The 69,150-nt window shown below is 49.7% G+C and overlaps 3 protein-coding genes across 11 annotated transcripts in view; 2 read left to right on the forward strand and 1 right to left on the reverse strand.

Annotated features, from left to right (window-relative positions):
* Positions 1–30,202: 30,202 nt before the first annotated feature.
* Positions 30,203–48,585, forward strand: RPN2 (ribophorin II). Of its 2 annotated transcripts, XM_017822786.1 has the most exons (18): positions 30,203–30,238; positions 30,337–30,542; positions 31,961–32,056; positions 32,719–32,894; positions 33,746–33,821; positions 34,206–34,340; positions 36,176–36,352; positions 36,697–36,815; positions 37,179–37,284; positions 39,677–39,768; positions 39,896–40,010; positions 40,339–40,533; positions 41,041–41,127; positions 41,632–41,727; positions 42,865–42,940; positions 43,843–43,972; positions 45,692–45,776; positions 48,201–48,585. In XM_017822786.1, the coding sequence occupies exons 1-17, from the start codon at positions 30,226–30,228 to the stop codon at positions 45,741–45,743; spliced, it is 1,947 nt and encodes a 648-aa protein (XP_017678275.1). In that variant the 5' UTR covers positions 30,203–30,225; the 3' UTR covers positions 45,744–45,776; positions 48,201–48,585. The 2 variants fall into 2 exon arrangements, with proteins under 2 accessions (XP_017678275.1, XP_017678277.1); XM_017822788.1 differs by lacking the exon at positions 45,692–45,776.
* Positions 48,586–50,261: 1,676 nt separating this feature from the next.
* On the reverse strand, positions 50,262–58,326 carry GHRH (growth hormone releasing hormone). Of its 2 annotated transcripts, none has more exons than XM_017822789.1 (7): positions 57,932–58,326; positions 54,714–54,813; positions 53,756–53,887; positions 53,031–53,135; positions 52,295–52,432; positions 51,905–52,001; positions 50,262–51,464 (listed from the first exon to the last, which is right to left on the reverse strand). In XM_017822789.1, exons 2-6 carry the CDS (start codon positions 54,791–54,793, stop codon positions 51,938–51,940), a joined length of 519 nt encoding a protein of 172 aa, XP_017678278.1. In that variant the 5' UTR covers positions 54,794–54,813; positions 57,932–58,326; the 3' UTR covers positions 50,262–51,464; positions 51,905–51,937. The 2 variants fall into 2 exon arrangements, with proteins under 2 accessions (XP_017678278.1, XP_017678279.1); XM_017822790.1 differs by lacking the exon at positions 57,932–58,326 and adding an exon at positions 54,908–55,003.
* Positions 58,327–64,522: 6,196 nt separating this feature from the next.
* MANBAL (mannosidase beta like) overlaps positions 64,523–69,150 on the forward strand; it is a 14,459-nt gene continuing 9,831 nt past the window's right edge. For 3 of the 7 annotated variants that reach the window (XR_001876145.1, XR_001876143.1, XR_001876144.1), the window contains exons 1-4: positions 64,987–65,024; positions 65,493–65,631; positions 66,831–66,879; positions 68,606–68,800. Coding sequence is in view for 4 of the 7 variants with exons in the window: in XM_017822822.1 (XP_017678311.1) it covers positions 68,651–68,800 (150 nt within the window). In the remaining 3 variants the exon portion in view is untranslated. Of the gene's footprint in view, positions 64,547–64,929; positions 65,025–65,492; positions 65,632–66,830; positions 66,880–68,605; positions 68,801–69,150 lie in introns of those variants that run through there. The other 4 variants (XM_017822821.1, XM_017822820.1, XM_017822822.1 and 1 more) reach the window with 4 other exon arrangements.

Genomic DNA, 69,150 nt, shown 5'->3' on the forward strand with positions numbered 1-69,150 from the left:
CCTGTGGGATGTGCACGGGTAGGGGGTGGAGGTGACAGAGCCAGTGGATAGGGGTCACTGGCAAACCCAGCTCTGACCCTCCTGTGGGTCACCCGTGGGGTCTGGGGTCGTCCTGGGGTGATGGAAGCCTCCAGGGTCCCCTCTTCCAGCACGGGAGCACACACCAGCTCCTGATGCATCATCACCTTCAGCCTCAGACAGGAGGGACTGAATGAGAAATGTGCCTGGTGTGGAGCAGAGCGCAGGGTTTTAGCTCCATTCCCCTGTGAGCCTCCATACCTCAGTGAGAACAGCCCCATTTTCCTTCCCCTCTTGCACCCCCCGTGCTTTTGGCCCCTTCCCACCGCAGGGAGTTTCCATTGCTCCTCTCAAACCGCAGCCCCATGCTCGGGAACCTGAAACCTGTATTTGCTGGAGAGAAGAAAATCAGATTGTAGGAAATGCAGCACATGAAAAGGAGTGGGGGGAGAGGAAGGGTGAAAAGAAACGCCATTTTTTATTGCTCCCAGAGTTTCTCGCCGTGGTTTGAAACGTGTTCCTCGTGCCAGCACACGGCGGGACAGCAGGGCTCCTGGAGCAGCCACTTCCCTATGGCACCTCAGGGGCTCAGGGCAGTGTGTGAGGTGCTGGATTTGGAATAGAGTAGCAGGGGTGGGGAGGGGGGATCTTCCCCCCCACCTCCACTCAGGCACTTATTTATTTATTTACATCCTGGCAGATTACCTAGTCCCTCCCAGTTTCCATGGCTGTCACATCCCCCTTCCACAGCCAAGACACAATGGAAAATATGTTTGATTTTTTTTTCCTGGCAGGTACCTGATTTCTGTTGCTTAGGTTTTGTCTTCTTTTTTTTTTTTTTTTTTTTTTTTTTAAAAAAGCCACCATCCCTTCTCCCAGAAATGCAGCAGCAGTTCTGCACCTCCCCTTGTTCATCCCGGGATGCCTCCCTGTGCCAGCAGTGGCATCTCTGGGAGGGAGGTGGCAGGACCTGATGGATAGAGAAGGGAGTCCCAGCCAGAACCACTGGTTCTGCCTTGCTTTCCTCTACCCTCCACTCTTTAAACAGATCAACCCACATAATTAATCTCATTCCGTCTATCCAGTGGGAGCAGCTGAGGTGTCAGTGCCACGACTCCCAGCTCCAGAGCAGGGCAGAGCTCTCAGGGGGATAAAGCTCCTGCATGCCTTCAGCCAGGGGGAAAAAAGAGAGAGCAAAAGGTGTGCTTGACACAGGGTTCGAGGCTCTCCCTGGAAAGGACTGGGAGCATCCCCAGCCGGGGACACTGCCCGGCAGCCTTGCCATGCACGGACGGGTCCAAGCCATGGCCATGAGCACAGGCTGGATCTGCACCCAGAGAGGAGACAGACTCATCCTGCCAAAGATCCAAATTCGAACAGACAAGCGGGGAAAACAGCCTTTGAGGAGCGGGAGCGGAGATGGCAATACTGGATATCAGCCAAGCAGGAGATGCTGGGAAGGGGGAGGCAGCAGGACCCCAGGGCCGGGGCTGGATCAGCCCCACCAGCCTCTGCCTGTGGTGAGGAGCCTGATAAAAGTACAGAGGACAAGGACATATCCTGCAACAGGCAGGATCAACACCCAGGGAGGAGTAAATCTGGGAAAAGGTGAAAAATGGGAACAGTTGAGTCATAAAGCACAAGGCTAGAGAAGGCTGAAGGTGGGAGCGATGTCCTGGGCAGTGCAGTAAAGGCAAGGAACTCTGCCACCACCCCTGTAGGGCTTTGCAACATGGAGAGCACCTGCAGTGTTATAGCCCTCGATGATATCTATGAGATTACTTCTCCAGAGCCCCCCAAATGACCCAGGAGGCAGTGACAGGGCAAGACCTATCCAAAAAGAACTCACCAGGAAAGGTGAGGGTGCTCTGTCCTTCAGGGTTGCCAGGAAGGATCTGGAGATTGTTCCAAAACCAAAAGCTTCTATTTTTTAAGAAAAAGTTATTATTCTTCATGGAAAGCAGCGGGATTTCTGTTGATTTAAGCCAAACTCCACATGTGGGATAGCTGGCATGGCCAATCCTCCTATTTGATGCTCAGAAACAAACATAAGGAGGAAGAACAAGGTAAAAGCAAAATAACAGGCTTGAAGTTTGAGCTCATCTTCTTGTTTTCCTCTATTCCCTTTGCTTTCCATTTCATAATCCTGTGGGAGCTGGTGAAGCAGGGACCTGCCCCTATCCCTGGATACAAGCATAGAGGTGATGGTGTTTCAACCCCTGAGTTGACTAAAGGGAAGGACAGAGCTGCTCAGGCCTTTTGCTGCTTGGTTGCATTCGAGAAGACCACGTGTGATGGGGCAGAGCCCGCAGGCAGAGCGGGGCTTTGCCAGAGCTGCGAGCGAGCTGCTCATCTGCTGTGCAGCTGCAGGGAAGTGCTGTGTCCACACACCTAACGCTTGGAAACACCAGCCAGGAAAACTGGGGGGAGCTGGGGGGCATCTGCACACCAGTCACGTTTTGTGGTGGGGAACCCTGCTCAGGCACAAGGATGTTGCCGGTGCTCGGGCTGCCTCAGCCGAGCCCACGTTGGCACAGCCCCCACGCTGGCAGTGCCTGCATGTGCGGAACTCCCCGCTCCTGGGATGAAGCCACCGCCCCGCTGTGCGCGGGATCTGTCCTGCCCAGCCTTCAGCGCGCCCTGCCATCCCGCCCGTCCTCCCTGGGAATGACAGCGATACTCGTGCAAACGGGGAAGCAGAAGCTTTACTGTGCTTTTCCATCGTGCGCGGCCGGGCGGGGGTTGTGCGGAGCCGAGGCGGGGCCCGTGCCAAGATCCAGCGCTCCCGCCCGGCCAGATGAGCTGGGTTAGGGTTTCAACCGCAAGCCACGCGAAGGAAGGAACAAAACCCAGGGGCAGTGAGATGTGACCTGAATTCAACTTTGGGGGGCTGGTGCTTCTCCAGTCCCGCATCCCCCCTTTGACCCTCCCCGTGCCGTGGCGGACGCTCGGCCCTGCGAGGAGGAGGTGGTACGGGAGGGTCTGGGGGCCTCCGCGGTTTTGGTGCCGGTGCAAAACCCTTCCCATCCCGCTCCTGCAGGCACGCTGGGCTGATGGCCCAGGAAATGTTTTCATTTTAAACAGAGCGTGGCCCCCGCTGAGGCAGTTCCTCCCCAGCTCCCACACTGCAGAAATGTTTCGATCGATCTAATCTTCCAATAAACCCCCCTGCAATTCTTGCAGTTTTTTCTCCGTTTCTTTTCCCGTTTGAGCTGACAGCATCAGATCTGTATCTCGCCATGGAGACACGGTGTCCCTCCCACCCCCGTGGCTTTGCTTGTATTTGGATGTTACCGCAGCACTCCCCAGCAGCAGAGGGATGCAGGGAAGCAGCGCTGGTCCCTTCGCCCTTTTCGGTTACCTGGGGCTGCTCTAGCACTGGAGAGCAGAAGGAAATACCTGACATTCCTGCTCCATGCTCTCATTTCTCAGGCAGACCCCACACAGCCCAGCTCTCTGTGCTCCCTTTAGATTCTTCAGGGAGATTTTCTCTTTCCAGTAACGCCACAAACTCTGCTTGTTCCCCACACCGAGCCAGGCAGGCGGCTCTGCCCGAGGTGACCTCGCAGGCATGGCTCAGCCTTGGGAGCAAGCAGGAGGGACCGAGGGGAATGGAGGGGACATGGGAATGTCCTGCTGCTGTGCTCGGGTCAGGTGGCAACGCTGCTGAAGGGAGAGTGGGAGAGAGGGACAGTGCTGGCAAGGGAGGTGGACTTGGGTGCTGCTTTTCCTTTCTGTCCTGAGGTGGAAAGAGAAAAGGGGGAAGGAGAGGAGAAAGAGAGAAGAGTAGAAAGAGAAGAGAGGAGAAGGTTTAAATTCTTTATTTGTGTTTTCCCCTCTGCTGCTGCTGGCCAGCAGCTGTGCACAGCTCCTCCAGCATCTGGAGTCTCTTGGCCACTGGCTGGGGCTCTTGGAGGACGTGTGAGCTCGTGCACACACTGAACTGCAGCACGCCGGGTGAAGGGAGGAATGTGGCTCTGGCCAGAGCAGAGGCTGTGCCACCCCTGTGCCAACAGGCACCAGCTCAGCAGGACCTCCAGCTCCATCTCTCCCTCTCCTGCCTGGCAGATGCTGCCCTGAGGTGCCTCTGACAACGGGAAGGGTGCCAGGGTCTGCTGAGGGTTTGGTGCAGCCCCCAGACCTGGTGCAGGGCTGAGACAGGTGAGCCAACGGGGCGAAGCCCAAATTTCCATCTCTGGCCCCACAGCTCCACTCATGGTTCCCAGATGTGGGAGGCAGTGGCCAGCACGAGGAGCGTTCCTGCAGCAAGGCTTGGCAGAAGCCCAAATTCTGGGGTAAAGCACAGTGGGGAGAGGGGCTGCTGCTGGCAGGGTGTCCAGGGGTGGAAAATATCCAATAGCTTGTACCAAGCACCTGGAAAAATGGGGAAAATCCTCTAGGTGTGTGTAACAGCCATCATGAGGGCTGGAAAGCAGCTTAGGTTCTGAAATTTGGGGCACGCACTCATGGGACCCTTCTGCTCTCTGAGCTGCAGCACCAGCCATGCCCACCTTTGGCACACGTGTAGGGGAGGTGTTTTGTGGCCCATGGGTTGCTCAGCTGTAAACAGCAAAATCAAATGTCACCCCAAGTTTTTGGAGGGATTTCACACTGCCCAAGTGATGCTGCCATTCACTGCCCCAGGGGGCCCTTGGCAGCTCTGCCCCTCCCAGGTTGACGTGGTCCAGCTGTCCACGGGCACTGGATCAGGGCAGGAGAGACTGGGAAACCACGGCTCCCTCCCAGTGCTGGCACTGACTGAGCAAACCCTGGCTGTGCTCGCCTTGGCTGGGGCTGCAGCCTATTTTTGGAAGCTCTTGAGATTTCCAGGGATGGAACTGCCTTTTCTTTCCCTTCATTCACAGACAGGGTCATTTTGATTTGTTACATGTTTGTGCAGGGATTTTTTATCATTCTTATTATTTATTTATGTCCTGCCTTTTATTCATGGCATCAGCGGAACCGGAACGCGGCAGAGGTGGAGGGAAAGCTTTGGGCTCTCCAGATTGTTGGAGCAAAAGCTGCCAGGCTGCAAACCCCGTGGGGATGTGAGTGTCTCTGCCATGAAATGTCTGTTCTTTGTGTCTTGCTGGTGGCACTTGCCAGACTCAGGGATGTGGAGGGAAGGAGAGGAGCCGGTGGGTTCCCACCTGGGCCCCAGCCTGGTTCAGGCTGCCTGGCAGGGATGCTGTGAAAACTGTGGCTGTCCAAGAAACTGGGCCCAAGGCTGAGCACTCAAAAAAGGACCAGCCTGCCTCTGACTGGGGACATTGGACTACTGACTCCCTTTGCCACCAGATCTACAGTTTCCCAGCCCAGAATTTTTCTTGCTGAGGGTCTGTCTTCTCCCTGCTCCAGGTGTCCTATGTGAGTCCCAAGTCCCATTTGTGGGGAGTTCCTAATTCTGCAGCAATCCTCCCAAAACACAAGTGCAGCTGTTCTTCCAAGGATACAGTAAAGGACCCAGAAAGAGCCAAGGTACAAGAGACCCCACTTTGAGGAGAATGTGATCCTCTCTCTATGATGTGGGTCAGACCTTGACCTTCCTGATGACAACAGTAGAGGGCAGACATGAATGAGTGGTTTGTGACCCACTGCAGATGATGACCCACTGCAGATGATGACACTAATTTGGGTGTCCCAGGTGAGCCAAACCCTTGGCCTGCCCCAGAAGATGGCTAATTGCTTTGGGGATTCATGGGATGCTCCCATGAGGCTGCCTCATGCAGCCTTGGTCACAGCTCCCGTGTCCCTGCTGGGCTCCACAGCCTCCCCCAGGTGCACGTGGGGAAGGCAGGAGGGCCAGAACCTTTCCCATGGGATCAGGGCTGGCTGGATCTGCAAGCCCCAGCCCTCCTCCTGGGCTCTCCCCATGGAAGGGGTTAATGCAGGACATGGCATCAGCCTGGCTGGTGGGCATGTCCTGACCCAAGCCAGGAGAGGGGACACCAGGACAGTACATGGGGTTTTCCTCTTCCTGGGGCTGCCTTGCCCTTCCTCTGCACTGCCCCTATCCCGTGATGCTCAGAGGGACTTGCAGTTCTCCCAGGGGTCAGATCCCCCCATCCCAGCCAGCTGGGCAGGGGTCCTGGTCTGCATGGTGCCTCAGTGATGGACTGTCCTGGTCTGCCTGGGAATGGAGGCAGGAAACATAAAAGCAAGGCTGGGCTGTGCTTGCCAGGGCTGGAGCTGCAGCGGCCGGGGACTGCCACGTCTGTGAGCAGAAACCACAGGGCTTAAATATGCTCCCTCCCCCTTGCTCCCCCCACCATCCTTCCCCATACAGCCCCTGGGTTCACAGGAAAAGGGAGGAGGGGGTCTTAGGGAATGTTCTGGATGAATCCCAGGGGCACAAAGGCTCAAGCTCAGAGCCAAGGAGCTGTGGTGGATGGTTGGAATCCCATAGTGAGAGGGGTGGGGAGTCCTGGGGGTGTCTCTGCAACTATGCCCCTCTCTTGCTCTGTCTCCTTGTCCCAGCCAACACTCCAGCAGGACATCCAGCTCACCTCCACTCCCAGCCACGCAGGGTGGGGGTGGTCCTGCACCATCTCCCACAGCCACCAGGTTTTGTATCTCCATGGAAATCCTGTGGGGAAAAGTGTCATCAGAGTCCCTGGGAGGGGAGCACTGAGGTTCCTCTCAGCTAAGGGGGTTGGAGGCAGCCCTGGAGTGAGCCAGGCTGGTGGGGAGGCCTGTGGGGGCAGCTGCTCCACAAGGAAAGCTCTGTCCACAGGACTTTGCGACATGTGAAAGTGTTTATTTCATTGGATGGAGATGGAAAAACAAAGGCTCAGCAGCGGCGGTGGAACAAAATCTCCTGCAACAAGCCCTGGCCGGGAGCTGCCAGCTCCCATTCCCATGGAATGCTTCTGCTTGGGACCCGGCTGCCAGCCCCTCCAGGGAAACAACAAAGGCTGGGGAAGGCAGTAATGAGTCTGCAACAATCAGCACACACAGGGCCAGGCTCTGTTCAGCTCACCTTGGTGTAAACCCGGGACTGGCAGTCTCTCCAGGGAGACTGAGCAGGTTTGGTCTTGAGAAGCAAATGCAATAAAATGGTGGAAATCTCTCTAAAATAGTGGGTTGGAAGTGGCTACAGGGCAGAGGGAGCAGCAGGTAAATGCCACGGAATGGCATTACATGACAGTGCCTGTTGAGGTCCTGATGGCTGATGCAAGACTACAATGGAGCATCTCTGCACCTTCCGCTTCTCCAGATGGGCTGGCAGAGGACTGCTGGCACAGGGCACCTATATTCCCATCTTGGGGCATCAGACCATGGGGCATTTGCAAGGCTCTTTCCATTGGAAGAGCTGGAGACATTTGGAATGTGCACAGAGGTGAAGCCCTGGAGAGGAGCAGCCAACTGGGCCCCACTGGGCTGGGCCTCGTGCTGCCCCAGCCGTCAGCTGCACGGCAGGGAAGAGTTACGTGCCTTTCCCGAGCTCCCCAAGTGACTCAGAGCCAAGGCCAAGCCAGATGTCAGAGTCCTGACTCTGGGGCTGAGTGGTCTTGGGACCTCCCAACTGTTTGAAAGAGCAGATGTACTGAGAACTGGACTTGGCATAAGTGTCCAGGATTTGGAAGAAAGAGAGGAAGGAGGTAAAACAGAGATAATGCAACTGTTTTGAGGTGGTGAAAGGTCAGGTGTATTTCTGCTTTGCCTTTTGCACATGAAAGCAGCCAGACAGAGAGGCTCTGACGCCAGGGGAGATGTGCAGCAATGCTCATTCCAGCCTTCTTCACACGATCCCATCACTCCAACCCAGGAAAAAACTCCTGGAGAGGAGGAAGAGCAGTTTGAGAAGACATCAAGCATCTTCATTGCCTATTAAATTCCTGGCTTCTCCTCTGATACATGCTAAGAATGGGTCCAGTGGATGTCAGCAAGGGGGAGTGCGGGTAATGTGCAGAAAGGGAACAAGGCTGAGAACAGCCTTCATTTCCCACCGGCTGCAAAACAGCAGCTATAGATATAAATAAATGTGTATATACATCCACGATGTGTCTGGAAACTCGCAGGGAGATCTGGCCAACATGGCTCCACATCACTGCACCAGACACTCTATGGAGGGGGCTGCACTGTAGCACCGCATGGGATGGGACGGGGCCTCCCAGGCTGAAAAACACCTTTTGGCCCTCACTGGGCTCCCTCTCACTCCCACCAAGGACATGCCCCTGCCTAAGCAGGCAGATGATCTCCCATGCCCCGCTCCTGCACAGGCAGGTGAAGCTCAGACCTGCCCTCCCTGCCTGCTGCTCTCCTCACTTAGGTGGGCAAATGAGCCAAGGTGGGACAGAAGGTGAGGAGAGGTGATTTTCAAGGAAGAAATATTTTAGGATGAGGGTGGTGAGGCACTAGCACAGGTTGTCCAGAGAAGTGGTGGATGCCCCATCCTTGAGAACATTCAAAGTCAGGTTGGACAGGGTTCTAAGCAACCTGATCTAGTGGAAGGTGTCCCTGCCCGTGACAGAGGGGTTGGACTAGATGGTCTTTAAATGTTTCTTCTGACCCAAACCATTCTGTGATTCTAATGGAGCTGGGGAAACGAATATACAGAGAGGGTTTTCTTTCCAATGGAGTAAATCCCTCGAGATCACTAGATCTATTGGGGTGCAGCATCTCAGCTGCAGTCCTTGTGGTCTGGCATGGGCATGAAAGAAGTTTGTCCTTCTCTGTACTGCACCCACAGAGCAGAACACATTCATTATTTCATGAGTTAACACAGCCCCCTCCCATGCTGGGAGCATGTGCTTTGCTCAGTCTGAGAATTTCCAAAGGATGGGAAAGGTTGGTAGCTCAGTTTCCCTCTCCATGCTTTGGCCATGCATCCTCTCAGCTCCCCAGTGGCCATGGGGCTGGGCAGGGAAAGGTGGAGTCCTGGAAATGTCCCGGGGACGGACAGAAAGCCAAGAAATTTTCCAAGATGGAAGTCATCCAGCATAAATACAAGGGTTGGGCATGTGTGTGGTCTCCATAAATTAATGCTACTAATTGGCTTTAAAGGGGCGTTACAAAGACCAGGCCTCACAACCAAAGCTGGCCCACGTGATCTGGGTCCCAGGGACACCGATTCCTCAGTGCCCACTGCTCGCTGTAGGGTGAGCAGCCAAGAAAAATCCTTCCTGACGTGTTCTCCAGAGATTTCCCTCCTGCTCCCTCCTCAACACCCTCCAGTGATATCTGCCCCTGTCAACACACAAACCCTCGATGGAAAGCTCGCTAGCAAAAGAGAAAAAGCTCCAAAAGTAGCAGGTGTCCTTAAGTCCTGTCAAAATACATCAGCTCTGTCTTCCGAGCACGGCTGGCCCTGGGAGCCCGGCCTGACCCTGCGATCCAACCGCGCCAGGCTGGTCCCTGCAGCAACGCCGTAATTAGGGCTCGGGAGTGAGCAGCGCCAGCAGAGGGGAATGTGCGGCACTGCCCGGTCCTGCCGGACGGTGCGGGCAGGGGAGCGCGGCAGCAGGGCACCCGCCTCCCAGAGCAGCATCCCAGGGATGGCTCGTGGGGAAGGGGGGTTCCTGAGCAGCGGGGGTTGGCAGACGTGGCCCCGGGGTGCCGCTGGGTGTGGCGGCGGTGGGGACTGAGCGGGGGAAGGGGCCGCGAGTCCCACGGGGAGGGGACGGGGCGGTCAGACGGGTGTCTGCGGGGCGGCGGCTCGTTTTCTCACCCAGAATTAAAGGAGCAGGACGTGTCAAGGAAGATCCTCATTCAAGCAGAGTCCACTATAAATCTTCGAGAGCTGCCAACGAGATGGAAAAAGGGTTAAGCACTCATTTCTCCGAGGTTGACAGAGTTCAGTGCATGTAGCCTGGAGGTCCTCCAAGGAGCCTGATGTTTTATGTCTTTGGGATGTTTTTGTCTTCCTTCAGTTGTATTCAGTGCTGGTATTGTGTTTATATCAGCAAAATTTTGGATTATTGCCTTTTTGTTTTTTTTTTTCAACAAACATCTGCTGCTTCTGCTTGTGGCTCATCGTACCACTGCATCCTGCCAGCGGGGAGAAGCTCCAAGTAGGATGTGGGTGGCAAACGTGGTGCTCCATGGCAGGCAGAGGAGCTTGGAGAGCTCAGCCCGCCACTGTTCTGGGTGACACACAGCAAAGCAGCTTCATCTCAGCTGCTCCAGAAGAAAAGCTGGCTTCATGTAGGGAATTAGGTGAAGCTCCCTGTCGTGATGGATAGCAAAGCCACAGGACAGAGAGCTTGAGCAGAAATAGCTCTTGAAGTGCATTCTGGTGGGATCCCAGAGCACCCCATGGCTGGAAGCGTGGTGAAATCCCAGCCCAGAGGAGAGGGGCTGGGCTGGCAGGTGGCTGTGGTCTGTGTTGTCCCTCCTGGATACTCACCTGCCTGGAACTGGGTACACATGGGGTGGAAGAACTGCTGCATTAGTGTGCCCACAGGATTTCAGCAAGGGCTCTCCAGGGAGCTGGTGCCTTGCTGGGAGATGGCACAGTTTCTTCTGCCAGGGCTCCTCTCCCTGTCCACCTTCCAGTGCCAGCCCCTGCCCTCCCAGCTCACCCACCCAATCCTCTGCACTACAAATCCCTCTCCTTGTGCTCTATTTCCCATCACCTGAGCAGCATCTCCCTTCTCTCCCAGACCAGCTACGGGGGCATGAAGCCACCAGAAGCCAAGGGAGCCCATCACCCTTCCTGACCACACACACCATCCTGCCACCGCCCCCTGCTTCATGCCAGCGTCCCGAAACCAGCACATGAAGAGGAATGTGAGTAAACACAGACCCCCCCAGCCTCCTCCCATCCCAAATTCCACCGAGTGCCAAAGAGGGGCCGCTGATGAACAGGAACAGTTTCAGTCAACTCCATATTTACTTATGAATTCCAGTCAAAGAGGCGACAAAGGTGCCAGAGACCTCCCACCCACCCCTCACACCCCAGCATCTCCTCCCACTGCCCGAAGGAGCAGCTCCCTGTGTCCCAGGCACAGCTCCCCTCTGTCTGCTCAGTCATTTTACTTTCCCTCCTCACTGCCAGTGCCTCTCCTCTCCCGCCTGCCTATTTCTCTCTATTCCTTTCTTCCTACATTTACCGGAAAAAAAAAGGTTTCTACAGAAGAAAATGCAATCAAAACAAAGGAGGAATGGAAAGAAGCACCTCAAAACTTGCTAGACAGGTGGTTTTTTTGTGAGAGATCAAGGGCCAAATTCTGCTTTCATCACACTGGAGAAAAATCTGGACAATCTCCCCTTGAATTAACGGCATTCCTTTGTAAGGGGAACAGAATTTCATTCATTCGCGCCTTGTACAGCAGCAGAGGGGCCATTAATCCTTACGGCTTCCAGTCACGTCTGTCCTGATCCACAGCTCCAGCAAGTCCTGCATGGGAAGTCCCAGATCATTTTCTCACATCCTTCCTTGATTTGTCAGCTCATGATAAACAGCACCTCATCCCGATCCCAAACATAGGAGCACACTGAGTGATTACATCAGCTCCCAAACCACTCCAATAAGATAAATTGTAGCTCGCATCCAATTTGAATAACTATTCCCCAGCGGGCTCCTTCCTATCATATGTAGTGCTCAGGGGCCAAACCCTGGTGTCTGCTGCAAGGCATTCAACCAACTGTCCCTCCCTTGAATTCGAGGATCATTGATCCTGGTCCCTGCCAAACCTGCTGCTGGAGGAACCCTGTTGTGGAGGATACTTGGTGCTGATGCTGGGAGGAGAGGCTGCCCTCACTGCCTGCCAACGGGACAGCTCTAAATCCACCTTCCTAGCACCAGGTCACAGCCCTCAGAAGAAGGTGGGTGAATGCTGGAAACTCTGGGTTTCATCTGTGCTGTTGACAGGCAGAGGGATCCTCAAATTCCTGGCACCTCTAAACACCCGGGCTCACCTCCCCTCAGTACCTCAGGATTGTGCCTTCAGGTGCACCTCAGTGCACCCCATTGCCCTGACCAGCCTCACCTGGGACCCCCCATCCTTGCCCATGGACCCTGGGCTCTATTTAAGCTCAGCCCCAGGGTGCTCTATCCTTAGTTGAGCTGGGGGTATGCCTTTTGCTCTGGCTTCTAGATGGGCCTTAGTCACAGGAAAAAAAATTGTCTTGAATCCTCCTTTTTACTGCTTTTACTCCTGGCTGGGCTCCAGGACATGGGTCATCACTCCCTGGGACTCTCAATGTGCCCTGTTACCTGCACCCTACCTGCTGTGTTTTGTGCCTGCAGGTACCCCCTGTGCTGTGCTGCCATCATCCTTGGCTCGTGTTCCACCTCAATCCTGCTCTTGCTACTCCCTGACAACGGTGTGGCTTCTTTCCTGACTGCTCTTCTTGCTCCTGGACCTCACTCCTGGTAGGACAAGAGACAATATTTTCTCTACTGTTGTGTTTTTTTGCTGAAAGCTAAGTGTAAGTACCAATGAGTAGCAATATTAATGACAAATACGGTGGTACCTCTTAGCATTATGGTTCCTGTCTACTTGAATATGTAGGCCCAAGCTCCTTTAATCCTGAAGTTGGCATCCAGGATTTGGAATCCTGTATGTTAGTGTAGCAGATCTTCTACTGCTTTCCAGAGGGAAGGTCCAAAATGGGCACTAGAGAAGTACCTCACTGGTTGGGATTGTGTGTTGGAGTGACACCACTGACATGAGGGATAAGCTGTGCCCATGTGTTAAGGATGGACTTGCTGGACAGGTGCTGCAAGCCCTGGAACACTTAGTTTTGTGCTCTCAGGAGGTGTCTGACTCCCTTCATGATGCCCTCAGCACGTGGCTATTATGGCTGGGAACACCTGACCCTTGGTGGTGTTGGCTCTTTCACTCTAGGACAATATTTCAGGAAATAGAGCCATGGGACAACCTGGTGTTTGTGGGGATGAGCCCCACACCCAGTACAGAAGGTCACTGCAGGGAGCTCACCCAAAATGCTGCTCCAAGCCTGCCCAGGACATGCAGAAGGAGCCAGGCTGGCACAACTGGCCCCCAAAGTCCCACTGACCACACCTGAAACCCCCCTGAGCTGGGCACTGTTATTTATTCAGATTAAGGTGCAGGAAATCAGGGATGGATTTTTTAATGTGGATGAACACTTCAGTCTCAGTGTGTCTGCACTGAGGGGTCAGCAAGATGCTGCCAGCAAGCGAGGATTTCCCTCTTCACACCTCTGAAGAGCCTCTCAGGGAATGCAGAGGGCTAAGCCAGCATCTCGGGAGTGCAGCTACCTTGCATGGAAGGGAGCATCAGAGTATCTCGGCCCTGGGGAGTGGGAGTGGCAAAACAAGGGTAGGGGAATTTGGCAGGCTGGGATTAGTGCTTTCTGGGTACTGAAATGAGCTGTGAAAGGGGAGCTGCCTGCCAGCCTTTGGGGAGGGCTGGGGTGCAGACGGGGAGCAGACAGGAAGGAACAATTCCTTGCATTACATCTCTGGGGCTGCTGAGAGTCCCCAGGTGAATAAAGCTCCAGCTTCCTGCCAGGTCTTGAACCTTTGCAATAAGAAGCTTTTAAATATAAGCAAATGCAGGGAAATCCTGCTGCCTTACTGTGGGAAGTGCCTGGCATAGGAAGGAGCAGGAGCTGGTGCCAGGCCAAGCACTGCTGCAGCACAGACCAGAGCAGCTCTGCAGATATCACTGCAGGGCACTGGAGCTCCTTGCCAGGCTGCCATGCTCTGCTCTGCTTCTGCCCAAGGCTTAGACTCCAGAATTTCTCTGTCCTGCAAGCAGGAGCAGGGGAACAGAAGTGCCCTACCCCAGCAGCCATCCAGCTGAACCTGTGGAGATGGTGCCTGTGCTGGAATAGAAAGGAGCTAAATGGGCTTTGGCACAACACCTCTCATGAGTTCCCCCATTTGGAGCAATCTGATGTTGACACACCACAGCAGATATGCTATAAAATTAGAGTAAGGGTGGAGAACAGCCTCCCCTGAGCCCCACAGCATTTTCCTTCCAGAGCATAAACTCTGTTTGCCTTATTAGAGTTGAGGATCTGTGAAAAATCAATGGGAATAAGCCTGTCTGACCCACTGAAGCCCAGCACTGCACTGGGAGAGCAGGAGCCAGCCCTTTTGGGGCTGCAGCAGCCCCTGTCCTGGGATCGGTCTGATGGGGCACAGTGATTGTTCTGCCCTTCAGAGACAGGCACTTCAGGCAGCAGTCCAGAACACGTCTCTTCTCACAAAAGCCCCCGGGGCATCGGCAGGTTTGGGTGGGGAAGGGAGACTTTGGGCTCTCGATGGGCTTTCCCTGAGCTTGATCAACTCACGCACAAGACGAGCAGCCCCGCAGCTGGAGTGACCCTGTTGATTTACACAAATTTCTCCAGACACATGCTGGGATTTATGCTCTACTGGCATTTGCATTTCTACAGTCTGGACTCAGGCTGGGAAACTTTATTGGGTGGATTCTAGCAAAACAGAAGGCAAGGAATAAAAATAACTTTTTCTGGGCTGTGTTGATTGCTCTTACTCCGGCAGAAATCCAGGCCAGCTCTATTGATTTTTAAAGAGTAACTGGGTTTATGCTGGTGTAACTGTGTCCCCAGAGCTGTGTGAAATGTTCACAGCAAAACCTGAAATTACAGGGAACTAGCAGAGCTTCACTACTGGGGTTTCATTACAAATTTAAGTCTCAGACCGAGCTTGTCAAAAGATTCCTTAAGGTTCGTGAACCTTTCAGTCAAGCCTTGGCCCAGAGTCAAACCGAGCCCAAGCTGATTTATAGCTTTGCATGGAAATAATGTGTAATCTGTGGGTTTTGTTTGGTCTCTAAGCTGAAGCTCAATGCTTGCAGCCGAGCTTGGCTTTTGAGAGGTCAATTCTCTTTGAAAGACAGGCTCGAACCTGAATCTGCAGTGGGAGCTTTTGGAGATGCTGTCGGGATTAAAAACACAGGTTGGATTTGCAAGGGTAATGAGGGGGTGATTCTTGCACAGCCCTTCGAGTATGAAAGAGCTGTGCTGCTGCTCCATGCTCGGAGCTGGGCAAGGAATCAAATGCAATTCATTAGGACATAAGGGCATGTAAGGATCATTTGATTCAGCTGGCTGCTGAAGTGAGCTAAGTACTATTAGTCCTAATCTCTGACAGTCCCTTCGACTGCCTCTTGGAGAGGCAGGAGATAGCAGTGCTCCTCTGATACTCCACTTCACACTTCAGGGATGGTGTAGTTCCCGCTGGTTATATATTGCCTGTGGGATTAAGATCCACAGGCAGCAGCAAAGCAGTTGACAATGTGGTTTGGCAGTGCTGCAGCACATGCCTCCTCCCTGGCCAGCGCTGAGCACACAGCACTCACAGCAGCCCCGGAGCAGAGGGATGGAAACCTCCCTCAGCTGTGTGGGGCCATGCTCAGAGCTAGCACAGTCTGCTTGGCTTGCTTCTTTTCATGGCCTTTTGGGGGTGAAGAAGGCCATGAATGGACTGTCCCCCTTGCCCAGTGTAGAATGTGGAAATGGCCATGGCTGGGTAGCATGCAGCCCTCTCCTTGAAGGCCTGTGGGATGAGGAACACCATGTCTCCTCTGAGAAGCTCTCAGTTGGGTGGCTGCATTTTTCAGAGTGGAGTTGCTGTTTTAATGCTCTGGTGATGCCTGGAGCATCCAGATGCAGTCAGAGCCTCGCATGTCCCAGACCATACCAGGAAGAGCTGGCTTGGCTGTGTCCTGGAGCTTGACACCATTGAGGCACTTCTCAAACTGATATTAGGAAAAACTTCCTCACTCAAAGAGTGATCAGGCATTGGAATAGGCTGGCCAAGGAAATGGTGGAACCACCATCCCTGGAAGTGTTCAAAAAATGTCTGCATGTGGTGCCTGGGGACATGGTTTAGTGGTGGTTAATGCTTGGACTCAATGATCTTAGAGGTCTTTTCCAACTTAAACAATTCTCTGATAAATCAGGAGATGAAGTTTGGTGGGAGGTCCTGCACGAGGTCCTGTGATACCCCAAACAGGGTCTGAGAACTCCCTGACAAGGGGCTGTAGTTGCAGAGCTGGGCCATCCTTGCCTGTTCATGAAGCTCAGCCACTGTCCTGCAGTGATGGAAAAGACCCACAGAAATGGGACCCAACCGTCAGGCACTAAACCCAAACCCTACAAATCTCCACCCTGTTTGAGCAGCATCACTAGCCTTCTTCCTGCATAAGTGCTCAATTACTTTTGCTGTGGTTTTTTCCTTTGGATATATGTGATTGCTCTGTCCCGGTGGCTTAGGGACAGTCTTGTTGGAGCCTTTTAGAGACTGAGATTCCTTGGCAAAACTGTGCTTATCTAATCTGAGACTAGAGAGCAACATATAACATATAATCTTGGGCAATCACAGCTAATGAGTGCAGTTCACATGTTAACTTTTGGCCAGCCCTGCACAGAGCAAGCAAGCCAAAGTGAGATTAATTGAAAATCAGTTGAAGGGACTTGACATGTGCTCACAGAGATGGCCCAAGCAAAACTAGAGGTGAAATTCAATGGATAAATAACTCATTGTGAGTTATTTGCTCGGCTCTACTTAAGTGGTTGATTATGTGGGTCTTTGGTTAATTGACTTATTGAGTGGCTGGCGTGGGTTTTTGGCTGCTCGCTCGCTCCCTGCACGTTTTTGCTATTAACTCAGCTGTTTGATGGAACAAGTAGTCTATTGTCTGTTTTTTGCTGGCTAGGTTGGTGTTTGGTTGGATGTTGGCTCTTGGGCTAATTGAACACATCTGCTGCTGGCTGTAGGGTGGCTTGCTGGGTTCATCACTGGCTCTTTGTTTTGTTGCCTGTCGGACGTGTTGGTGGCCCAGTTTGTCACAGACCGGACGCTTGCCTACCTAATTGCCTTCCCAATTTCCTGCTCCTTTGAACTTGCAAACCAGGTCCTTGCTTTTCCCCATTGCCATTTGGGGTTTCCATTGCCTCTTCCATCATCCTTGATGGCTCCTCCTTGGCCAGCTGCATTCAGTGTATCATCTCTGGCACATCTGAGGGTTGTCACTGGGAAGGATGGACATTTTCTGTAAGTCCATTCCCAGCTGTAGCTGTGTCCTGGCATGGCTCCATCCTGATCTTTTACCTTTTCCATCGAATTCCTCATCGTGTCTTCTGGGAAATGTGGCACAGGAGTGTTTGGGTTAGAAACAGGTGGGATGCTGTCTTGGAGGGAGGCTTCAGATAGAGCAGGGAAAGGGGAGGGGGAAAGGGGGAGTAGAGAAGAGAGAAGATCTGGGCAGGAAATGATCTCTGTAAGTCTGTTAAAAAACTGTTGAATTTTGACAAGCGCTCTTCTGGTCTTCTTGTGCTTGGCCCTGATCTAACTTTAATTTCAGGGTGAAAGAATATTTTTCCACTGTGGTAAGAACTGTTCCTTAGAGTTTCATGCTGGGCAGACCAGAAATTGGCATCATGCAATGAAATGTATGTCTGAGAGCAGAGCCAGGAGCCAGCTGAGGGAACGTCATGAGGGACAAGGGTGGGAAGGGGGAGAGCCTTCCCTGTGCTCTTCCTCCATGCCTTGCTGGAGCACCTGAAATCTGTGTGCAGACGGTCCCTGCGGGCAGCCTGGCTGGGCTGGGCTCTGGCTGATGTGAGAAGTGTTGACTGGAGCTGAAGTTGACTTGACAAGACCCCGAGGAGACACTCAAATGAGCATGTTTACAGCTCTCCTGCTCTTTTATTTTATCTACCATGCTTGTAAAACACCCTCACGGAGTAGATGGCAGTGTGTCTCCTGCTGTGCTTCCTGCTCCTCTGGGGAGCCCAGTGGGATGCTTTGGAGTCCTCTTGACTCACTCAGTGGGGATGAGGAGCACATCTGGTATTGAAAGATCTTCCTCCAGCCATTTGGTTGCATGAGAAATGTGTATGGAAATAATTCTTACATTAGTAGTCAACTCATCTTCTCCCCACCTGTCTTATTCTTTCTCTTTTTCCATTTCTGTGGCTTGTTCCCCAGCCTGGGCTAGGCTGGCAGGAGCTGTCCTGGGACATGACAGGGAGCAAGGGAAGATGCTGCCTAAAGCTCCCTGAAGGTCACCTGAAGGTAAGGGAATAGGCCAAATTCTACACATTTTTGTTGCTGTCTGAAGTTTCTCCTGTCTTGGAAAACGCCTCCAGGGCTGTCTTGCTGGAATCCTGCAGAAAAACACAGGGCTTTGGGAGGGCAGATGAAATGAAGGTGGTTGGGGGGGTGGATTTGTTTGTTTAGCTTCTTGGAGAGGCAGTGAGGAAGAAAAACGTGAGTGATGGGGTGACTTGATGTCAACTGAAACAAGGGAGAGAAAGACAGGAGCAGAGAAAAGGCTAGACCAGGAATGGATTATACACTGTCAGTCTTTGAACTTCAGACAGCCAGATATGTTTCCTGCAGAGCTGGTGCTTGACTCCCACTTGGGACTGTCAGAGGCACCAGTGCAGCATCCCCAGGGGCTGCCTCATGCCTGTGATGTGAAGTAGCCTTGGAAATGATGCCCTTAGAAAAGGAGCCCATCCCCAGGACTTGGGTCTGCTCATATCCCGTGGGATACCCAGCAGCTGCAGCAGGTTCTTCCTTCCCTTGCTGTGTGCCCTAGTCCTGCTGAGTTTGATGCAAATGTCCTGTCCCTTGCTGAGCTCACAGCTTGTTTTAGCCCCTCCACGGTAGAACTGGAAGACAGGGAGTGTCTACCTGTATGTTTTCCAAGCCAGGGGAGAAATATTTAATCTGCCAGCAAGGCTGCTGGTGGATTTTTGTTTCTTGGAAATGTAGGCGGAGGTGGTATATGAGGGTGTCTGTGAAGGTGCTGAAAGGCAGGAGAGTTCATGTACCAGCACCATTAAATAGTTTAGATTCTGAGGCAGAAACCAGTGATGTTTATCAAGGATGCTACGTCTGCACTGGCCGTGATGTGTCTGTATTTGTGCAGCCAGTTCCCTGGGGAGGAACACAGAGCCTCCAAAGTGCTGCTGCAAGGGCTGGATTAGCTCCTCCTGAGCAGGGCTACAGTGACAGTTTGTGCAGATCAAATGATCAGTGACTAAAATCAGACAGGATATGCCCAAAGAAAGGGCTCGAATTCACATTGCCAAGCCAGCACCCCAGCCACTGGGATGCTTCTGCAAGCTGGTGGTTCCTCTGATCCTGGTACTTCTGACGTCCCTGGCTCCCAGTAGCCCCTGCCAGGATGTTTTCCTTAGCTGTTGCCCCAGCACAGCCAGCAGTGTGTGGCTCTGCTGCAGCCCAGCTGGGCTGGTCTGAATTAAGCAGTGAGTTTCTCCACAAAGCTAAGAGCCAACCAGAAAGGTACCGCAAGGATGGGGATGCAGGAGGAGACCAGAGGAGCTCCAAGGTGTCCTGGAGCCAGAGGGGCTTGTGAGTGCTCAGCCCAGCACAAATATTGCTTAATCTGAGCTTCCAAACTGAGTTTTTTAGCCCCAGTGAAGTGAGGACAAGTATTAAAGTATGGATTCTTGCTCTATAGTAAGGAAGAATTTTCTGGATGAAAGCTTTAATTAGATTTGTTTGGACCACGTTCACATGCCTCCTGGGTTCACTTTCTGTGAATACTTTAAGTAACAGTTCTATTGGCAGGAACATTTGTGCAAACTGCAAATTTGGGGTCAGCATCTCAGCTGATATCAATCAGCACAGGCAGTGGAGGTACATCGATTTACACCCACAGAAAGGCAGACTCCCCAAACGAATATTGAGAAATTAGTCTTGGAACATAAACTTGGAGCGAAAAGCTCTAAGTGTTTGTACTGGAAACCTTATCCCGAGGCTGCAGCAGCTTTCAAATTGCAGCAGGGAGCATCAACCCCCGGTCAGCAGGGATCCTGGCATCCTCCTGCATCTCCTCACCTCCTCTGTCTCTGCAAACTGCAGTGCTCTGCTCCCAGCCAGCCCTTCCACACTGCTCACCCTCTTGTTACCACCATCCAGGCTGAGCCCCACAGTCTGGACTGGCTGCCCCGGGTGCATGGGGAGCCCTTGCCCTTCTGGAATGGGATCCAGATCCAGCTCCTGGTGGGGGCTTTGGGGGTGTTGAATTTGAAGGCTTTGAGAGATGGAAACTGGGGGGATGGGGCTGAGCCTGGGGATGGCAGGAGAAAAAGGAGGCAAGGGGCCCTCTGATTGCTGTCTCCTGGAGGAACTGGAGCACACCCAGAAACAATAAATGTCCAGCAATGATTTGATGTGAGTGAGGATGGAAAAGCATCACAGAGGGTGCGTCTGAGACAAGCTCTCACTTTAAACTTCAGTGAACTCTTGAACAAATTCTTGTGCATTTGCAAAGCTGTGCTCCATATGGGCCAGGGATCCCTGGAGAGGGGGCTGTTTCCTCCCTGGGATGCAGAACCTGCTCAGGACACCTTTGGGCAGTGCTGCAGATGGGAAAAGGTGAGGTCAGAGATGGCTGGGCTGGTGCAGAAGGATGGGAAGGAGCAGAGGTGCTGGATGCTGTACAGAGAGGATATGCTGCCTCAGCTCCCTGTTATTCCAGGGGGCACTCAGGACCAGACCTAGCAGGGAGCAGGTTCAGGCTGGCAGGATGCCTCACTGGGTGCAACAGCCTTTGCATCCGAAAGGCTCCCCAACACATCTGTCTTGCATGATGATGACTGCAAATCAAGAATGGGCTTTAAACCTAAAGGAACAGGCAAAAGCTACTCCCATGTTACCACAGGTAACACTGGAGACACCAATGACCACAGAACCATAGAATATCCTGAACTGGAAGGGACCCACAAGGACCATCGAGTCCAGCTCCCTGCTCTGCACACAACAACCCCACAAATCACACCATGCACCTGAGAGCACTGTCCCAACACTTCTTGAACCACGTGTCAGGTCTTTGTGGACTTGCCATCCATCACCTCTCTGGTCCCAGGCAGTCATGGGGACAGAGCTCCCTGTCCCAGCTGGCACAGCCCAGGCCAGAATTAGGACTAGAAGAGGACTCAGGTGGGATTTGGGACACCTTCTGGGAACATCAGCACTCACAGATTTCCAAAGCCCCCATTGTGATTTCGGCACCCTTGGAGTGGCCATGGGGCTGAGCTCTCCTGGGAAGCCCCAGCTCCCTAACACTGAGGCAGGAGGGCACCTTTCCCTGTGCAGACACAAACAGCTGGGACTGGAGGCCCTCGGCACTGTGCCCCTGTTGCAGGGGCATCACAGCTCACTGGCTCTCACAGCCCTTTTTAGGCAAATTCTGCATGTCTGGCTGGAGCCCCTGGCTCCAAAACCCCCCCCATAGGACTGAGGCGAACAGGGGGGTTTTCATCCTTCACTGACCTAAGCAGATTATTCTTGCTTCCCAGGCCAAGCATCTTGAAAAGGAAGGATGGCATCAGGTGTGCAAGGCAGGCTGTGCCTGGCTGTGGGGCTCACAGCACGTGGATGGATGTGGCAGTGGGAGAAGCAGGAGGTAAGGAATGAAGGAATAACAGCAGATCAGGAAACCCCTCTAAGAAAATACATTTCCTGATGTCTGCATGGATCAGACCTGGCAAATCCCTGCCTTGCCTGGCCCATTGAAGGCTGTGGGGGTGAAGGGGTTGGGGAGATACTCTGACTTCCCATTCTCTGATTCACTAGACATCCCAAATACTTTCCATTCCATCAAGTCTCACTCAGCCTAGTCATCGAGGGGGGGTGGCTAGAGCCTGCTGATCTAGAGGTAGTGGTGGGATAGGGCAAGGGGTGTGGAGATTGCCTGCAGAGCACAGGTCTCTGTGGAGGTGGTGGCACTGCTGGGGAAAGTCTGTCCAGCATTCAAAAAGCACCTGGGAGAATCTCTGGCATCACAGGGCCTGAGCTCCCCTTCCCTGAATTTGAGCCACTGGCACCACCTGGGGATTGTCCACCTTGGCATAATGGTGCAGGGCTAATCTGGGAGCCCTGGGCTCAGCAAGTGGCACTGGTGGCAGCCAGCCCTGGGCAGGGAGCAGAGCTAAAATCAGGAAAACAACAGTGAAATTACCTGTATGCCTGTAAATACAACCCAAACCAATTAATTATGTTGCTGATCACCACTGCTCTGCATGTGGGGCCAAGGGGGGCTGCTCCATGCCTCCCCAGGCATCCAGAAACACAGGGAGGTATTTGGAAAAGAGGAATCCCTGTTTTGCTGTGGGGGGCTGAGAGGGGCATGGACAATCCAGGCCAGGACTTGTCCATCACTATCCATCCCCAGAGCATGGGAGCTGAGCCCTGGGGTCAGGCAGGTAAGGAACTCTGGGGGTCTGTGCAGTCACCTGGAATAAAAGGGGAAGGAATGTGCAGGTACTGTGGCCTGGCTGAGGGGCTTTGGGGTGATGGGGGTTAGAAGAGGAGGGGGCAAGTATCTCCTAGGGCTTTGTGGGGAACAGTGCTCTTCTGGGAATGGGGTGTCAGTCTGCAAAGTAATGATTCCCCACTCCTCCAAGATTTTCCTGCCCCCAAGGCTTAGCAGGCAGCACCCAGCCAGCCCCAAAGCCACCTCATGGAGCAGTTTGGCTCTTTCTCCCATGATTTCCATGCAGGGCTTCTCCAGCCCGGTGAGGGGGTCCTGCACACAAGCATGTCTGTGCAGATGGTCCCTGCAGGCTCAAAGTATCCCAGACAAACAGAGTGAGCCCTCCCGCTGCACTCCAGCTCGCTGTGGGGAGGGAGCGAGCACGGCCGGACGGGGCAGCCCTGCCCTCACACCCAATAAAGTGGAGCTGTGTCTGGTTTGTATCGAAGGCAGAAAGAGAGAGAGAGAAAAAGCCTCTCCAAAATGAGATTCCTTACATGACAGCATGCTGACATGCTCTGGAGTGATTTTGGCACGAAAGGGGAATGCTAAGCAGGAGCTGGGGTTTGTAGGATTGCACAGGCACTGGGGGAGTTTGGGGGGGCTGCAGGGCTGCTGTGCTCCCCTCCTCCCCAACCCTGCACCCTCCTGCTGCCCCTTAGCCTTAAGCTGCCACCCTCCTTTGCTGCTGGCCTCGCTGGGCCACTGCCCTGATGAAAAGGGAGCTCTTTGTATTGTAGGGTTCTGGGGTTTTACTTTTTCCTCTCCATTTTTTCCTCTCCCTATGATCCCTCCAACCCTGGCTAAGCCATCAGTGGGGGTGCCCAGCACGCTGGAGCTTTGCAGATTTGGTGCTGGTGGTGCAGGTGTGTGTCCCCAGTCGGTGACAGGTCGAGCGGGCACGTGGGATGGATAACTGCCTCTCACCCATCACCCCCAGGTTTTGGGGAACCCCTCAGGTTTTGCCCTCAGACTGAGAGGGAGCAGGCACTGCACTTGGGGAAGCAAGTGCACACAGAACCTGGATTCACAGGGAGCAGCTGCACCCCCGTTGCTCTCTGGGAATGTCCCTCCAGAGCCCTCCCTGTGGTTTAGGGCATCAAGTTCTCGGCCTCCACCCCCTCAAGCAGTTCTGTATCCCTGGTACCCGACTCAGGGGGAGCGCGTTTCGGCACCGCGCTTGTTTACGAGCTGTCGGCTTTGGCCCTGGCTCTGTCCTGTGCGTTGGCCACGGGGATGGATCCCGGCAGGATGGGGCCAGGGACCGCGGGCGCCGCTCCCACCGACGCGCGGGGGGATTCGCAGGCGCTTTTTCAAGCATCTGGCGGTTGAATATTTATGAAGTAGGAGAGCAAACCAAACATCGGGAATCAAAGGAAACTGAACCTGATACTTGCAGTTGCTAAAAGAGTCGGGAACCAGTTTCTTCCTGCCGGCTGCGGGGCAGGAGCAGCGCGTCCCCCGGGATAGCGGGGTGGGAGGCGGCAGAAGAACCCATCAGCCAGCTCCATCCCAGTCAGAGCTAAGCCGGGCTGGTGTAACCGGGAGCAGCTGCGTGGCAACCACGCTGACTTACACCCCCGCTGCTGCTCCAACCCCAAAATATCCACCTCCTTCAGCAGGATCCCACTCCTAAGGTCTTTTTGGGAATTTCAATGCTGTCGTTGCATGAGTCTGGTGCAAAGAAATCCCTGTTGCTTCCCTGCCTGCAGGCAACTGGGGGCCAGAGAGAGCCAGATCCAGCCAGGAGAGGAGGAAATCTCCGAGTAACTGTTCCCAAAAGGGCTCAGAAACATTTGGAGCTCCATGCCACAGCCCCAGCTGCCATGCCAGCGGCGTTGGCACAGGCAGTACTGGAGGCTGGGAATTGTGAAGCTGGGGTGTATTTCTTCAATCTCTCTGCATTAATTTGTTCTGATTTATTTTAAATTATTTTTAACAGTTTTTCTGAGCGCTCCCTGGGGCCACTTTTCTTATTTAGGGACTTGAGGAAAGCTGGAGCAGAAGGGAAATATTATCAACTAAGCTGGGATTTCTAACACATGCAGGGGTTTTGTGGCGGGTACTCCCCATGCCCATCAGCACCCTCTGCCCACACTCACGTGCTGCCAAAGCCAAAGAAAGGGTCTTCTCCAGTCGTTCAGCATCCTATCCTTTCCCTGGCTGGCTGCTACTTCTGCATCACTAACAAAGCTTTGCCAGTGACTTGCCCATGTCCCTTCTCTGGGACCATCAGGAGGACACTGGGAAGGACCTTCCCATCCATTGCAGGAGGTAGTGCAAGGGGTGGTGATGACTTTATTCTCATCTACAACAGAGAGAGGACCCCAAGCTCAAATATCCCCCAGTGATACAGCGTCACTTTGGAGCCTGTGCTGAACCATCGCCGTCCACCTTCCCTGCTTTCCGAGCAGGGCTTTCCAAAAGGCTTTTGGAGACACTTTGGGATGTGTCAGAGTATCTCACCCTTGGGGACTTCATCACTAAAAGTGCTGTAGGAGCAGGGAATAACTACACTCCTCGTCTCTGGACAGTGTGGAGGATGGAGGGAGGCCTGGAGCTGCTCAGCAGTGGTACCCACAGCCCTGGCAGGAACTCGAGCTGTATCTCAGAGCTGCTGCTCCCAGAGTTTGAGTGGATCTAGCACAGACCCCAGCATTACCTGGAGGACTTTCCAGCTCCAAAACCTCTGGATTTCCAGCCTGTCTGGGGAGCAGTTGGCTGGGATGAGTTTCCAACAGCATCCATAAGCTTCCCCAGCCACTGTTCCCAGGGCATGTGGGGGGAAGATGGGCAAATCTTCCCCACATCAGGGGCACAACTTTAGGCTGCCTGCACGTCCCCAAAGGAGGGAGGGAATACCAGGAGTTGTGTGTGGCTCATTGTACCAAATAGATGGGAAATATCTCCAGGCCTGGGAGGTGGGATACATCCCCAGGCAGCTGCTGGGGGCTGCCTGTGGGGGAGGCTTCCTTGTGGCGGCCAAGCTGGAAGTGCTGCTTTTAGGGGCCAGCTTTTTGCTTTTCTTCCATGGGCTCGCAGAGGCAGAACTGGCCATTCCCTTTCCCCTGCTTTGTATCTAAACAAGCTGTCAAGGGTTCAGCAGCCGCCTCTGCATGGGGCCAGGTCCATGAGGGCGTTGTGAGAGAGATGATTCTCCCCTTCCTGGGGGCCAGGTGGGGCAGGGACATGCTGCCAGTGGGAATGCCTCCAGAGCCACCCCTGGAGAGGTGAGCCCTGATAACTGGGAGGGATTTTCACACATGGAGCCAAAGTGACCCAGGAAAAGCAGCAGGTCAAGTGGTAACATTTCACCTGTCCATCTCATGCAATGGAGAGGGTGGTGTATGAGCTCACTGGGTGTCCTGGATGGGTGCCTCCCTTTCCCCACAGCTTCTGCTGCTACTCCCACCTCCTTCACTCCAACTCCCTCCCTGCAGCAGAGGGAATCTGGCCAAGGAGCCCAGATCTGACACCATCTCACGAAAACAGGGGAGTTACAACACGTACAATGAGAACAATGCAAACAAAGTTTGCCGTCTGTTGAAGGCTTTCATGAGTTCCCATCCTGCTCCCAGCTCCCATTTATCCCCCTGCCCAGGGCTGGGAGGTGCTGGGATGTGGGTTGCATTGCTGGGGTGGCACAGAGTGGGGGGCTGTTGGTAAATCTCTTTGCTAACAGGAGATGATGCTGTCAGGGCTCATGTGGGGACTGTGTCCTGGGAATGCTGTCAGGATGATGCGGGATGCTGGAGGCACTGCCAACTCCAGTCCTCCCAGCTCTCTGCCCCTAGTGGGACTGGGCTAACTGGGAGAGCCCTACAGCAGGCAGTACTCCAAAGGAATGGGGAACTCAGGGGTGTGAATCGGGTTTGGGTTCAGGCAGCCTGGCAGCCCTTCATCCCTCCTGCCAGGGTGGCTGGTGGGGCACAGAGTGGGATGGGGAGGGGAGGACAAACGGCTCTGCAGAGAAATGAATATCAACAATTTATTAAGACCTAAAAAAAAAGTCTCCCAGCTGGGATTCATCAGAGAGAGCTTTCCAGGAGTAATAAGGAAAGCAGGCCCCTGCCAGCACAGCAATACCTTCATGCTGGCCGGGGTGAGGTGTGTTCGTGGGAATGCAGGTTGGGAAGCTGAGCTCCCGTGGAGCAGGGACCAGAGGTGCCTCTTCAGTGGAGCAGAAGCTGCCAGCCAGGGAAAGCCTTGAAGAAGGGCTGTCTTGGAAAGCTCTTTGCAGGCACTTGGAGCAGGGGCTGTGTCCCTGCAGGCAGCCCCTCCACCCAGAGCCAGGCTGGGGATCGCGCTCCCGCTCCTTCCCAGGACTGGTGGTATTAAGCCTAAAAAGGGAATTGTTGGAGCCTTTACCAAAGAAGGAAGGCTGGCTGTGCTGCTGGCAGGCAGAGCTGGGGGGAGGGATGCCACAACACAGCCCACAGGTCTGGGGGCTCCCTCCCCTGCTTGTCCTGGGCTCCCCTGGAATGCACAGGGGCCAGATCCAGCCCAGAGGTGCTGTGGAGGCTGGTGCTGTGCACGGCCCTCCTCGGAGCCAACACAGGGATAGAGCTGCTTGGATCCTGTGCATTGCATGCACCAGGTGTGGGGAGGCAGTGCAGGATGGGACCTGCAGTAAATTCACCCCATTCCTGCCTGCACAAGTTTAAGCAAGGCTCCCATGGGGGCAGAAGGAGGAGCCACACTCCAGCTTCTTCCCAGAGTTTTCCTCCAGTCTCCACCTTCCACCCTCCATTCTTCACCTTTCATCCTTCATCTTCTGCCCTCCACTTTCCACCCACTATTCTCCATCGTCCACCCTCCCCCCTTCCTCTTCCACATCCATTGGCACCAAGTGGGACAGCAGAAGAGAGCTCTGCCCTGGGTGTTCAGAGACCTTCCACTACCCTGCACCCCATGGAGGTGCCCTGGCCCTTCTGCCCAAGCTGGCAAAGGTATTCCACATCTCCTCATCCTTCTCTCCTTGTCACCATCACCGGCTGAGGCTCAGATAGAACCAGGCAAAGCACCTGTGGCTGGAGAGCTGTGCCCCGAGGCCAAATCCTGCCCAGAACAGCGAGTGCTGCTGTCCAAAGGTCCCAGCAAGGACCAGCCAGAGGCTCTGCCCCAGGTGACACTCCCAAGGTATTTTATAATGAGGGATTGCAGCTCTTGATAGGCTGCAGGTCAAATGCACAGTTATTAGAACTTAGTAAATGTAGTTTTAACAACCATCTGGCTCTCCTCTTATGTGCAATAACCATCCCATTACATTGAAATAAAATCCACATTTAAGGCACTTAATTGCACAAGTGGCCTTTAGCTTTTTCTCTCTCATCTCAAAAAAAAAAAAAAAAGAAAGCCTTCCCATTTCCATCTGTCACAGCAGAAGAGCTCAGCTTTGGGTCTCCAGCCTCCTCTTGAGGCTGGGCTGGTGCATGTGGGGTGTTTCAGCCCTGGAAGAAGGCACTGGAGCCAGCCAGACACCCTGTGGTCCCTGAGGAACCTTTCCCCAGGGCAGTGGTGGGATCAGCCATCCTGCAGCCTCCTGGAGGGGTCCCAGCATCCCTAGGGATTGTGTGGGCATCTCCTCATATGGACTAGAGTAGGGCAAGGGCAAGGTCAAAGACTCATCTGATGGCTTGAACTGAAGAGAAATGCCATTTCCCAAAGGATTTTAAGTTCATTTGAGTTTGGCTTTGCTCCAGTTGTGGGCAAAACATCTTCCCCTCAGTGGAATGGGAAATGCCAGCATAGCTGGCTAAAATGTGTCACTTGGTTACTGCAAAATGTGACTGATGTGATGCAAACCCAACTTGGCAAACCAAAAGCCTTTTCTCAGACAGAATAGCAAAATTAGCCACTCTGATGCAGGACATATTTTTCCTTCCCCCAGGAAAGCTTCAGTGACAGGATTTTGCAACACATTTCAGAGAAGCTACATCTCCCAGGGAGAATGGGAGAGGAGTACCCCAGTGCAAGGGAGCATCCTCAGCGTGGGAGATGCTCAGAGCAGAGATGGGTGCCTGTATCCATCCGTGATGGATAGTGCCATGGGTACCCATCTGTGCTGTGAGCATCTCCTGTGCTGAGGTGGTCAAACACGTTCAGGCTCAATAATTGGAGGATTGAGGTGAGATTGGTGGTTTGGCCCTGTGGAAACCAACCTGTGGCCAGCACATCTTGGCTGTGGTTTATAAACCATCAGGGAACCTTCCCCACCACACCTCAGTGTCACCTGAAGAGGAGCCACTCCAGCACAGAGGGAGAAGCAGGGGCAGAGCAGGGACCAGCCTGAATTCTCAGCAGTGGCTTTTCCACATTAAGCAGCTCCATGGCTCCTTGTTTTCCCCCAGCAAGGCCAAGAGCCCCATCCATGTTACACCAAGTGCCCCAAACCCCAGGGCGAGCAGAGGCAGCAGGGTGGGTGTGTCAGTGGGAGCTGCACCAGCTCCAGGGGATCTTTCCCAGAAAACAAAAAGCACAAGTTCCCAGTGCCCTCTGCAGGAGGAAGCACGGCCCTTTCGCCCAAATTTTGAGGCCTTCCAGGAGGGCAGTGAGCATGGGATGGGTGTCTGTCACCCATGGCTTGCTGTGTCCCCTGTGGGGACACGGACCCAGAGGCCCACCTGCCCATCCCCAGGGGCTTGCACACATGTTGATGTGTGCATTCCTTTGCTGAAGGGACTTGGAGACCCCAATAGCGTGGCCATGGCTGTTCCCAAGAGTCATCTGAAATAATCAACATGGGGTAAATAGATGGTGTTATTTTATTTATTCCCATGGAAATCCAGCTCAGTTAACTGAGAGGTCTGGTTTTTTGCACAGCAGAGCTGGGGCTTAACATTACATTTACTTTTTTTGTCTTGTTTTATTTGGTACTTAGGGAAAAACAAGGGGGGAGAAATGAACAGATGGAAAATAAGACTCCCCTAAAGCAGGGATCATTGAAACAATCCCTTAAAGCCTTGCGTGTCTCCATTGCTGAATCAGAGTGAGCAGCCTTGCACAAATTTATTTGTTCACTCCCAAATGCCCTTCCTGATGCCTCACTGCTGCCCAGGGAGCTCCTTCCCTTACCATGAACCCTGTGGATGGGGTGAGGGCACTGCTCCCGGGGTCTCACTGATGCAGCTCACAGGAGATGCCCACTCCAGGCTGTTGGAGGTTGCCCACCCCCAGGAGACATGCAGTGGGACACTGCCCTTTCTGCCCCAAAAACATCCGGCCATCAGCAGCCGAGGAGTCGGTGGCTTTGCCGGTGGCAATCAGCTGTCATTAGGAGCTGGAGGTCACTCCAGTGTGGCAGAAAGCGCCTTCCCACCATGGCTGCATTTTATCGAACAAAGGCATCAGCATTCATTGGTTACAAATTACATAACTTTTTTGTTAATTAGTACTCAACCCCCTATTTGCTATTGTATCTATATTGCTATAGATACAATGTCTGCCGGCTCAGATCTTGGGGCGCTCGGTGCCAGTCCGACAGGGCAGGGCACGGTGTGCAACGACAGCGTGGCACGGCACAGCGACGGACAGCGTGACACGGTGCGACACAGCACGCCATGGCCTGGCACGGCTCGGCATGGCTGTATACAGCGTGGAAAAGCCAGGGAATGACACAAGGTAGCATGTCGCGACAGGACGTGTCGCGACACGACCCCGGCACCCCGCGCGCCTCCTCGCCGCGGCCCCTTTAAGGCGCCCTGGCCAATCAGCGCAGCCCACATCCCCGCCAGGGGCCGCCCCCGCGGCCCGCCGGGAGGCCCGTACCACTCCCGCCGCCCGGGGGGGAGCCACTGACGCTGCTCGTTGCCTCGCGGCCCCACCGCGGCCCCGCTCTCGCCCGCCCCGCCTTTTTCACAGTTTCTCGGTGTTCGCAGAGGGCGTGCGCGGGCTGAGGTCCCTCTCGTAAAATATGCCGTTCCTTCTGCCCCCCTGGCGGAGCGATGGTGCGCGCCGGGGCGGGGCGGGCGCGGGGCGGAAGCGGCGCCGTGGCGCGGGCAGGGGCGGCATCATGGCGGCGCCGGGTGAGGCGCGAACGGCGGGGCCGGGGCCGGGCTGGGGCGGGCGGCGCGGCCCCGGTACCGCGGGGAGGGCCCGGACTAACTCGCTTGTTTCTTCGCAGGCCCGCGGCTGCGTGTGGCGGCGGCGCTCAGCCTCCTCCTGCTCCTCCTCGCCAGTGCCCGGGCCCTCGCCCCCAGCCACCGCCTCACGGCCCGCGACCTGGCGCGGCTGCGGGCGGCGCTGGAGCGGCCCTTCGCCGACGTGCGCGCCGCCTACTACTCCATCGTGGGGCTCGGCAGCCTCGGGGTGCGGGTGGCGGACGAGAAGGTGAGCGGGGTTGAGGGGCTGCAGCTCGGCAGCGAAAGACGAGGTGTAACGAAAGTGTCCGGCGAGCTCTGCTTGGACAGGACCGTGTGGGAAATGTAAATGTCCTTAGTAATGGCCGGAGCAATCAGTGGTAATTACCAGCTCTCGTACATGTGCTCTTTGCATAAATTGCGCCTTTGTCCGGGCAGTAACGTGCCACGGGCGCTCCTACACTTCCTGCCTTCTAAATGGTGTCTGCAGGGCTCGCTCCTCCGTATCAGTATTTGTTTAACCTCCTTGTGAAGAAGTTCCCTGCCTGTGGCATGTTTGCCTTGCTGTCCTGTTAAACAGAGCTCTCATTAGTTTGTTTCAGTTCAAGTACTGAATTCAGGCAGGCCACACCACTTCTGCTTATAAAATATGATCCCTTGTGTGCCAGCACCACAAAGGTTTGTGGTATCAATATGATGCTTACTGTGTTATGTCTTTGTGAATTTCTAGTTTAAATATTGCAGGTTTTCTGTGTAACAACCTCCTCACACAGGCACATCTGCTCGTATGCATAGTCACGTTTACCTGTACACATGAGCTGTAAATACCAGTTCATTCTTTCCTCATAGATTCATTAGAACAGGGGTTCTGAACCATTTGGTCTTAGTTTCTCTTTGAGTGTTGCACATTTGCACCATAAACTCTGAGCTTCCTGAAGATGTTGTGGTTTACTCTTTGCTGTAGCTGATTACTGGTCACATGTGGGCTACACTGGGAATTGCTACTTTCCTCCGTGTCATTGTGGTTGAGTTTTTTATTAGTTCATGATAGCACAGCCTTTGCTTCTGGAGGTAAACAGTAATTATTTATTTGTTCTCGAGGTTTAGGGGTGAGGCTTTTTTCTGGACAGTGCACTTCTTCACAGGGTTAGACTATTTAAAAGGTGGAGGTAGTGAAAAATAACAGCTGTGTGTAACACTTGAACATATATCACAGGGTGGCTGGGTTTGAAAGGGACCTCTGGAGATCATCTAGTCCAGCCCCTCTACTACAGCAGCTTCACCTCGAGCAGGTTGCACAGTGTGATCATGTCCAGATGGGTTTTGTCTCCAGAGAAGGAGACTCCACAGCCTCTCTGGACAGCCTGTTCCAGTCACCCTCCCTGGTCAGCTGGCAGGGTTCTTCCCAAGGCATCCCAGGGTCCTTGTCCCCCAGGGCACACTGATGGCTCATGGAAGCTGTGTGTCCACCTGGACCCTCAAGTCCTTCTCCACAGAGTTGCTTTCCAGATCATCTCCTGGAAGGCTGTCACATCAGTCAGGCATGATTTCTGCTTGGTGAATCCATGCTGGCTACTCCTCATAGCCTCCTTTTCCTTCCTGTGCTTAGAGATGGGCTGTTCCATCACCTTTCCAGGGATGGAGTTAACTTCTGTTTCTGTTTCACAGGCTGCCTGCAAATTTATCAAGTCTCATGTGGACTCCAGCAGTGTTGAATCCCTCTTCTATGCTGCCCAGTCCATCCGAGTCCTGTCTGGCTGTGAGGTGAGTGTGGAGCCCTGAGCTCTGCAGACTCGTGTGATGAGCAAATACTTGCCTTGATATTTTTCTTGGGTTGGTTTTATGCACAGCTTCTACTTTTGCTTTCTTTTAGTGGGTTGTACTCTGTTATGCCTTAGGTAAATACTGGGCATAATCTACACAAGGCAAAGTGTAAAGATACAACACAAGTATTTGGTCCAGGGTGATTCTGAGGAGATGTTTTTCAGTTAAACACTGATGGCTAAGGAAAAAGTCAGCACATTTTATTCTCAGGACCTGTGTCAATTAGCAACCCTTTGGGTGGATAACAGACTGTTTGGATGTGAACCCTGGTGCTGGAACACTGCTGGATACAGATGCAGAGCACCCTTGCTGGACTGGAGTGGGTTATCTGAGCCCCATTTGCCATCAGTCCCACCATCCGCTGCACAATGATGTGATGCCACGTGAAAAGCAGGATAAATCTGAATCCTGGATTACCCTGACTTACTGATAGTTGACAGCAAAACTTAGGGATTTCAGTAATTACACTAAAAGGTAATGAATGATAAAGGGCTTTTTTTCCTAAAAGCTTACAGTAACTCACCAAGTGCGTTGCTCCAGGAGGGACTCAGCGGTGAGAGGCTGTGTTGTTTTCAAGTGTGAATCTCTGTGTTCTTCCTCAGGTCACCATCTCAAATGAGACCAGGGAGCTGCTGCTTGCAGCTGTCAGTGAGGATTCCTCCATCACCCAGATCTTCCATGCTGTTGGTGCCCTGAGTGGCTTTGGCCTTCCTTTAGCATCCCAGGAAGCTCTTAGTGCTCTTACTGCTCGTCTTAGCAAAGAAGAAAATGTGCTGGCGTAAGTCTCTGGCAGAAATGATTCGTTGTTCATCCTCTAGGCAGTTGGATTTTGGAGTAAAGAATATTTTAACACTTAATGGTTGTAATACAGATGTAGTAGAGTGTTGTGTTTTCATTTTATGTATTTCTCCAGTTCATTGTTGTCCCTCTGGGGAAAAATATGTTTGGGGACTATTTTCTGTGTGATTTTGCAAATGAACTTATATATTCCGTTTGGTTCAAGAATAATGGTCAAGAAAGGGATTGAATCCCAAAGAAGCTTGCTCTTAAAAAGCTTGACAACAATTTTGACTTATACCCAGCCATGCTTCTTTGTCATTTATGGCTGCAGCACACTCAATGCTCTTCCTCAGCCCTGTTGTTTGTAGGTTGGGGTGCCTGTAGTGTGAGCTGGAAAATATGTGCCAGTAAGCAGAAGGCATCTTGGCATTTATCACCCAAGAATTTCATAATTTTACTGTGAAACAAGAGAATAAAGCATCCCTTAAAAGCTGGGGAAGAAAGGGAAACTTTAATATTTGCTTTGTGGACTAAAAAAATGGATTCCTGGAAGCCTCAGTAGTAAGTCTGGGATCTGTGCTGTGCAGGGATCAAAGTTTGGTTTCTTCTCCACCTTTGAATCTGTGAGTTTGTTGCAGTGCTGATGCAGCTAAAGGGACATTTTGTAGTGAATGCTCAGTTCATGCTAAATCACTTTAGATTCATTGTCTTGAGTCAACTGAAGGCAAGAACAGCTGTTTTACACTTCATTCAGAATAGGAAATGAAGTTTCTTTTGATTTAAATGATGTTTGGCTTTTAAGGAAGGAATAATCATACACTTGTTTGGTTTCGTTTGTTCTTGTTTCAGAACCATCCAGGCTTTGGAGACAGCATCTTACTTGTCCCAGCAGGCAGATCTAAGTAGCATTGTTGAGGAGATCGAGGTGGGAACACACTGTGCTCTCTAATTATTCAGAAATTTGCTAGACATCTGTAGTACTAAAATATGTATTAACGTGAAACACAAAATGAAAAACCAACCTGGCTAATTGCTTGCTGCATGATATGGCTTGGCTTGGCCCTTCCTTTCAAGCAGATAATTCTTTTATCTGTTTCACAGTGGACTGAAACATAGAAAGTCATGACATTTAATTATAGTTAAATCCACCAAAGGCTGGAGGTTTCTCTTTCTTCCTGTTTCTAAATGACTATTACAAAATACATCAGTGATCCCATACAGGTAATTCTTGATTACAGGCCTAACAGCAGAGGTAACTTCTGTGGATCTGGTAGAATGCAATTTAAATTTTAATAACTCTTTCTGTCAGGATCTTGTTGCTCGCCTGGATGACTTGGGTGGAGTTTACCTGCAGTTTGAAGAAGGAATTGAGACTACTGCCCTGTTTGTTGCTGCTGCCTACAAGCTGTCAGACCACGTGGGGACAGAGCCAGCAATGAAGGAGGTCTGTACCTGCCTTTTCCTCCCATGCACACTCCAGCTCACAGAAAGGATCTGCACAGTCCCTGTTGTGCAGTGCAAGAGCCCAGTGTAACCAGGGAGAATTCCTGCTGGAAAAAATAATGAGCATACTCAGCAAAAAGGGACATCTCATAGGGAGTGCTAAGGAACAGTATCTAAGAGGAAATTCCAACTTCAAGATCACAGGCTGGATTTGGTTTGATTTTTTTTAATTATTATTATTTTTCAAATGTATAGAAGGAAAGCAAAAACTTGTCTAAAATGAAAGACTGTTGGAAATTTCTTCTGAGTTTGGTTGAGCTAGAAATCATTACTGCAAGCCATCCACTTAGTAATTTTTTTTCCACACCAAGTTAACGGAGTTAGATGTACTTTGGATTGAGAATCACAGCTCCCTTAAGCGTGAGCCGAAGTGGCAGGGTTGAGACTGAAGCCAGTGTAAGACACCTGAGTTCATTCCTGGCTCTCTTCCATGCTGATGGCAAACAAACTAATGCAAAGTACTTTTGATGTCATTTTTGAGGTGGTGATTCTGCTAGACACAATTCCAACTGTCAGCATCCAAATGATACTTAAAAAGAAAAGGCCAATTAAGGAAAATTGTTTAGTGTTGTTTCAGAATCGTGCTATCAGAAGTGCTGTTTATCTCTAGCGAATGGTGAGAGTGCCTCTGGAATACCACAAAACTGTCTTTAGAAAACAATATGTAGTACTTGAAAAAATAATTCCCTTCCCCCCCCAACTTTAATGAGAGTGTCAGTTGCTGATTCGTGTCTGGAGCGATGCCATACCCTCCAAAGAAATGAAAAACACTGCAGGATTTGCACTGTGCAGGAGTTCTGTAGCATTTGTCTGAATGCTTTCTCCAGTTTTGATTTTGTTTGGTGCTCATCAGTACAAGCAGGAGGGTGAAAATTTGAGATGCAGTGGATTTCATTTCAAAGTGTTCTTTGTAGGTCACTAAGTTGTGTGCCTATTGCTTTATTGGGGACTGTGTTTGATTGTACTCATTCTGATTAGAATTTAGCCCACAATCCTTTGCTTGGATCAAAGTGCAGGTAGCCAGTCCCTGTTTTCCAGACTGGCAGGGAGTGATGGAAGAAGCTGAATAATGAGGCATAGCCTGCAGAGTGTGGCACAGGTGCACTGACCCTCCTGAGTCAGACTGCAAAACCAGCTGGGGGGATGCAGTCCCACTCCTCCTTTGGAGAGAACAAATTAGCTTTGGCACGTCCCAGAGCCAGAGCTGGCTCTGTGCTCCTGGTGGTACTGCTTTAAGGCTAATCCTCTTAGCTTGAGGACACTGCTGAGCCTAAGGGGATAAGCCTGCATGGGTCTAGACTGGCTCCTTCCAGAGCCATTGGGGTGCTTTGCATCACTGCTCCGTGGCCTTCCCAGCCTGGCAGGTAGCCAGGACATGGAGCCTGGTCCTGCTCCTCTGTATGAAGACAGTTGTAAAGCTCCTGGAGCCAAGGTGTCTTTTTGTAGCCACATACAGTCTGGGTAGTTGAGCTGACAACATCTTCTGTTCCAAAACACATCCTTTGGGGAGGTGGACCCAAATTCTGGTTTTGCCTGTTTCTAGCACAGTTACAGCCATTGTGGTTGGAACCTCCCAGCCAAGAATAAGAATGCACACGTGATATGAGGTAACCCAAAATTAACTACCTCTGGAATAACTTGAATTATTTTTAAAGCAAATGGAAAATTAAACAGTCTTTATGAATGATGTTTTTATTAATAACATTACACTGAGCCAGTTTGCAATGTTGTGGTAAGCTGCCGGTGCTTATATGTGATTTTCTTTTCCTTTTTCAGGATCAAATTATCCAGTTGATGAATGCAATTTTTAGCAAGAAAAACTTTGAGACACTCTCAGAGGCCTTCAGTGTTGCCTGTGCTGCAGGCTCCTTATCCCAGAACCGCTTCCACTTGCCTGTCATCGTTGTCCCCGAGGGGCCTGCGGCTGTGTCTCACCATCAGCCCATACTCAGGGTGAGTCCTTAGCCCTAAGCTTGGCTCAACCTGTTGTATTGTAGCTCTGGGTTGACTGTGTAAGGTGATACCAGGACTCAGGTTCCAGTAGATCTTTAGTGCTTTTGTGCAGTGATTCTTAGGAATCTCTGCTTACCCAGGGCTTACCAGACACTCCTTGAGAAGTCAGTCAGCTCTGTTACTAGCTTCACCTTTCCCTGTTATGTGAGAAAGGACAAGGGAGTCCAGGATGGTGGGTGAGGGAGAACTCTGGTTTGGAGTACAGAGGGGTGCCGAGTTGTCTGTGCTCCTGCATTCCTCCCGGGACAGTGGGTTTCACAGAAATGCTGGTGTTTCTCTTGTAGCTACAAGTGACCAATGTTATGTCCCAGCCACTGACTCAAGCTTCTGTAAAGCTCGACCAAGCCAAGTCTGTGTCTAGCAAAGCCACTGTCCTTCAACAGACACCATTTGTTCTGTCAGGGTAAGAAAATAAGATTGTTTTTACAGTTTGTAAGGCAAACAGGTGTTACTTAATCGGTGTTGGACTTAGTTTCCTTATGTATTCTTCCACCAGAAAAATGTTTGTGTGATGGAAAACTCAAAATGCTGTGGTTGTGTTTTGTTGGTGAGGGGTGACTGAGCATGTTGGACGGTGATGGTGAATTTCTGTTGCTTTTTCTTTTGATTGGGAGTGGGAAATTCCAATGTTCTTCTGACTTTGGGGCAGCTTTGAAGAATTCTCTTCCTGCTGCACTTAGCAATGTCAGTTTTATGTTGTGGGGTTTTGCCTGCTTAGTGTCACATATTTGGAGGCTTCTTAACACCTTGGGTTTTTTTATTATAGAGACTTCTTTGAGCTGAACTTCATGAACGTGAAACCTGCAAGTGGATATTATGACTTCTCTATCAGTGTAGATGGAGATAAGCGATTTATTGCTAACAAAGTGGAGGTGGGTGTGCTCTTCGATGGCATTTTAATTCTGTGCCTGTTCACTGAAACAGCATTTTATTTACATCCATGAAGGATGTTGCTAGTTGTATGGGATTTTTATCACATGTTTTTCTGTAATACTTTGGATTTTGACTCAGGATTATGACCAGTAACCAGATTAATATGTGATCAAAAGGGATTTGTGTAAATTTCAAACCTGACTTATCACTTAGATGCTGATCTGACAGCATACAGAGGGTAACAATGCAAGTGTTTATGTGGCAACCCAAAGTAGCTTTGCAAAATTATTATTAAGAGTGTTAGTTCTTCAGAGAATTCAGGATTTGAGCCAGTAAATCTCAATGCTTGGCTACCAATTGTCTGGTGATTGCCTGATGTGTGGAAGCTGAGTCCTGTTGTCTGTATAAGCTCTAGAGCCCTAGAAAAGAGTCCAGGGGGTCTCTTGGCATCTCTGAACTGTATATACTGAAGATTTTTTAGTGGAGGAGCAGTGACCAAAGTAAATGGAAACAAAGTCTTTTTTTCATGCATACATAGCCCTTTTTTGGTGGCCAAAGCTGTTAGACCAAATCTTTCTGAAATACAATTTTATATAAATGCTCAGTTTTCCTTTCCTCAAGCTTGTTACAGTGAGCAGTGTGACCCCCAGTGACTGTTCATATAGTCACCTCAGTGTCAACAGCTGAGAATGCTCCTCTCCAATGAGTTCTATTCCCAGGGTTAATTTTTGCCCTCGATCACCTATTTAAGGAAACAATTAGCTTTTCAAATCTTCCAACATACTCAGCTTGGAGTGGAGGAAGAAGACACTTATTTACAACTGCTGACCTTTACTCTGAGTATCCGGTTGATGCTGCCAGTGCAGTAGTAATGGCACTCAGGGGTGCCAGAAGAGGATGGATTGTTGTGCTTAAGCTGGTGCTGGCACAGGGAGGCACCACCAGGAATGTATTAGCACTGGCAGCTTTGTGAGAACCACTGCTAATAAGACACATTGTTATGGGGGAGGACTGCTGGGGAACTGCTTTTTTTCCTTACTGTTATTAGCATTAATTGTCCTTAATGCACCATCGTTTTGACAGTAATGAGCTAAACCAGTGGGTTATTATTCCGCCAGAGATGACATTTCCTGGCATTAAAATATTTGAGAGATGTTTGTGTACTGTGCTGTTGGAGGGGCTGTGTGCAGCAGCTCTGATTCGCCTTCACATAACTTTTTTAAAATTAATATTTCATTAGTCCATCTTTCATTGCTCCCATCTTGAAACAAAGTAGGGCTTTGCTAAAGTTAGCTTAAATCATCTGCATGTTAATGGATCCATTTTCAGGGGTAACCTCTCTTTTAAATTACACTTTTTGTTGTAAAGGAACTGCCAAGATGGTTGTGTTTGAAGTCTGACCTGAATGGTTTGGTTAATGTTTTTACATATTTTTCCCACAGGTTCCCTGTGAATTATTTTTCAGGCTGAGGGCGTGGGGCTGGTTCACACGAGCAAACCTGTAATAACAAATTGTAGTGTAAGATGAAAAATATCTTGGCAGTGAAACTTTTAATTCTCTGGGGGAGCATTTGTAAGCTGTGAGAACAAACGTGCTAATTAAAAACTACAGACTGCAGTAACTGCTTATGTTTGAGAGAAGGATTGAAGTCAGTCAAACCCACTGAGGCTCACTGCCTACATGGGCTGTGGTTTGGGGCTGGGAGAGGGCAGGAAGTCATTTCTCTGCTTGGAGTTTATACTGCACTTAGCACAAAGGAGTGTGATAAATGGCAGGGCTTTATTGGCTGCCCAGCACTGATAAATGCTGTGGCTCTGAAGGAAAGCTTGCTGAACAGAGTGCAGGGCTGCAGGAATGCTTTGGCATTTGCCTGCTGGTAATAAAATCAGCAGAAACCTGTTGGGCTTTAGGAGCCCAGAGAGGCAGAGCTGGTTGCTGTCCAGAGACCACTCGTCTCCAGTTGCTGTCCGGAAAGCAGAAGTCCAAATGCACATGCAGTTTGAAGTTGTACCACACGTGATGTAATCTTTAATAGCTCGTTTCTGCTAGTTCAAAAGGAAAACTAGTTGGATCTGGATAGTTGGACTGTTTCATTAAAAACAGTTCTCCAAAGGCCAGCTAATTCCAGCATGCCTGAGGAGCTGGTGGAAGCAGTCTGCAGAGCTGGCTGCTTGTGCAGGAAGGAAGAGGGTGGCTTAGGGTTAGTGACTGGTGCAGGAGCTTTGCCAGAAGGTAAATTGCTATAGATCATTGTGTTCAGGTTAGGCTCTCTCTTGGGCTTAGTGTAAGACCCTCTTTGTTGAAGGGGGGCAGAAGCATCTGCAGTGAACTTCACCCTAACTGGTGTATGTGGAGTGCTCTGAGTAATTCCCTGTTGTGTTTTGTTGCAGCTGAAAGTAAAAGTTTCCACGGAAGTTGGGATTACTAATGTAGATCTTTCTACTGTGGATAAGGATCAGAGCATTGCCCCAAAAACAACCAGGTAAAATGACACACTGGGTGTGATCCATTAAGGGCAGCTCTGGCTCCAGACAAGAGCCTGGGTTTCTCTCAACGCCAGACCTTCTCTTGGAGATTCACCTGAGTCCTCTTTGGTTTTTAACTCCTAGGGTAGCTTACCCAGCCAAAGCCAAGGGTTCCTTCACTGCTGACAGCCATCAGAATTTTGCTTTATCCTTCCAGCTGATAGACGTGAACAGTGGAGCTGAACTCATCCCTCACCAGGTTAGGATGAATTTTTGTCGTTGCTGTGACACCAGGGTGTTCCATCATGAAGCACCTCGGGTGACAATTGCTCTTGAAAAGATTTGATAGGTTTTGAGAAGCCTTATGTTTCTGACATGGTCTGTGAAGATCACTGATCTCAGTAGATGGGAGATTCAGTTCATTTGTTCTGTGTGTGTGTTAAATGAAACATCTGGCTCTGGTGCTGTGTCGTATTTAACTCAACAAAGTGAGGGTAGGTAGCCTGCACTGTAAAAGCACACTTCTGATTTTTTTAATATAGATTGTTGGCTGAAAAAGCCCTTGAACGTTACAACCTTCCTTTCAGACTTTTGTCCGACTTCACAACCAGAAGACTGGCCAGGAGGTGGTGTTTGTTGCAGAACCAGATAACAAGAACGTGTACAAATTTGAACTGGATACCTCTGAAAGAAAGACTGAATTTGACTCTGCCTCTGGTACCTACACTCTTTACTTGATCATTGGAGATGCCACTCTGGAAAATCCAATCCTCTGGAATGTGGTATGTAGCTGGAACTGGTTTTGAGGTTACTGGCAGTCTGACTAGCAGGAGGGCATGGTACAGACCTGGAAGAAAAAAGCTCAAATGTTTTGTTCTCTGTAGTGAACCAGAATCCTTCTAGCCATTTATGGGCTCTGAGGTTCATTTTAAGTTTTGAAGTAAACATCACAGCAGGACAGAAATGAACTTTCAGTTCATCATGTGGTGGAGCAGAAACTGCAGAACATTTATGGGTTTGATTGTAATTTCACAGCAAGTTCTCAAGGTTTAACCTTTCTGTTCTCTCTCTGCTGGAAATAAGTCCAATTCTTGTTTGTGGGTGATTGGCATTACTGCCTCTGTTTAGGAGAAGCTGCTTCTTAAAAAATCTGGTGGCTTTTTCTTAGGTGCCTGTAAAAATCATGTCAGTGGTAGATTGGCAAATAAGGAAATAGGGCACAGTAATGGAATAGCTTTTATTAATACATTAAGGTCAAAAGTTCATGAAGCTGCACAATTTCATTTCAGGCTGATGTCGTGATCACATTCCCAGAAGAGGATGCCCCATCCACAGTTCAGTCCAAGAACCTCTTTGTTCCTAAACCTGAAATCCAGGTACAGTCAAAATTATGTGTGGAGATGGGCAGCTAGTCCTACTGTTGTTATTAGTTCTCACCATAGTTTATTTGTAAGTAAAGTAATTTAAGGAAGACCAGAGTTACTGCTTAATGGAAGGAACTTCGTTGCAGTCCTCTGGAGTATGAATACATAAGCTGTGTGTCCTACTGTGAGAGAGCAACTTGTGTCACTGAGAGGATTCAGACATGACAATTTGACCAGGTGACTGGGTAAGCACCACAGAAAGGTCTCTGCTTCATTCCAGCCATCTGTGCTGGTGTCAAGTGAACAAGTGCTTCTGTGAGTGCAAGGAAAAGTTAACTGTGCAAGAGATCAAATGTGCAGAGACTGGAATAGACACTAAAGAGTCAGTCTTTGCCTTAAGAGGAATGGTTCTCTTCCAGAGGAATGTGTGGGAACAGCACCAGGGCTCCTCTGAGGAGCTGAGAAGCTGCTCTGTTGGAATACTCCTACTCATGAGTTGGTTTTGTTTGTTTGCAGCACCTCTTCAGGGAACCTGAGAAGAGGCCTCCCACGGTGGTCTCCAACACTTTCACAGCATTGGTTCTTTCCCCGCTGCTTTTGCTGCTCATCCTGGTGAGTGAACTGGGCCCCAGAGGAACATCACCTTTTCCCATGCAGTCCAGAGTCACTTTAGCAGACTGGGCAGTTCAACTCTTACTAAAACTCCTGGTTAATCATGACTGGCACCACAGTGCTGGAGTTACAGCTAGCAAATGTCAGTGCAGAGCATTGGTCTGGTTTGGTTGTTTGAGTTTATAGTCAAAACAGAAAAACACTGCTGCCAAGTGGAAGTAGGTGGATGGGTTTCTTCAGTCTGCTTCAGCTGGGGATGGTGAATAACAGTGGGCAGATTAAGTAACGTTAAACTTCCACAGGAAAAAAGCAGGGATTCTGCCTCACACATAATAAATCTATCACAAAATCTGTGTTACTTAATCCTATCAGGTTGATTCCCATTTATGGACATAATATTGGAGTGTCTGTAGTTGAAACAATCCACTGCTACTCATTGTATCATTAGGGCAGTGTTCTGAACTTAATGCAAAACAAAATCTCACTGAGGCAAGTTAAATTATTCCTTATTTGGAAGATGAAGCTGATTCAAAAAGTAATTTCCCATTAGCTGGTCTCACTGAAAGTGGGCACTCAGGCAGCTGTGTCCCCTGCTCACTGGAGTTCACAATATACACGTTGATGACACTTTAATAAAAAATCTTATTGCTGCTGCTCCTGCTTCCCATCCTTCATGCCTTTGTCTTTTGTACTCCAAAAACTACAGTTGTTTTTATGAGCAAGCATCTTGTATCTGTAGCTGGTTTTTGTCTGAGTCCAAAATGAGAACCTTACCTTTTTGTTTTGGTCTTTTAAATTGAAATTAACTCAGCTGCATAGAAATAGCAATGTCAGGTTTTGGGGTTTTTTTGCAATCTAGATTTGGAGCAGTACTTTCTCATCAGTTTAGGATATTTGAGCAACTGCATTAGGGCAGTCAGAAGCAGCAGGAGAGATTTTCACTAAAGGAGCTCAGGAGTGCTGCCTTTAGCAAAATTACTACTCTTGCAGTAGTAAACAAGTGTAGAGAATACACTGAATACAGAGAATTCATTGAAGGACTTAAAGCAAACAGACTTGAAAGATACTGAAGTTTAAAGTAAAAGCTTGTGTTCACAAGGCTGTTGTAACTCAGATTTTGGGGTTTTTTCCCTTTAGTGGATCAAGATAGGTGCCAACATCTCCAACTTCAGCTTTGCTCCCAGCACCATTGTTTTTCACATGGGACATGCTGGTAAGTGTCAGAGGCTTTCTGCTTTGTTTGACCTCCTCACCTGGGAGTTACAGATGAGAGCCTGTGGTTAATGGGCTCGTGGTCTATTAACTATAATGACATAACAGCATAACATTTGTTCTCTTGTTTCCATCTGCCTTCCTGCTTTTCATGATTGTTAATATGGTGATAAACCTGTTTTGGCCATCAGCTTATAACAGCCGTCATTATCCGGGCCCCTCTCTCACACCATTTATCTGTACTTAATAGAACTTCTTATTTCCAGAGGTCACACTTTCTTTATTGCATGATTATCCTCTGAGAGCAGGGAGGTTCTGTGGGGATTGAAACCTGTGGGACTCTGTTGGCAGTGAAAGGCTACATCTTTTCTTTAAAGCTCTTCCCATGAGAGCACTTCTGGATTTTTGGCTGGACCAAGTTTTTTCATCAATTTTATTGTGCCCTTGGTCACAGTTATTTACTGTCTTGGTAGAATTTCAAAAACACAGCAGATTGGGACAACTTTGGATCTGCTGATTCCCAAATGTCATTGTGTTTCTCAGTCCAAGTGAGTGTCATGGAAGCTTTATAAAGCTGTAAGCCCCTACAGATGTATGAAGGTTGATATCCCCTATTGAAATCCAGAGTAACCTCCTCTTTTTAATAGCCCTTAATGTTTATAATATGTCCATAATTCTGCCACAGGAGGGTTGGTTGCAAGTTGTCCCATCACATGTTTTTTGTGTGTGGAGGCCCAGACACCATAATTCCCTGGCAATAATGTAGAGTCTTTGAATCTGCCATTCAGAGCTTCAGAAATGAGATATAAACCAAATGCTTAGGACTGGCAGTGCAGTTGTTCTGAGGATAACAAATGGTTGGTCTTTGAAATGCAGTTTCAGCCATGTCTTTTTTTTCCCCAGCAATGTTGGGGCTCATGTATGTCTACTGGACTCAGCTCAACATGTTCCAGACGCTGAAGTACTTGGCCATTTTGGGTGGCATCACATTCCTGGCAGGCAACAGGATGCTGGCTCAGAAAGCTGTGAAGAGGTAAGGAGGGAGCTGCTTTCAGCATCAGTGGGGAGGAGTGGGTGGTGCTGTCCTGTGCCCATGGCTGAGAGGGCAGCAAACGCTGCTCTGGGTCCTTAGACCTCGTGTGTGGGGCGGGGCTGCTCAGTCCCACCTTCCTGCCTGTCTCCAGAACAAGGGCTTGAACTGAGCAGGGCAGTTCTCTCCTGCACAGAGAACGGGCCACATGGCACGAGCTGGAGCAACCAGCACAGGGTGGAAGTGTCTGTGCTTTGACATGAAGAAACCCACATTTGGCAAGGCACATTCACTGACAGATTTGTTTTACTACATGGTATGTCAAACTCTTAGAATATTGTTAGATTATGAAAGGCATTGTAAATGCAGGAGGGGCCCAACTGTTCAGGAGCTGTGCTTGTGATCAAAGTTTTAAGAGGAGGCAGGTAGGGCAGGGGTACCTTCCAGCAACAGACAACAGGCAACACGCACAAGCAAACCCAGGGAAAATTCTGCTAGATAACTAGGGATACAGGATTCATTTCTGAACTGGCATTGGACTGATTCTGGACACTTGTGTCTTCTGCCATGCAGTGCCTCATGACTGCCATGGCTTGGGCAGCCAGCAGGTTGCTGACCCAAGCTTCCAGTGCAGTGCACTGATCAGAGGACACACCACCCCCTCTCCTTCACTTCTGTCAGACACAGTTCCATGTGAGACTTAAGCTTTAGCCCTTTAGTACAAATGTAGCATTTCGTTTTGAAGATGATCTTACTGACGTGCTTTGCCATCAGACCTGTGCTTTTCTTACTTTCCCCTTTTTGAGATGCTGGAATCTTATCCCTACATACCTATCTGCATAGATATCCCTGGGTTCTCACTTTTTTGGTTGCACTCCATTAAAACCAGGACAAGAGATGTAAAAAAAAATATATATATATATATAATTTTAAGGGGGATTGTATTGATTTGTTGTCTTTAAAACATGTCAACTTGCATGGCTTTAGCAGGGAGGATGATTAATGTAATTAACCCTTTCCATAGTGTCTTCCCAGCTTTCTCAGCCTTGGTCTTTTGGATATCCAGCCCTCTCCACTGTGGCATTTATCTTGTTAGCACAACAGCTCCTACTGTGATTTTCTTTCCAGCAGCGCTGTGTTATGTCATTTAATAATGTTTCTTTTTTTCCTTTTAAGAGTAATGATAAAATCATTATTAAATGCAGATTGCCTAGGATACAGATTTAGTGGAAAATAATACAATGAAGCTAATTTCTAAGTATCTTTGCTTAACCAGGGCTTCTGTTAGCACATAAATGCAGCTGGTTGGTACCTGCTTCAAACCACTGCAGGGGGTGTCTGTTTGCTTTTTCGCTGTAAATGACACGAAGCTGCAACTACAATGGCAAATTTGAAAGTAAAACTTGTACCTGAGGCTAAAGTGAAACCTTTTGTACATGACTTTAAAGTTCAAAAAGACATCTTCTTGTTAAGGCACTGCCTGCCTGTCTCAGAGGCTGAGGTGCAGTGACAATTAACTGGATTGCACGTTGAGGCAAAGCTGTGGAGGCGACTGGTGGGCGTGGGAAGGGAGGGGGACTGTATAAACCATCTTGTTACAGAAGTTACCAGAAGGCCTGGTTTTGCTTTTTGCATTTCTGTCACTGGCTCTGATTCCTGGAGCAGGGCTGCTTTCCTCCTTCCTGTCTTCTCTGAACCTCTCTCCCTCTCTCCTTTTGGCAGGATCGCTGCAGAGCAGAGCAGTAGGTTGGCAAAGTATAGAACGCTGCGGTAAAAGGGGGTTTGCTAGTGACCAGCTCTTCAGGAAGTAAGGGCCTTTTTGGATTTTGCCTCTTCTGGGCATGCTGCCTGTTTCATTTCACCTCATCACTCACTCCTTTTGCAAAAAGATATGTGAACTGAAGCTGCTTCCTCCCAACATCGCTTACTGGGCTTTGGTCCTTGGCTGCAGCTGGGTTGGCATAATAGCAGTACGTGTTCTCTGAGACTAAATTGCATTTGTGTGATTTCCTTAATTGTGTGAAATCTGCATGGTGATATGTGCACATGTAAATATGCTGTCCTGAGCACCAAGCAGCTCTCAGGTGATGAAATAAACCTAGTTTAAATAGTATTATCGTTCCCATAAATAAATTACTGGTAATGTTGGCTGGAGGAGGACGTGATGGAAATGGCTGTTTCATCATCCTGCTGCTGGTACTGCCTATCCCCATCCACAGTATTCTGGTTCTTCAGCTGCCAGGCACTCTGCCTGCTGAATTACACCCTTGCTTTGGGTGGCAAGAGCTCTGCAGCAAAGCCAGGTCAACTCCACCTCGTTCAGCTGAGAACACGACCCAGTCCCGGGGTCACCCTCCCATTAGAGTGAACTGGCCATGATGGCTCAGGCAGCAGCAGCTCCCAGCCTCCTCCATTCCATACAGTTGTGTGATAGGTCTCCATGATCATTTACCAGCACAAAGCCCTTCATTTCCTTTCGTTCCAAGAGGTGAGGTTCCGGTTTGCTCTATCCACAGTGGTGTAGGAGGCAGGACTGCCGGCGTTCCACACGCTGCCCAGTTCTGAGCGTGTGTGCATGGGGGCTTCATTCCCTGTTCAGTGCACTGGTTTGTTGTGGGGAAGAGGGAGAGCATCTGGGATGGTTCCTGTGATGGGACAAATCACTGCACACTGTGCTGCACTGGTGCATCTCCTGGGCATTCGCTTTCTCTCGCATTCATGGTCAGTGCTCCTGGCACACACACAGTGCATTGAATGGAGCTCAGGTTTTTTGGTGCAAAACAAAACCAGTGTGGGAGTCTGCACTGTGGGGGCAGCACCTGTGTGCAGATCAGGGAGTGTGGAGGATGGTTTCATGGAATTTACACGTGAAGAATCTGGCATCATGTCCCTCAGAAAAACACCCTGTTAATGTCTCTTCTCTCCTTGGAGCGTTTTGAGGTATTTGAGCACAGAACAAGCTACAGCAAGTTACTGGAGAGGAACTGGAGATGGCTGTCACTTGTCCTACTAAACAAATGCTGGGTTTGCATCCTGACTGTTTGGTGTGCTGTTCAGGTCTCTGGATGCTTCTTTTTAACATTGCTTTGGGCCTGTGTTTTTCAGCTTTTTAGGGCTGTGTTACCAAGTACCTCACCAGTGTGTTCACAGCTTGCATATTTTCTGTGTCTCAGCCCCACCAGGGGCTGTGAGTAATCCTGGAAGATCACAGAATCACAAAATGGCTTAGGCTGGAAGGGACCTTAAAGATAACCAGTTCCACCCCCTGCCATGGGCAAGGACACCTTCCACTAGCCCAGGTTGCTCCAAGCCCCGTCCAACCTGGCCTTGGACACTTCCAGGGATGAGGCAGCCACAGCTTCTCTGGGCAACCTGTGCCAGGGCCTCACCACCCTCTGAGTAAAGATCTAATCTAAACCTTCCTTCTTTCAGTTTAAAACCATTGCCCCTAGTGGTGTTGCTATCTGCCCCTATAAAACATCCCTCTCCCTCCTTTTTCTAAGCCCCCTTCAAGTCCTGCATGGCTGCAGTGAGGCCTTCCCTGGCCCTTCTCTTTTCCAGGCTGAGCGACCCCCATCTCTCAGCCTTTCCTCAGAGCAGAGGTGCTCCAGCCCTTGGAGCATCTTTGTGGCCCTAGGATCTTGCAAATAACTTATTATCCACAAACCTTAAGTTAGGTTTTGCTGCCGTGTGCAGTCACAAGGGGTTTCCAGTACCCCAGATACATCAGTTAAGAGTGTATTGTTACCAGTTCCGAGGGGTGGACTGTCAACAGCTCTGCATCCATAGCTATGCTTGTGTCTGGCAAAAGAACCCCAAAAAGTTGGATCTGCTGTGCTAAATTAGACTACATCATCTTCTTGGGGACATGAAGATCTTTGTGTTTACATGGACCAATGATTCCCAGCAGGTGGATTGGCCCTGTTAAAAGTAGAAGTTGAGGTACCACCAGGCCTTCTATTCAGCCTGGGTTTTTTTGTTCAGTTCTGCAATTTAAAAGGCTTGTTCATCCCTTTTGCACCAGGAATTAACCTTCATTTTTTCTGACCATTTCCATCTTCCTTGAAGTCCATCCCCCATTCCCTTACAGTACTGGTTTTGTCACTCCAATAAGCTGCTTTTGGGAAGCTCCTCTGATTTGAGAGAAGATGAGGGTTTTGGGGACACTTTTACTGTGCAAGGAGGTGCTTTGTTGCCTGGAAGAGTTAATTTTTTGGGTTTTTCTTTCCAGGACACAGTAGTACCAGAAGAATGGAAGAAATGTGGAAAAACAAGGCAAATGCCTTCAGAACAGAAGTGAATAAATAACTGAAAGACCAAAAGAAGGAAGGCAGAAGATGATTTTTTTTTAATATATATATATATATTGAGTCAAAAGGGTGCCAGTTAAACTTTTTTAAATATCTTGATTTTCATCATTGTGTTCCTGCTACTGGAGTGCTCTTCATATGAATCTGGAAAATCTTTTTTTCCCTGGATCCTCCCCCTTTTTTTCTCCCAGGACATTTGAATTTCCTTTCGAGAAAGAGGAAGAAGAAAATACAGTTCTGCCTTTCCCCAGATACCCTTTCCTCATCCTAAAGATTTGTGAATAAAGAGGAAGGAATGGTCCTGAATGTTGTGTTTGGGCTGTGTCGGAGGCGGTGATTGGAAGCTGGGCTCACATGGGAATGAAAAGAGCTTTTTCTGGTGGGTAATTTTGTGTGTGAGTCACTGCTGTGTGTGACACTTCCTGTTCTTTCATGTGCTTTCCCAAAGGGACGTGTTTATTGGGGGGGACTTCCCGCTCCTGCCTGTGCCCTGTGCGAGGCTGTGGGCTGCCTTTCTCCACTCATGGCTGTTCTCTCCCACCCCAGGCTGTGCTGAGCTGCTCTGGGCCCTTGGGGTCAGGCAGGAGGAGCCCTTGGAGAGAGCCAGCTGTGGTGCTGGAGCGCCTGTGTCTGACCCGGCAGGTTTGGGGGTCCCTTGGAGGGTTCACTTTCTTTGCAGCCTCTGGAGTCACTGTTTCACTCCAAATAAGAGGTTGTTGCTTCTGGTCTTCTGTGAAACCAAAAAGCCAGGAATGTGCTGGTTGCCACGTGGCCACATTTGAATTACTCGAGCTCTTAACTTCCCAACTAGTTACTCCCTTCAGGAGCACCAAGCATGTTGAGGCAGCGGATTTGGGCTTTATTGAAGAACCCACTGATAGTAAAAACCAAAGGCCAAAATCTCCTCCTAATGAGCAACTTCCACATGGGAAACATAACAGTTACTCCCTTCCCTGCATCCCTGTGTTTGCTCCTGTTCATCCCGTGTCAGAGTAGTTTCTTTAAAGGCCTTTTGGCAAAGGAACTTTATCAAATTTCCAGGAAAAATTATATCAGCAAGAAAGCATGTGGATAAAGGGTGTGGAGCTGAATCCTCCAAAGCACTTCACGTGTGTGACATGACTCCACTTTATAAAATCCACTTTTTCTCTTCCCCACTGTGGTTACTCACACTTAGCTCACTGTTCCTGCTCTTTGTAGCAGTTCCTACCTGTTTGTTCAGTGCAAACGTTACACTGGACCCACAGAGGTTTAATGAATTTCTCTGACCTCCTCTGCACTCCTTCGAACACCAATCTCGGGCTGCATTCAAGTCCTCTGGGACTAAAGGAGCTTTAGGCAAGAAATAACTAAGCTACTGTTCACAGCAGTTTATCCTGGAATTCCTTCTCATCGTGGTGAGTTTTTTGAGCCTCGTATTTTGTTACTGCTCACTTAGCAGCTTTGTTTTATAACTTTCTTCTGATGCTTCATGCTAGGACAGGACTTTCCCTGTGCCTGTAGAGCTCTGGCATGTTATCCAAGGAGAGCACAGATGCAGAAGGAAAACCATGGAGTGCCTCGGTGAGGTATCTTCTCTAAGCTGTGTGTTACTTTTGATTTTCTACTTCCTTGGGTATGCAGTAGGAAAGGTAGCTTTTATTAATTTGGCCTTTTATTTCTCACATATTTTCTGTTTTATGTTTAATATCCCAGAGTTTGAGCATTTGTTTCCTCATTTTGATGCAAACTTAACTTTCAAAGCAGTATCTTTTATTCAAAATAGCTGCACTCACCCAGCTGTTTAATCACACAAACACTTTCTGAAATGTTTTTGACAGGTCTTTTGATTTTATTGGGAGTATCCAATCCAGTGTTTGCAAATGGCTTTCATGCCACTTAACAGAATTTAAAACCTGAGCAGGAAGGATGTAATGGGTACGGATTTGGTGCAAGTATGAACTAATCTTCAAACATACTGGAGCTTACTGTCCTAAAACACAGTCACCTGAGGAAAAATGAGATGGTACCTACTGCAGACTGTCAGAGAATTGTTTGAGTGCAAGGAGGAATGATTTCAGAGGCCTTAAGGCATGTTTGCATGTCACTGTATTTCCAGCCTGGTGGTGTTAGTGGTATTGGAGCTCCTGCCTTTGTTAGCCCAGCTCTGAGTCACCCTTGGTGCACTTGACCACTGTCTTTGAGAAACATCTTCCATTCTGGGCCCAAAATCAAGAAACTAACTTCTCAACAAAAGAGCATCTTGACCTGCTGTTGGACAGGTTTATTTAGAACAACTTTTATTTCCTGCTAATGGAGGGAAAGCAGACCCCATCCTGATGTTATTTACATTTCTGAAGACATAATTATTACACAAACAGTAGGAGAATTGGGTGACAGGGAGGAAGTAGCTGTATGACATCACTGGGTAAATAACTTACTCCTTTGAAAACATTTACAGTCGTGTCTAGTCACAGTGGAGTTCAGAGCCATGGGGTGGCACTCAACAGAACGTTGAGTTAAAACATAGTGACAGCCCAATCTGATGCACAGGGATCTCCTTGAACTCTCACAGAGCTGTAGCTTCAGTTTGAACACCTCAAGGCTGAGCATTAACCACAGCTGAGGTTTTTAGAGCTCAGTTTTGCTGCCAGGGCTCTGTGTCAGGGAGTGAGGCAGCAGCAGCCCACGGCAGTGTTTCTGATGGGTGGGAGACGTGTGGATTCATGTCTCACCTCGCTCTGATCCGAGCTGTGTGTGTGGTTGTGCCATCAGCATGTATTTAGAGGAGCCTGTAATCAATTTACTAAGTTGCCTAAAGGTGCCTTTTGGTGGCCTCATGTTTGTTAATCAGGCCCTCAAACAGAATGATGACTTGGCAGAAATTTTGCTACACTTTGTGATTTGAAAGCCTTAATTAGTAGATAGAATGTCCCCAGGATTACAAGTGCATGGGTTGTTTTAGTCTGTGTGTAAAGCAGCCTGAGGTTAAACCACGGAGGTGGGTTTTTCTGATTCAGTACAGAGCAGTATTTAGAGAGGGGAGTTAAATTGTAAAGACTGAAGGAAATTAAGTAGTGCATCAGCACTGCATTCCTTTGATCAGGTCTGAGGAGTGTATGCATCAGTTTGCAGCTCACACCTGGCAATGTCTTCACTGCTGTGAAGGGCTCACTGTACATCAGGTCCACGAGCTCTGAATTATTCTAGACAGAAGGAGGAGGAAAAGAGAATTATGAGAAAACTTTGTGAGGACGTACAGAAGTTTTTTCATCCTTTGGAGGCTTTTCCTGACTGACTTTATTTGTGGAAAAGTAACCAAAACCTGAAATGTCCCAAGTATCTAGAGGCAGGTGTTGCTCCTGGGAGATTTTTATCTGCCTTTAGCCTGGCTTAGATGTTCAGGCACACTGTCTCAGATTTACAAGGCTGCTTTGGGTTGCTGCAAGCCTGTTCCCAGGCACCCATATGCAGCTGCACAGCACTTGTGAAAGTAGCTGACAAAATTGATTGAGAGTTTTTTCCCCTGAAATTGCACCTTTTTTCGTGGACAGCAGTGGGGGCTGGCATCCCTGAAGGAGAGCCTGCAAACCTTGAGCTGTGCAGCAGTGTGTATGTACAGGATGGAGCAGGGAATGCTACTCACCAGAGCGTGGGGAGATGGAAAAGGCAGAAGTATTTACATGAGCTTAGCCAGGGTGCTGGGAAAGCCTTCTAACCGACTGCTGTCCATGTCCTGAGGCCTGTCAAGGAAGAGGACAGGGATGGTGTAATTGGGATCAAGAGAGAAATTATTTTTCCACTGCTGCTTTACTGCATGATGAGGCTGAGAAGACCACTGTGTGTGGTGTGGGCTGGCTCAGCACAGGCTGCTCCTTATCTGCACCCTGCCTGGGCTCAGGTAAGAGGTTTATTCTTTCCCTGACTGTACTTGAAATGATACTTAATCCAGTAGCTCCACATGTGGAATCCAGGCAGCAATAAGGACCTTGTTGTATTCCTGCAGTGAGCTGATAATGAACTGATTCCCACCTACCTCTGGTTCTGCAGGATGGCTCCCAGGAAGTCCCTCAGGACCATGTGGTGCTGGTAGCTGCTGTCCATCAGGATGCTGTCAGACTGGCGCCTTGTCAGGAACTCCTGCACCCCTTCTCCCGGGCTGCTCCCGCTGCTTCTGTTAGGTGAAGATGAGAAACATCTTTGTTTCAGAGATGCTTTTTTGTCCCTTGCTCCAAGTTTGGCTCAGGCTGAGCAGCACAGCAAGGGAACCTGCTGGGTCTGACTCTAGGGCCATTCTGCTTCATTTCAGTAAGGATTGGTCACTGTATTTCCTGCTCTGTTAGAAGATGGATTGGAGCTGGCTCATATCTGACCAGTTGGTCTTAGTGGCAGTCAGTGATCTATCCAGCCAGAGGTACTGGAGAGGCTGCCTTCTGTGTTTAAACCAGGCCAGGGATAACTGTTTCCTACCAGTGAATGATCATCGCAACTATTATTTGCAAATATTATTGCTTGTTGATATTACAGTAGAACTCTCAGCTGATCTGATGCTTACAGCCTTGGAGGAAAGGATTAATTAGGCTGCTTAATGACAGCTGTGATTGGGAGGGATCCAAGATGTAAGGATGCAGGATGCCCTTCAGGATGTTGAAGAGCAGGAGAGATTGTTTCTCTTGCAGTGGAAGGCAGCTATTCCTGCTACAATCATGAAAGAAACTGCCCTGTGTAATAAACAAACCACTGGCCCTAGGCCAGCAGGATGCTGGGCTTACCCGAGCCGTTTGCCAATGATGGTCTGTAGGAATTTGCGGGCGGAAATCTGCCCCAGGAATTTCCGGTAGTTGTCGGTGAATATGGCATCGGCATGGCGCTGCATCCTGGGGGGAAAGGCAGGACAGTGTGCTCTCTGAGCTAGCAGTGAACCCTCCAGGTGAGAAATAACACACTGGGGGTAACAGTGCTGATAGCAGGGGCAGGTAACCACAGCAAACACCTTTTGGTGTTGGACTGTGCTAGTGTTGTGGGGTAATGGGATTTGAGGGAGCTCAGTCCCGACATGGAGGCAGCAGGCAAAATAATATGTCTCTTAATCAGAGTCCCCACTAAAACAAGTAAGGAGGAGTGTCTGCAAACCAAAGGTGAGGTCAGAGAACCAATGGAAAGGAGGAGGAGAACCACAGGCTGAGAGAGGGCAGAGCTGGGCTGGGACATTCCCATGCTCTGCAGCAGCACAGTCATCTCCTAGGAGGATGGTGTCTGGGACAGGATGACGGGATCCTCCAGCAGGTCTCTAGCCTGTGGTTAGACCCAGACTCCAGAAAATCCACAGATAAGGGAAGCACGAGCCACTTGACTGGTCCCACTGTTATAAGGACGAGTCCCCTGTGCACTGTGTGGTGCTGCTGGGACTGACTGACCTGCTGGTCTGCTCCTGGGCTGGGGGGAGGTTGTAACCAGCACACTCCACAACAGCAGGGCTGACAGGTGAGGTACAAACCTTTTCCCAGTGGGGTCTGCCAACAAACCCTCCTCCTCCTGTTCCTCTGCCGAGGGGTTCTGGCTCTGCAGTGGGCTGCTGTGCTGGAGCTGGAAGCTCGTGGCCTTGCCAGCAACTGGCCCTGGACTGTACCTGCAAGACAAACCCCAGGCATACTGTGAGGTGTGCTCAGTTGCCAGTTGGGGCTCAGTCTTCTTGACCATTTTTCCCTGTTCTCCTGCTTTTTTCTTTCTCCTTTTGCCATCCTATCTTATCACTGATGCAAGTACTGTCCATCACTCTCTCCAGCTAGAAACTGCCCTGAAGCTCTTTTCAGCAGTGGAAAGAGATTGATAGCGCTGCCTCTTAACACAATTCTCCCTTGCTGAGCTCCCAGCATCCTTGAGCAAAATTCCAGTGATTGTGGTATCATTGTGCCAGGGCCTTGGCACAAGGCCAAAGCATCTTCTATGGGATGTGTCAAATCCACACTGGAGAAGCCAACGCTCAATTTTGTGCTTCCGTCGATTTGTAGGGGTGGAAAGAAATATTACAACTTCTAAGAGGTGACAAGGAAATACTTGAAATATTAATAGGCAGCTGTTGAGGTCGTTTACTAGAACAGTTCTGACTTCAATGCAGGTGCCCTGCAGCCACAAATTTTAATCAGTGGTGGAGCTGGTGGTGCTGCCTGCTCTGGAGATTGCCAGATTTCCCTTTATACAACCCAGCATCCAATTCTAAAACCAACTGTTTGGGCTAAAATATTCCATCAGGTGCCTGTCCCTTTGGAAACCACCCCTAGGCTAGCAGTGTACCCAAAAAATTAAGACAGGGCAAAGAAATAGGCCTAGCAACACATTTAGAGTTCGTCTGGCTTTCAGAAGTGCTGGCAACTTTAATTTGGCGTGTGCTTATTTTGCACAAGGTCAGGGATGAGGCAGGGAGTAATAGTGTGGATAAAGCACTGAGCACTTACCTGAGAGCTGGGTAGAGAGGAGAGGAGATGGAGCATGCAACTAAATGCAGGAACAGGAGCAGAGTGGCCTTATCCAGCATCTTCCACCCCTTGGAGTCACCTAAAACACAGAGCAGTCTGAGGGCAGTGAGGTGCTCCAGGCCAGGAGGGGAGGCCAAGTACCACCTTTATGTTCTCAGTCCCCCTCTGCTCACTTTTTGGCACAAAGGGCCTGGAAATTTGCCTCTGTTTGTGGTTGAGATGTTTCCCAGTGCAGAGGTTTCTTGGCTTGGCAGTCTTCCCCAGGGAGTGCAGTGCCTGGAGGCAGTGGCTGTGTCTCCCTTGGGCCAGGAGGCAGGGCTGAGCAGAAGGGTTTAACACTGTGGGACCCCCTGATGGACCTGTCCCACTGCTGTAGTTGAAGGAGAGCTCTCTTGGGCTGGGGTGAGCTCCAGGGGCCACTGCAGGGGCTGTAAAAGCACCTGGATGGAGGGCAGCAGTTAGCAGGGACCAGAAAGGAACCACTGCCTGCACAGGACCATCTGCAGCCAGCCCCTGGGACCTCTCCTGCCCTCCGCTCTCCCAGGGACGTTGTGTCTGCTGACACAGCTCCACCTGTGTGGCACAGGTCCACACCTAACAGCTGACTGGGCTGCCTCCAGCCAGAGACTGGGAGAAACAGGGAAACCCAGATAAAATTCCTGGGCAGAGGGGTAACACTGGCAAAGCCATTTATCGAAGGCAAGCGCTGAGCTTGGTTTGCCAAACAAAACGCATTGTTGGGCTTGGGCAGAGAGGGGACTGGAGCGAAATATGTCCCTTTGGGGGGGCTGAACTGCCACCCTCGAGGTGCCTACGCAGCTCTGAGCACGGGCTGTGGTGGAAGGTGGGATGGGCTGAGCCGTGTGTGCAGCCCTGGCTGCGGTGCTTCCTTCCTGGGGTTGGCTGAAGAGCTGCGAATGACTCAGGACAGAGTCACCTGAGGTCACACACCCGGGGAGCTGAGTGCTGTGCTTTTGTCCTTGGAAGCCAGGGACAGTAGGAAGGTATTTCAGTGAATGCTGCTCTTCCTGAGTTTTGATAGAAAGCGATTGATCTTTTGCTCAAAAAAGATTCTTTAAGAATGTGGATAGAAACCTTTAAAATACCAAGTTTCCCTGTTCCCCGTCTTACTTTACACAAGAAAAGAGCAGAAAGATGTTTGATCTCCATAAAAGGGGAAAAAAACCCTTCCAAAGGTATAACAATACTTCCTTGCAAAAGGGGCAGCTTCCAAATGGAAAGGGTTTGGTTGGGCTTCTGACTGCCCAAGTGAACTTTCCAAGGAGTGGGTTTTCCTGAGGGGGGGTCTTTCTGGTGGAGAACATCAGCAGTGAGCTCTGCTTTACTGCTCAGACAGAGCAGATCAACATAGAGAGGAGCACACTCATTAAGGACTTTCAAGTGGGTCCAGTCTCGACACTGTGGAAGTTAATCATAGAATTAGTGGCAGTGTCAGAAGTCCATGCATAGACGTGGGAAAAGGTGTTGCACTAAGAAATGAGATTTCTTACCACAAACTCATTCTCAGCCCAGTCTGTTTCCAGCTGCTTGTGCTCCCAGCAAGGGACCAGCAGCTTCCCCATCAGTTCCCCTGGGAGCACCACAGTAGCTCCTGACTCCTGCAGAGCTTCTTGTGCTCATGGATGGCATCTCCTACTCCTGGTCTATTACAGAATCACTTTGGCCCCTCAGAGAGCCAAGGAATACTTAAAAGAAGGAAAAAAGGGACTTTGAGAGATTTACAGGGCTTTTGCCTTTAGAGCAAATTTACTGCTTCCTTTTTTTTTCCCCTTTTTCATTTGAACTTGAAAAAGCATGCCTTTTCTGTGCTCTCCCTGAGTATCTTCATGGCAAATCCCAAGTCAGATCTTTCTAGATAGAGGAAATGATCTAAAGCATCTGTCAGGGGGTACCAGGAGACTGTGGCACCAGCATCTAGAGAAAGTGCCAACCAGGAGATTTAATCAGTACCAGGGAAGCTACTGTGTGAGCTGAGAAGTTCAGTGCCAGTGTAAATGCAAACCTCACCCAAATGCTCTCCCTAGCATACAGCCCTGAGTAGCACTTTCTGACTCTGGTTTCCCTTCTTTGAATGTTGGGGTTTTCTCCAGAATCACTTTTTGAACCTTTGGGGTATTTTTTTTCTTTCTCTATTAATAGCTTCTTTGCAATTTTGTTTGTTTGTCTCTGGCTTTGCCCTTTTTCCCGTCTTGCTTTGCCTTCTCTCCTTTAGCTACAACCTGCTTCTCATTCAGCTTTTGAGTATGTCTGTCTCCCTTTTTCCCTTGGGAATAAGTCTGAAATGAAAGTCCTACACCCCTTCCCAGAAGTGTCTGCTGTTTCAGAGGAGAAACTGGGGAATTGAAGTGTCACCCTGCATGGAGGCAGCTTGACAGCTCTGCAAAACACTGTCACCTTCAAAATTCTCTTGAGGTGAGGGACAGCTCACTTTCCATTCTGGCAGCGCATGAAAAAATTATTAAAAAATAAATTCCTCTTAAGATGATGAGCTTTTAGCGCCATTCCTGCAGATGAAGCATAAAAGCTTCATTCCATCCTGTGCAGCAGGAACAGCAGCATTGTGACAGTAATGTTGGAGAGATGGGTATCTCTTACCCCTTCTGAAACCTTAACCTGAGCTGTCTGAAAAATACCCCTCTGTAGATAAAATGGAGCTTTTGCCATGCCTGCTGTTTTATAAAGCTGAGACTTTTATACTCTGAAATGCTACAGTAGAAAAGCAGAAATCCTTTTCAGTCCCTCCCTCTGCCTCGTTGTTTGGCTTCACGTTACCTATAACACACTGTTGTGTTTCTCCTCACACTTGGCTTTGGCTCAAACACAATTTCATTGCTGGGTGAGTAAAACACTGTTCATTTGCCAGGGTAAAAGCAACTCACATCAGTATAGCAAAAGAGAAAAACTCTGCTACAGCTGGTAAACATCTAACATGCTTTTATGAAGCTCATCTGTAGTATAATTCCATTGATTTGCATTTATCCTGCAGTTCAATTATTGTTTCTTTCTATGACTTGGTACAAAAACATCTTGGTACAAAACTTGGTATGGTACAAAGGCTGTTGTACATGGCAAAGCTAATTCCTGGTGCCAGCTTTGATTGCATTTCAGTACAATTTGTCTCCAACTTCCGAATAGGCATTATCTTGTTAAACACAGAGAGAGAGACTCCCACTTACCGTTCCGGTAGAAAACAAGCACTTCCTAGATCAGCTCCTGCCCAGGTGTTCCTTCCCCTGTTGCAAACACAACTTCTCCTCTGGAGCTGCCTCTGTGAGCCTGCAGGGTCTGTGCCCCGCGGTGCCGGGCAGGACGTGGAGTCGTGCTGAGCAGGGAGGACTCTCTCGGATCTCCCCCCAGCTGTCCTCTGGCTGCCAGAGAGGTGCATCTCTGCTTTTTATACCTGTGCTCCCTCAGGAGTCCTGTGGGCTTCCACACGTCAGAGCATCAATTATCCTCCTGAATTTCAAAGGCTGTGTTTAGCATCCTCTTTCTGTGTGTGTGTGTGTGTGTGTGTGCAGGGAGGTGGCAGGGAGAGGGTCATGCCTATAATCGAGGGTCATTTGCACACTTTATCCCTCAAAGAGTGAAGAGCAAATAAAAACAGCAATAATCTGGCAGAGTGAATGACAAATTCACTTTGAAAGGTAAACTTCTCTTTCCCTTTGCAATTGCGGGTTTTTTCCTTCTACTCTACAGTGAGTGAGTTAACCATTAATGCTTTCTCACACTGCATGAACAGGAGGGTTTGTCTTTTTGCTATTCTATTTTTCTTTGATTATCAGCCTTTCCCTCCTTCTCCTTTGTTACTCACACCTGCATTAGCGGGGCAGTTCATGCTCCAGTCCCTCGCAAACATCACAGCTTCACATCAAGCACACAAAGCAGCCGGAGAGCCCCGCTCCGTTCATGTGCTCTGGAAAAAGGCAAGGGTCTTCCCTGGGGTGCTGCGTGCACTGGCAGCTGTTTTCATTCCTGGAACAAGGTTTATGAAAGCCCCATTAAAAAGAACACAGAACCTTGGTGCCAAGAAGACCAGGACAGTTCAGAGGAGCTAAAAACGAGGTGTCAGCATGAGCTCCACCTGCCAGATTTTTCATACTGACTTTACAATGCCCAGAATTGATGGGGACCCAGACCCTTCCCATCTCAGGGCTTGCATGACTCGATGGTGGGAAGGAGTTTCAGCAGGTGAGATGACTCATACCTGCCCACTGCCCAATACCTTCACCTTGCACCAGAGCACATCACAGCTGTTGGGAGCAGAGAGGGATTGCAGGAAGGACGAGCATCTGGTGTGCACATGGGTGCCTGTGTGTGCAGGGGGTCAGAAGCATCCAGTGCTGGTCTAACTCTCTACCGTTGCCCCTCTGCTTCTTGCTGAGGTGAGACATCACTGTGATTATGGCTCATTTCTTAGCAAAGCAATATCCCTCTGCCAAAACGTGGCCTCCCACTAAGAGTAATCCCACAGCTGGAAAGGCTGGAGCGAGCTCAGAACACCGAGTTGCTCTGGTGTTAAACAGCAGTCACTCTGTACCTGGACAGATGTGCAGGAGCCCTTTGGGCTCCCCCTGCTTTTGAGTACTCAAAGGCTCACATTCCCTTTTGTATCTAATTAGAATCAGGCCAGGAAAATCACAAAAAAAGATTGAGCAGACCAAAGCAGGAGCTTGATCTAGCCCAGAACTGAGCATCTGACCTGGGCCTGTCTAGTGGAATCCAGAAACAGAACAACAATGTGAAGAGAAGCAAGAACCACTGCCTTCCTCCAGCTGTGAAAGGAAATGGTGCCAGCCTGTTCATGGGGAGAGGATCTGCCATGCAAATCAGGCAGGTATATCATCTGTGTCATCCACTGGTGGGCACTGGAGAAGGGGATTTCTGGGTTGCACAGAGCAGGTTTTCCAAAATCTCTGTCCTGGTGCACACAGCTGTGTGCTCTCTGCAAACTGGAAAGGGATTTTGTTTGCTTTTTTGAAACAATCTGTTCGTGTTCTCTCATGTGTGAGGCTGGTTGCACTAATTTTTCAGCATGACTTATTTTTCTTCCACTGTCTTGGTGCTGCACTGGCTGAACAGACGAATCAGACCATGCTGTTAAACCAGTCAAGAGCTATTTCAAGGTATTATCCTATAGTGCAGTTTTGAGCTCATTCTCCATCCACCTGGTCCCATGCCTTACACAAAGCTGCTGTACAATACCAGGCAGTATCTCTTGGATCAAGGAGAATCAGTCTATAACTGACTTGTTTATAGCTGCCTCCTGCCCAGCTTGGATTAGGAGGGCTGTGATCCATGTTCATATCTCAAGCAAGCTGCTTTCAGAGAAGGCTGAATAAAGCTCCATCATCCCAGGGGTTTCCTTGTGCCGCCTGGGTTGGGTTCATGTCATGCACAGCTGGATACAGCAAGACTCACAACACCAAGCTCTCTTTATGACTTCAGATTAATTGCAGGAGGCAGCAGAAATTTCTAAAAGCCCTCCAGGCTCTGTTGGGTGTACCCAGCTTAGGAGTTCTGAAATAGCACAAATAGAGCAGCTTTTCTGTCCCTGGGATTTCCTGTTTCAGCATCAGTCAAAACCTTCCTGTCTTCCCAGGACCCAGAAGGGTCATTTGTGGAGCTCCTCCACCAGACTCCACGAGCTCTCCCTCTGGCTGCTGAAGCTGCTTCTGCAGCAGAAACATCTGTGATCTCCACTGCTGCCAGCAGCTCAGCCCCAGCATGAGCCCCACCACGGGTGCCCTGGCTCCAAACATCCCTGGATGAAGATGCTATGGACTGTGATAGGATGCAGACTTGTCTGGAGCCAGCTCTGCATCCCTCCGTGTTGCAGTGTGTATTTGAGGTAGCAGCTCTCTGTCCTCGTGATCATTTTTTCAGTAGGGCAGAGCTGGTGGCACACAGGTAGAGATAGTGTCACACATGTAGAGCTGGTGTCCCCTGCACGTGCAGGAGGGGGGATCTGGCTGCAGTTCTGTGCTCCCCACAGCCCCAGAGCTCCTCTGGGACTATCAGTATGTTCAAAGGCTGAACATTCTGGCTGTTTGACAGCATTCCTCATGGGAACTTCATTTGAGGGGTAGTATCAATAATTTGGCACAACAGATGAGAAACTTGTTTTGGAACATGAACAGCTTTTTCTCTTTAGAGTATCTCTTGGTTTGTCCCTAAAACTTTCCCAGTTTCCCCAGCCTCCCTCCCTACCACAGCTAGTGCTGTCAGCATCCACTGGCTCCCAAAACAGAGGTATTTAACACTCGTTATCTCCCACAGATCACATTAGCAGTGTGCAGTGGGTAACTCTCTTTTTGCCCTCTAAACCTGAGCCTACACCAGTGCAAGCTTGGTGGAATCTACAGCCAGGTATGAGCTGCCACAGGTATCTACTGTAGCTGGAACAGCTGGATTTCAGAGTCACATCCAAGCAGACCTACCCTCCCTAGGGTCCTTGGGTGAAGCACATGCCAGTTGCTTTTATTTCAGTGCCAATCCTTCACTGACAAAGGACAGAGTTAGGATCCTGAAGCAATTTCCCAGGTATTGATTTCCTCTTAGCTTTACCTCCCCCTGTTTCCACGCCATGCTTTAAAAAATCACCCCTGTCTATTCCAGGTGCACAACAGACAGCTTCAGATAAGCTGAGCAGCATGTGAAAAGGTCCCGCTCACCTTGTGGGCTTGAAACTAATGACAGTCAGAAGTAACTCATCAAATGGCAAAAAAAATCCCATATTCTCAGCACTCAAAAGCTGTTCTGCACTCTACCAAAATGGCACAGATGGTAGCTGTTTGTCCCTAGTTTCTCCAGCCTTCAGCACTCCTGAGAGAGCCACACACAGCTGTTTCCTTTCGTTTTCTTTCACTTGAGAGATGTGGTGATGCCTAACTTATTGCAAATGCCATAATGGTAAGTTAAACAGAACTGCCTAAGACTAAAAGTTATGGGGTTTTGCCTGGGTTTGCCATCACAGAGGTACGATGAGACCCATTTTAGTATCGAATATTCCAAGTGGCAAAACTAAGGCACATAACAAGTAAGTTGATCATCAGTCATTTAATTACATTGTCCATTACTGCTGTGCTCAGTAACTTTCATTACTTTCATTCTCAAGTTCTTTGCAAAAACACAGTCATTGTGTGAAGGCAAGCAAACAAAAATGAGATAAGAAAGACAAGATTCAGCCTGTGTGGCCAGTTCCTTCTAAGGAAAACTCAGAACTTATACCCAGCAGGTGTGGTGAGACTTGCCATTAGAAAATCTTGGTTTCTCATCCTTGGAAGGATAAAGTGCTAAGATGTGGATCTTCAGATCCTTCAGACTCCATCCTTTGAACATCAATAGATTTCCTGGGGAGAATTTTCCCTTTAGGAATTCAAATTGGTAGGAAGCCAAGTACAAACATTTACCAAAGTAATCCCAAGGAAGGAGTCCCTCTGGATGAGAGCATAGTTTGCACTCTGCAAATGAGACTGAAGCAAGGGATCAGATTAAAAACAGACAAAATAAATCAGAAATTCAAAATGTGCAAGAAGTGCTGTTGGAAAGGACTGTCTCATGGTGTTAAAAAGCCTGCTTGAAAAGCCTATTTAATCTTCAAACATTAACTATCCCTGAGACTGTACAATAGAGCAAATGGCAGCAGCCTGTGAGATGTGCATGTGTCAGGAGGCCCGATGGGCTCTGCAGGTGGGATCCATTTATAGAGCCTGTACCTGTCTGGCTCTGTTTATTCCCCAGCAGAGCTGCTGGAGCATTTCAGCATCGCCCAAGTGAACTGCCAAGAGTTTCAGCCAGGCATCAGCACGTTACACTCAGCTCTAGGCTTGAGAATTACTAGTTCCTGAATTTCTGGCTCTCTAGATACCATCTCCTTCTTCTTCCAGCCCCAGCAGACAGACAGGGCTGAGATGCCAGCATTGAATCTCAGTAATTAAGGAGCTTGTCTTTGGTTTCACCACTCCCATTTCAGTTTGGAAAGGAGCCTTCACTAGAAGGCTGCACAGTACGTTACAGCCAGAATCAATGAACAGGGAGAGGCAGCTTCAACCCCTCGAAAAGCTTCTGATAAAAAACAGAATTTAAGTGAGATGTTACTGGCACCAAGAAAGTAAAATGTGGTTTATGGAGAGGGAATGAGGAAGACTGCGTTTCCAATAAGGGCTGAAAAATGAAAGCCACTGTAAGTAATTTTTTTCCTGGCTGAATACCAGTGTGCATCCTGAGGATGACAAGACCTTGGTGCACAAGGATCTGTCACACATACAGTGAGTGGTAATAAAGAAGCCTCACTGCAAAGACATGCAGGAAATACTGCAATGCAAACCAAAGAAAAAACATAGAAAGGACTAAAAAAGCCAAGTATTATTTGGATTTGGAGAAAGACTTCTTGCCTGAGCTCTGTCTCTACTTAGAACCGAGCGCTGACAAAGTTGCCATGTCCAGTTGTTGAATCAACTTTATCTTTGAAACCCACTCGCATCTCACAGACTTTGGAAAAATCTTCCCTTTTTTTTTTATAAATAGTTTCCTTTTGTGTAGTTTCACAGTCAGGTGCAAGGAGTGGGTCAGTGTGGTGCTGTTGGAAGGCACGGAGCCGCAGTGGGCTGATGGCACCACCTGCTTGTGGCTCCCGGGCTGGGGCACTCCTGACCTGGCCGTGGAGGCTTTGATGGCCTCGGGGCCAGGACAGAGGGGCACAGAATGGGCAGGAGCTACATAAAAGCTGCACATTTCACCTGCCTATTTCTACCTGGAGTAAATAGTGCCATTTCTGCTGGGGAGAGGAGAAAAGGAATCAAAAGTACAGCACTGGTTTCCATCCATCAGTGTATTTTCCCTTTTGCTTGCAAACTTTGAACTGCAAAGATCAGAGCCCGTGAGAAGGTGTGTGCTGACAGCAGCACCACCCTATTCAGTGTACTGGTAGTATTGGGAAGAATTTAATCTATCTTTAATCCATGCTGATAGGATCCCTCCTGACAATTTCAAGAATTACTTCTCCCTCTGCAGCATTTTTTTAATCCTAAATAGTGTTTGGAAGCTGAAAGGGCAGAATTTCAGCTGCTTTCCTGAGCTCTGGGGTTATCCCTTAGCCTCTACAGCCAGTCACTACAGGCAGGGAAAGAGCTATTCAAGAGTAATTATTTTTTTTTTTAGTATTTTTATTCCAGAAGAGTTTCTGTGTCCCAGTATCTCTAGCCTCTGCCACTCACAGCCACGTGCATCTTCCAGTGGTCTGTAAAGTCTTCTGCACTAAAAAACATGAAAGATTCCTGATCCAATTGCTGAAAACCTTTGAAATAGTTTTCATTAATACCCATTTAATTCAAATGCTTGGTAACAGCTTAGAAAATCCTTTTATTACAAATGCCATACCTTATTCCCCCAGTAGATAAATAACTGATTAGGTTTTCACTAAAGTATTTAGGCTCTCTGGTAATCAAGCTCTGCAGCAAAACCAAGCCGGCACATCTGATAGTTTAGGGTTAGAAAAAGGGCAAAACAAATCAGATTCTTTAAATACCACAAACGAGAAAACAGAGCCCAGGCCATTTTTCCTTTTGTAGGTCATCTTATCAAGGCATCTCCAGTTCAGAGCTGGATACTGGAAGGGGCATTGAAAATAAATAAAATCCCTGGCAAGAGCAAAGCCAGAAGCACATCTTAATTGTTGCTGCCAGAACACGTCAAGGGAGCAGATGAAAACCTTGTGGATAAAGAGAAACCTGCCAGGCCTGAAAGGCCACGTTATTGATGGTGGGATTAAAACACTCACACGGATTTAGGGGGTGAGTACATTAACCCCGTGGTGTAAAGGCACCAGGGGAGATTTGGATTGGACCCCAGGAAGAATTTCTTCACGAAAGGGTGATCACACATTGGAATGGGCTGCCCAGGGAGGCGGTGGAGTCACCGTCCCTGGAGGTGTTTTAGGAAAGACTGGATGTGGCATCGGTGCCATGGTCTGGTTGACAAGGTGGTGCTGGGTCATGGGCTGGACTCAGCGATCCCAGAGGGCTTTTCCAGCCGGGCTGGCCCTGTGACGGGCCGGGCCCGCGGCTCCCGCAGCCGGGACGGGCTCGGGGCTCTTCGGACCCCGCGGGCCCGGTCCCGCTCGGGCCGCCCCGGGGGCGGCTGCGGGGGCGGTCGCCAGGGATGGTTGCTAGGGACGGTTGCTAGGGATGGTTGCCAGGGACGGGGCGGGAAGCACTTCCAGCGGGCGGGAGCAGTTCCGGGGCGGCGCGGGCCGGGCGAGCGGAGCGGGCGGTGAGCGGGGCCGGAGGGGCGGCCGCGGGTCCCGGCGCTGCGGGGAGGGGGCGGCGGAGCTCCGGCATCGCCCCGGCCCCGGCAGGCGGGGGGACACCCCCGGGGCCTCGCTGGTCCGGCCGGGCGGCCCCGAGGGGAGCTGGTCCCTGGGCAGGGGGGAGGAGGAGGAGCGGGAGCAGCAGCGCAGGGTGTCCCCGCTCCGGGGCTGCACAGCTGCTTCTCCCGCAGCCCCCGGGCACGGCCGGACAGCCCCGGCCCGTTATCCCACAGGTTGGACATCCTGGTTATCCTGGGATCGCCTGCTTGTCCTGGGATATCCTCCTAGGCCGCGCTGTCAGCGCTGTGGAGCACACGCAGATCCCCGTAGGAATTGCTCGGGCTCCATCCCAACACCTGCTAAGCCATTTAAGAATATCCAACCTGAGCTTTTTTGCCTCACCCTCTGACAGAAGATTTTGTGTTCTGCAGGGACGTTACTCTTTATTTCCACCCCAAGAGAAAGCTAATACATATTACTTGAGCTGTTCCTATGGCTTTGGCCATCACTAATTATTTGTGTAGTAGCAGGTCTTGAAGGTGCCAGCTGGGAGACACAGCAAGAAGAAAGGTTTGTGTCTGGCTGTACTGAGGTGGCTGCTGCACGGCCCTGATCCTGGAAACACACGGATGTTCATCACAGGGCCTGATCCTGCTCCATGGGGAACAGCCACATCCCCTTCAGTGCTGCCACTGACAAAAGCAGGAGCTGCAGCCCCGAGGAGCCCCTGCCTGGGTCTGTGGCCCAGCTCTGGCTTTGCTACAGGGCCAAGTCCTGCTGCGTGGGGGCAGCTGGCTTGCTGTAAAACCCTAATGGAGTAGGAGCAAGACTGGATGTTTTTAAACATGTAGTCAATATAAATTCCTGTAGTGCAGTTGCAACTGTTTGTGACCAATTTCTGATGTTATGTTCCAGTGAGATGGGCAGGCTTATGGGGAGAGGAGATATTTTCCCACTTCTCCAGCTTACTCAGTGGGTGTTAGACCAAATAAATAAGTTGGAGGGGTTGGGGAAAGCCTCCTCTCAGGGTTTAAAATGGGAGTATTGATCTTTAAATGCAATTTAAGAAGAATTAGTAAGTGCAGCTGTGGTGAAGTGGTCTGAGGAAAAAGGCGGTTAATAACCTGTGGAGAAGAAGAGATGTTAGCCAGGGAAGAGGTGTTAAAACTGAGTTTCTCGGGAACAGGGAGGAAGACTCAGTCATCTAGGGACCTGTTGGCTTAGGTGCAAGGCAGAGTGTCAGGAAGTGATGCTCTGGGTAAGGGAACTCCCTTTGCAGGTTCTGTGTTGGGTGCAGAAGGCACGTGCCTGGTGCTGAGCCCCAGCACCCAGAGATCAGCTCTGGCCTGCCCATTTGGGGAGTTCAAACTCCCTGCGTGTGCAGCTTTGGGCACTGCGTGAACCACAGGAGTTCTTTAAAACAGGAAGGAGTTTTGGTAATGTTAGTTCAGCTCCACTGATGGCAGGAGAAGGAATGGTCCGAGTGTGGGGTGCCTGCACAGCTCTGCTGTGACCAGATGGAACATGAGGTCAGGTCTTTGAGAGTATTTCATTCATGGGGTACTGCTTATAATGGGGGTGGCAGCTGCTACCAGCCTGCGTGAGAGCCCTTGATGCTGGTCATGTCACCTGGGGTTTGTCAGAGAATTACTAATTCCCTCAAGGGAGGTGAGGTAGGAAAGGGGAAAGGAGGAAGATGAGGATGGAGAATGTTTGTTTTCACTGTATTGATTTCCTTTTCTGGTTTATCTCTGTGTGTGGTGTTCCAGGTGTGTGAGTCAGGATTATCAGTAGGCGTTTGTCCTGAGAAAACTCCAGGTGAGGAATGAAGCAACATCCCTTCCTGCTGTGTTTGAGGACGGGGATGGGCAGGAATTATGTTTACAAAAGATATCCCGATAAGTGAGGATGAGATAAAGGCAGCTCAGGGGTGAAGCTTCCAGTGATTCTGTTTCTTGCTTAGGAGCTGCTGCCTTGCAGATTGGGGAGAGGGAGGGTCTTAAAGGTAAAAGCAGTTGGGGATGAGCCACATGTCCTGAAGTGTTTGTTCACGCTGCTGTGCAGCCTTTGGGTCTGGTTGGGACTGGCTGAGCCTGCGAGGGCAGCGTGTGTTCTGCCTTCATGTACAGGTCCCACACGGCCCTTGCTGACTGAGTTTTAGTCAGAATTTGAAACATTTTTGTTCACCAAAGTACAGACCTGGAAGGGATCGTGAGAGTTCACCTATTCTTATTTCCTGCTTGAAGTGCAGGATTATATGTACCCACACCCCATCCCAGGCCAGTGCTTATCTGAGCTGCTCTTCTGAATCGCCAGGAGCAGGGATTCCACAGTCTTTCTATTCCAGTGGCTGCCAGTCTGTGCAGTTGGGAATGTTTTCCTGTCTTGATTCCGTACTTCAAATGAATTAAAACAAAATAATTATTTCTTGTAATTTCTGTACCACTCCTTTTAGTGTGTCAAGTGATATTTGCCTCTTATGCAATGGCACTGAGTTGTTGATTGTCTCAAATTTATCAACTGTAACTTTACTCTGATTATACTCTTAAATTGAGTCTCTTTCTCGACCGTGTCACATCTGCAGATCATAGCAACCTCCTCCCAGCCTGAGAAATGCAGGGCCTGTTTTGGACATAATTTCTAGGAGGCAGATTCAACTGAAGCATGTGTGCAGCATATCTCTCAGCCAAGCTTTAGTGATACAGAGAATTGTAGTGTATCAGTAAGCAGTGCTGACTCAGCGAGTGCACACTGGGATCATACAGGTCAGGAGAACAGAGGAGGGCAGTAATCACAGCTGAGTGTGATGGCATCCCAGACTAATTGGATTTCCCTTTGGGGACTTCCTGTGGCATACTCCAGCAGTTCTGGCAGGAGAGCTCTCCTTTTTGTAGAAAGCCATTAGTCATTCATAGAATGAATTGACAACTCCATTAGCAAAAGATAAAGGGAGAAAGAAAGGATGGTCTTGAGGCTGAGAAACTTGGGACCCAGGAGATCAATATTTAACTCTGCCACAAACTACCTGTGTGACTGTTGCGAGGTACGTGGGGCTTTGTGTAACCAGCCACTAAAGCCACACTTAAATTTGTACACATAACTCATTCCTCTGTCTTCATCAGCTCTACTTCTGTGGTTTATTTAAGTAGTTGGGTTTGTACAGCATCTAAAACAAGGCTGTGATCACATAGACAGTGTAAGTGAAAACTATTAATAATCACCTTGCATGCATGATTGACTTCAGGGAGAAGTATGTTTTTGCTTATTAAGCTTATTGCTTAATAAATATTGTTAATATTTCGTTTGTCGGCCCCTCACCTGCAAACAGACTAATACCAGCATTTGAGGACTATTTTAGTAGTCAGGTGATAAAAGACAAACATCCAAATTAAATGCAGCTTTCATTTTCCTCTTTGCTATTGCTTCTGTAGATCGAGAGTATCTTCAAAACACCTGCATGGGAGAGTCTGTCATTTTGGGGTAATGGAAAGTGAGTAGCAGAAAGCCTGATGCAAATAATTGCTCTGTTTTTTCCCCTGTGCAGTACCCAGTCTTCTTGAGAGCGGTAGAGGAGAAGGGTGCACTCACAATGGCTGCAGAGTTGGATTTCTCCCCTCCTGAAATCCCTGAGCCCACATTCATGGAGAATGTGCTTCGCTACGGACTCTTCTTTGGAGCCATTTTCCAGCTGATCTGTGTGCTGGCCATAATCCTGCCGGTGTCCAAGGCCCACAAGACAGTAAGCAGTGCTCTTTAATATTGATATAGATGGGCAGAGTCAGAGAAAACAGGATGGGGGGGAATGTCGAGTAGCTGATGGAGGCACAGCAGTCTGCCCCTGGGATTGGTGGTAACAGTTTCATTGTTCACTCTCTTTCCTTCCCTCAAGCCTTCCCACCTCCAGCTTTTGTCTTTTGATTTACCGCCAGATAGGAAAGCCAGGAACAAACACCTAAGCAAGGGTCTCTCTGAATACCACTGGAAAAAACAACCTGAAGCACTGGCAAGGTGTTAAATGTACGTGCTGTTCCTGGCTGCATGAGAAGGCTTTGTCCCAACCCCATATTGTCATCCTGCTGCTGATTTGCT

This window comes from Lepidothrix coronata, unplaced genomic scaffold (assembly GCF_001604755.1).
Source record: "Lepidothrix coronata isolate B3197 unplaced genomic scaffold, Lepidothrix_coronata-1.0 Scaffold99, whole genome shotgun sequence".
Classification (NCBI taxonomy): Eukaryota; Metazoa; Chordata; class Aves; order Passeriformes; family Pipridae; genus Lepidothrix; species Lepidothrix coronata.

Coding starts and splice junctions, on each gene's coding strand:
- RPN2 (XM_017822786.1), top strand. Junction 32,057..32,718: donor GAGTCCTGTCTGGCTGTGAG/GTGAGTGTGGAG, acceptor GTTCTTCCTCAG/GTCACCATCTCAAATGAGAC. Junction 40,011..40,338: donor CTGAACTCATCCCTCACCAG/GTTAGGATGAAT, acceptor CCTTCCTTTCAG/ACTTTTGTCCGACTTCACAA.
- GHRH (XM_017822789.1), bottom strand. CDS start 54,793: ATGCTGGATAAGGCCACTCTGCTCCTGTTCCTGCATTTAGTTGCATGC. Junction 52,433..53,030: donor ATCATTGGCAAACGGCTCGG/GTAAGCCCAGCA, acceptor TTCACCTAACAG/AAGCAGCGGGAGCAGCCCGG. Junction 52,002..52,294: donor GCCATCCTGCAGAACCAGAG/GTAGGTGGGAAT, acceptor CTTCCTTGACAG/GCCTCAGGACATGGACAGCA.